At 38.7% G+C, this 72,089-nt stretch overlaps 2 protein-coding genes across 2 annotated transcripts; both read left to right on the top strand.

Moving 5' to 3' along the window:
* Positions 1-553: 553 nt before the first annotated feature.
* Positions 554-22,126, top strand: LOC139711777 (uncharacterized). Its single transcript, XM_071623629.1, has 7 exons — positions 554-3,014; positions 3,725-4,539; positions 5,811-5,895; positions 6,578-6,858; positions 10,932-11,093; positions 12,501-12,859; positions 19,122-22,126. Exons 1-7 carry the CDS (start codon positions 1,360-1,362, stop codon positions 19,815-19,817), a joined length of 4,053 nt encoding a protein of 1,350 aa, XP_071479730.1. The 5' UTR covers positions 554-1,359; the 3' UTR covers positions 19,818-22,126.
* A 24,727-nt stretch (positions 22,127-46,853) lies between these two features.
* LOC139711775 (aspartate aminotransferase-like) lies at positions 46,854-70,429 on the top strand (the record flags this gene model as incomplete). Its single annotated transcript, XM_071623628.1, has 12 exons — positions 46,854-47,070; positions 54,121-54,258; positions 55,130-55,257; positions 57,558-57,621; positions 58,218-58,257; positions 59,870-59,960; positions 60,459-60,524; positions 61,234-61,347; positions 61,789-61,871; positions 63,745-63,898; positions 65,496-65,669; positions 70,292-70,429. Coding segments are annotated over 12 exons (1,314 nt in total), but the record flags the coding sequence as incomplete, so codon positions are not given.
* Between the last annotated feature and the right edge of the window lie 1,660 nt (positions 70,430-72,089).

Here is a 72,089-nt window from a genome sequence, read left to right as displayed (position 1 = left end):
AAACAATTAAATAGTAATTACTGCAAGTCTCAAAGATAATAAATGATAAGCACATTTAACTGTTTCGTTCATTTTAATCAGTTGCATCTGTGAAACGTTCATGAAAATGCTAAAATGTCGGTATATTTTGCCGTTCAAAACGATACGATTTTATACTCAAAAAGTTTGACTGCATTCACCGAAAGCGCGAACTCACGGAAACTACAGCTTAAAACATCACCCCTTTATCTGTGTGCATATCGTACCATTGAATAATACCTAACAGGCTACAATGTTCTAAAATTACAGGAAAAGTGTTACAATGTATTTTTACTGTGAATTTTTAGTAGAAATACACACAAGAGTAGTTGAATTATAGGAATATTTCGAAATTTGAAAAGAGAAACCCAATTCCAGAAGGTTATGCTCGATGTTTAGAAAAGCGTAGACTGGCCAATCACGCAATTGCTCCTATAGGGGATAGCCCAATTGACGTATGGGTAGATATGTTAATGAAGTCGCCTGCATTTTTTTGTTGTGAAGAATGGAGATCAATGCTCCACTGTGCGACGTCGCCATATTACGCAGCGAAAATTTGCGTTTCCTATTTTGCTCTTTGAGAGAAGCGATTGTGCGATCTAGTTCTTGGAGTGACCAATTTTTTCATATCTTAAGGAAGGATGTCATTCTCTCAGGGTGATTTGGAGATATGCCTGTCAGTATGGTTGGAATTTGTATAAATTATGGGTGTAACCCGACGGACTAGCAGGATTGTTCCCTTACGAGACGAACGTGGAACCTGGGGTCACGTGGTGCTGATTTCTCTATTATCGTCCATGTTACGTTTCGGTGTCTCGGAGCTACCGTGTTCGCCGTAATGCTTGTTTGGATTTACGCGGAAAATGTCATGTTATGGTCACTGAATGCCCAACATTTGGCTACAGTTGAAGAGGATAGTAACATTCAATGTGATCTGGTAGCCGCAAGTATTGAGGTGTCATCATCAAGCGCGGGAAATCGTGCATTGTAATTCAAGGTGTCACGTGTATGTTGTGGGACCGAATATCCCGACGCGGTGGATTGTTGTTGTTATTTTGTCTACCCAAACTCCTGAAGTGCGGGGAGGAGGTTAGGTGAATTTGTCTCCTCGCTTGGACCTCGCATGTCAACATCCCCACACTGGAAGTTTATGAAGGTGTCTTCTCTGTAATGTCAGGAGTCTAATGCAGAAAAGTAGTGGTCATTAGATCGATGACCACTTGTTTTGACAATATTGAACTGAGCTATCAATAATGATCCGGTTTCGATGACAAGAGAAACGCCGTGCAGAGGTGCCGTATCCTCGGTGCCCCGGCCGCGTAGCCCCTCTCAGCACCTCGCATGTGGTCACAGTTCCCGCTTAGGCTATGTATGGCTGCAATGGCTCCGGCACTGACTGATGCCGCGGCACATACAGGCTCCTTCAAGCTGCCGGCTTCGCCTGCCAATCCTGGCAATAGTGGCCTGCAAGCCAGTCCAGATCAGCCAACCAGTCCAGACCTACCTTCACTAGCAAATGGTCACTCGCCTGCTGTTCCAGGCCTAGGAAATCAATACAATTCCCACACGTCACTGGAAGTGGACAGCAAAGGTAAACGGCCATCCTCACCAAGAGCAAATTGCTTCAAGATCCATTCACATTTCCTTGAGAACAATAATCATAAGGAAAAGGAACGTGAGGGATGTAATGAAGAGGATCCGTTGCAAAATCAATGTATCGTAAATGGTCATGACAAACATCAGTTGAAAAATAAGTTGAATTCTCTGATTTCCACCATTGGTTCTGGCTTTCTTGTTGTAAATGGTGATGGACATTTAACCAAACAAAACGCACCAAAAACAATGAGTAACTCTGTTGTGTCCTTTGCACAGAAAGAAGTGTTGAATGACATCCATAGATCTACAAAGACACCATCGAAAATGCCGCCTCTAACAATTTCATCAACGGGCAGTTCTAGTCATGCTGGTGCCAAGCACTTGGTTGCTGGCATTGAAACTGTAACTGTGGATGCTAGTAGAAGTAATGGAGATATTGTCGAACAAGATACCAGTGATTCTTCAAGCAATATGTCAAATGATGTGGAAAGCTCTCTTAGCTTGTCACAGTCTACGGTGTTGACAACAGATACCAGTGTTGAACAAGTCTTGTGTGAGCCACCTGATGTAACCAAGTGTGATGATGAACAGAAATCAAAGGGGGAAAATAGATCTAATTCAAGTCAGTCTAGTAGTAGTACCATTCCATCACCCAAAGTGGCAGATAAGGGTGGCAAAGACAAGACAGAAAAGAAACGAATGACAGAGACAGTAACCAAAGTGTCTGATCAAACAAAAGTCAATGGCAGTGGACACTCGAAGCCAAAGGAAAAAATAATATTCCGTGTGATTGGTGAGAACATCTGCACAGTTGGGGACGCCCAAGTGAAGACTGATGATGTCAGTGATATGGAGTACAAACAATCTAGGTTGCAACACAGAGCCAAATACCTGATGGAAAAGTTGCGGCGGTTACAGACTTGCCAGACGGGTGCTCACGTTTATCAGCAAATAGGATCCTTTGTTGAATCAAAACAGTTGAGTCGAGAACACGGTAGCGCTACAAGTACCGCGCCCAATGCCTGCGAGGAATGCCGCAGAAATCGACTCCAACCAAGCAACAGAGCAGGTTATTCAAGAAGCAGCTCGAGTCACAACCACACCTGTACACTGCACGGGGGCACTTCAGAAAGGCAGAGGCATTTGGCCAGACCTTCCTGGTTACCTGCCGGAAAGAGGACTAAACCCAGTACACACATCTCCCAGCACTTACGGGATGGGAAGCAGTCATATAGGGAGGTCAAATCAGTGACGGGTAGACTTCAGGCCAGTCTTGGTCATGTTGAGAGGACAATAGACTCCGATGTCACAGACAGCAGCTCAGGGGGTGAAAGTTGTGACGAGGGAGACGACAGCCTTCCTCATGCACAAGCATCGAGGTCATTTCACAAGATGCCACTGTGAGTCTGTGAAATATACAATAGTACTGTACGAGCTGAAATTTTCGCAGTGGTTTTATTTCCGCAAATTTCGCGAATCGCTTTTGAACCGCGAAAATAATGCGCAAATAAGTAACTTCAGTTAGACCCTCGCAACCGCGAAATCAACAACACGCGAAAATGTCCTCCAAGTAGCAATTCGCGAAAATATCTGTACGCGAAAATTTAAGCTCGTACAGTAATTACTAGTATTAATGCAGTGGAATGCTAGAAAGCAGCCTAGAGGCATGTAAACTGACATTATTAATAGATATTGACCAGCTTATGTTTACTTCAATGCAGTTTTTTTTTCTCTCTTTTAACAGTTTCACTCTGGTACATTGTACTACCGGGTACGCATTATAAATTGTACCTGTGCACATTTGCTGCTGCTAACATGCAGACAACCTACCTGACATTGTTTAGTATGATTTTGATCAATAACAATAAGTCAAACTGTATATGTGGCATTGATTATACACTGTCAATGTACTCTGAACATTATTTTTTTTTTCTGCTAATGAAGAGGTAAATGAGTTCTGCCAAGCTTTTTCTCTTAGTAGTTGATAATATCTGTATGATCTAACAGTTTTGAACTAACTTAGTAATCCATTGATTTCATTGAGAACTAACAGGTGTCTCAAAATTTTGTACAATGTGGTTTTGTTTTCTTTCTTATTTGTGAACTGCAGGCACCGGCGTGCATCTTGGAAATGGGCTATCAACCGGGCAGCTATCGCTAGCAGATGGACTTGGCTCCAAGCTCAGGTATCGGACTTGGAATACCGCATCCGGCAGCAGAGTGACATTTTCCGACAAATCCGTGCTACCAAGGGTCCAGTCACACTGGGAGAACCTCCATCACCCGGGGACTGTCTGAGAGCACCAGGGTTAGGGCACAGAACTGGTAGGAAGCTGACATCTCTTGAAGCAAAGATAGTGATGTTGGAGGGGTCTAACTCCATGTCGCCCTCGAACATTACAAGCCTGCTGAGTAATGTTGACAAGCAGAGTGCAAAACTGAAGCAGTCTCTCCAGAACTGCATTTCTCCAATATCAGGACCATCTGCCCCGAGTGGAACAGGACAAGACTGCAAGACCTCGCCGCCTAGACCGCTGAACGGTCTGACAGACAATGTGAAAACACCAAGCCCTTGCCCCACCCTTAGTGGTGCAAATGCTACAAGCTCACCAAACTACATCGTTGGCCTGGACCAAGTATCAGAGTCTCCGCTTCCAGCAGAAGAACAGTACTGTGCGAGAACTAGACCGGTGAAACACTTCCGCAAACGCAAACTCATCCATTCAGCGGGCCTCTACCAAGTTTGCAGGAAGGCTCAGAAGCTGTCGACTGTGAGGTGTGGCTGCTTTCCTCCGCTGACTCCATGCGTCATGTGTGGGGGACGGTTTAACAACGTTGAGCAGTTTGATGGTGACCAGCTAGCAGCAAATGAACGAATGGCCAGCCTGGACTATGCATTCCATTCTGTGTTGTCTTTCCCAGAAGGTTTGTTAGGCATTCATGTTCTTTTTTGTGTCCTAAAGTTGTATTTATACCTCAAAAAAATAGATGGTCAGTTGAGTGCATTGAACTTTATGCTTCCATTTCATGGTTTCTCATAATAGATGCAAAACTAAGGCAAACATTCACTGTTAAAGCAAATTTCTGTGAAAAGTAGTGCTGAAATTCAAGCTATTACTAGTACTTCGACAATGTTCCAACCAGGTTTGAAGAATTACTAGTAAGGCATGCTTCTGATTCTGTTTTTGTTAATAGGTTATTTGATATTAGCACTACAGGCATCAAAATGGCGAAATTGGAAGTCAAATTTTGAATGAAATGGTCATTGTAAAGACATTATTTTGATGACCTACTGTAATTTAGATGTTAAAATAAAAGTATTACTAGTTGTCTGATGTATTAAATTCTCCTGTAAACTCATTGCCTATGTTTACAAAATTTCCCTTCTTTATAAATTCTTTGTGAAAAGTTGACCTGCCATTCAAGGTCAAACCGTACTCCTCATGAGCTATCTGTACACAGCTTTCATCATCTTTTATATTTCCCGGGATATAAACGGTAGTCTCTGAGGATTTGTTATATTATCCTGTGTGGGAAAATTGAAAATGTGCCTTGCTGTACATGACCATCTGGATAGGGCATGTAGATTGATAGCAATTGTAAACTCGGAAAGATTCCCTATGTTTGCTTGTTAAGATCTGGCTCGAGTATGATATATGAGTCAGTGTTATTATAATGTTTGGCAGACATACTAACTAGTGATTATTGTTTGGCAGGCTCAGTTAAAAGTGGACTAGGCTCCCCTAACAAGCAGCTGTGTCATGGCAGATACCTGAAATGGTGATTTAATGTTTCCATGCTACTTGTCATGGTAACAATTGAAACCTTTGACCAGAACCCAGGGAACATCTTATATCCTCTGTATCACCATTGCTGTGGTCATTCTCTGCAATTGCAGTGTTATAATGTTGGAGCATGTTGCAGTTGAACTATTTTGCAATACCACAAGTGTGTTGCATCAGGTAAAAGACAAGGGGGTACTAATAGCAGTGTTGCTGGTAGGCTGCAAGGCTAGACGGAACCAGCTGCTGCTTAGTGAATGAACTTCTGATATTTTAATTAGGTTTGTTACAGGTAGAGTATGGCAGCTGAATAATTACTAATAAATGTGTGCATGCAGTCCATTCCCTGTCCCAAGTGTTCAAATTTGTGTACATACTTGTGAATGAAATATTCATCCCTCCTTTCTGTACTAGAAATTCCTGTGGCAGTGCACTTGGGATCTCTCATCAAAAGTGGAGCATGGCAACGGAAACATTCAGCTCGATCCCTTGGGAGAAAGTGAGTTGAGAAATCACATCACAGTCAGCATGGACCATTTACTCAGTTTCTTAAGAACAGAGCCCTCCATAAAAAAAAAAAAACGTGTTTACCACATAAAAATATATTTTCTTAGTATATATTACCCAAGCATCATAGAACAGCTGAGGTGTTCAAATAGTAGTCGTATAGTTGTACGCATGTGACATCATACACTGTAGTAGTCTTCACTTCAAGCAGTGACTGCGCAGATACTTGAAATATTCATAACTTTTGAACGGATTTACCAATTTTCCTCAAACTTTCACTGATGTGTTCTACTAATATTGCTGCATTCTCTCAATCGTTATGTATATGAATGTGGACTTGTCCTTTAAGTCAAAGTTAGAACAATGATGGAAGGAACATAGTAATACATCTACTGCCATGATTTCATTTACTGCTTATAGGTCCCTTAACCAGAAAATGTTCATTTTAAATATGTAGCTCTAATTTCCAGAAATCTGTCATCTGAAGTTTACCACAATTCGTATGAGAGTCCTAGGGAGTTCCTGGTTGCCCTCCATATTCTTCACGTGTATAAAGGCACAACATATGACGGCACTAGAGTATGGTACAGCAACATCAATAAATTGCTATACTTCTTCTGAAAAGCTCTTGTGTAAAACACCCTTTTCTCCCTTAATTTGGACACCTCATCCAGGAAACACAACAGATTACCCAACCGATCTAGAGTCAAGTCACATGGCAAGGACGGCCGCATCAAGAAGTTCCGGAGGAAGGAGAAGCACCATCGGCAGAAGCAGCACTCGGCGCGAGGGTCGGGGGACTCAGCGCGCAAGCGTGAAGACATCAAGAAAGAAAGCAAGGACAAAGAAGCCACCATGGAGAAGGACATTGCTGTCAAGGACGACTTCTCCCTGAAGGAGGAGGATGATGAGGCGGCAAGGTCAAGGAAACTGCTGCATAGGCTTGCGAGACAGAGTGAGTTATAAAAGGGTCTTCAGGTCAAGGGGACAATGCTTTTCCAGTATTGTGATGCCATACAGCCTTTTGCACTCAAGGCCATGTTCACATCTGCTGGACTTCCTCTTTCAGTTCCTCACATTGTAGTTAGTTGTGTGTGTCTTCCTTTTGTATGGTGACATGGTCCTGTTACTTCTGGCATTGCATTAAGTGTTTTTAATTGAAACGTTATTCCCCAAGACAGAACTGCCCCTCTCGACTTTGCTTCATGTTTGTGCAGATGCAAATTCATATATCATCATGCAGACAAAAATTGTCTGGTGATTGATTATTTGTGTAGGGTTAGACTCCTGTGTCCATTGTAGCTTACTTGTTATAACCAAGACCCTGTGTGGAGGTCATGTTTTTGTGGTGTGTTATGCACAGAATGTTGATGTTTATGATTTCAAAGCAAGGTGAAGTATCAGTCGGAGGTGGTAGACCATTAGTGAACATAACAAGTGCAAGAGTCATTATGGAACAGAGTGGCAAATTAAAGCTTCATTGATCCAAGCATGTAAACTAACTTAGCTACATTAACCCCTCACCTAAATAATCTGTGATTTGGTAATTGTCCAGTTCAGGGTTCCATAGAACCGCATGCCTGCATGCATAGGACATCTGAAACTCTTTGTTGGGCAAGTGCAAATAATACCTTGCCCAAATTATGCAAGGCTCGACACTAACTTTTATTTTTGGTGGCCGGATCGGGCCACCAAAATCATTGATTTTTATTTTTTGGTGGCTCGAAAGTAAAATCTGGTGGCCCGAAAAAAAAATCAAGAAAAACATAAGAAATACTAAATCGGTCCTACTGAACATAGAAAATGAAATATTAAGTATTACTGAAGTGATACATGTACCCATGTCTAAAATACATGAAGAGAAAATTCAATCATCTTACCGTTATTCTGAGTTCTAAGATTTAGCAAATAGGCTTATAGATTATTATAAAAGTTGATGCCTATTTAGGTGGTCAAAAGTTACGTTTGAAACGATAGAGTGGGAGCATTTGCAGACATTTGTGAACATCCGACATCTGTTTTGGCATTATAAAGAGCTGGAAGTTATCGTTATTCATTTCTGATTGTAAAAGCAATTATCCAACATTTACTAGTATTTTAACACCGTACGGAGCCGAATGTTACTATTAATTTTTTTTTTTTTCAAATGTAAAAGCAAAGAACTGACATTCATTTTAGCATCTTACGGAGCTGAATGTTATCCTTATTCATTTCTGAACGTGAAAGCAAACATCCCCAATTTATTTTAGCATCTAACTGAGCCGATTGATACCGTTAATCATTTCCAAATGCAAAAGCAATAATCTGTTATTCATTTTAGCATCGTACGGAGCAGAATATTACCGTTTACCATTTTAAAATTAAAAAAGCAAACATCCAACATTTGTTTTATTATCGTACGGAGCCGAATGTTACTGCTGTCCACTTCCGAAAGTGAAATGAATTATCTGACAATTTAGCATTGTACGGAGCCGAATTTTACTGTTTTTCATTTTTGAACGTCAAGGCAGACATCAGACATTAAATATTTTACCATCAAACGCAGCTGAAAGTTACTGTTACTCATTTCGAAATGTAATAGCAAATATCCGACATTCATTTTAGCATCGTATGGAGCGGAATATTACTGGTATTCACTTCCGAACGTAAAAGCAATCATCTGACATTTATTTTAGCATCTTCCTTGGCCAAATGTTATTGCTATTTACTTTCGAAAGTAAAAGCAAACATCCGACATTTATTATATCATCATTCGGGGTTGAATATCATTGTTATTCATTTCCGAACATCAAAGGGCAAGGGATCATTCGACATTTATTTTAGCATCTTCCGCAGCTTATCTGTTATTGCTATTTACTTCAAACCTGAACGTGAACATCCGGCATTTATTTTACTATCTATATGGAGTTGAATATAATTGTTGTTCATTTCCAAACGTCAGAGCAAAATTAATATCCGACATCTATTTTAGCATCTTCCGGAGCTGAATGTTGTTGCTATATACATTCGAACATAAAAGCAAACATGAGACATTATTCTTATCATTCACCTGAATGTGAACATCCGGTATTTATTTGACTATCTATATGGAGTTGAATATCATGTTTATTCATTTCCGAACGTCAAAGGGATCATTCGACACTTACTTTAGCATCTTCTGGAGCTGAATGTTGTTGTTATTTACTTTCCAACGTAAAAGCAAACATTCGGCATTTATTTTCTCATCGTAAGGAGTTGAATATTATTAGTATTCATTTCCGAACGTCAAAGCTAACATTCCACATTTATTTCAGCATCTTCTGGAGCCGAATGTTATCCTTATTCATTTCCGAACGCAAAACCAAACATCCGACACTTCTTTTAGTATCATACGGAGCCGAATATTACCGTTATTCATTTCCAAAATAAAAAGCAAACATCCGGCATTTATTTTCTCATAGTACGGAGTTGAATGTTATTAGTATTCATTTCTGAACGTCAAAGCTAACATTCCACGTTTATTTCATCATCTTCTGGAGCCGAATGTTATCCTTATTCATTTCCGAACACAAAATCAAACATCCGACACTTATTTTAGTATCATACGGAATCGAATATTACCGTTATTCATTCAAAAATAAAAAGCAAACATCTGACATTTATTTTAGCATCTTACGGAGCCGATTGTTACCGCTGTCCTTCTACAAAAGCAAAGGCAATTATCCGACTTTTTGGAGGCCCGATTGGGCCACCAAAATCTTCATTTCTGAAATTTTGGTGGCCCGACGCACGTTTTTGGTGGCCCCAGGCCACCGGGCCACCGTTAGTGTCGAGCCCTGTTATGCCTATTAGGATAACTTTAAAACACCTGCTGGATGACCCAAGGATACATGTGGAGGTGTGTATGTGTGTTGGGGGGGGGGGGGGAGGGGTGTGTCATGTTGATTTTAGACTTTAAGTGAACTGAATATGAAAGACTTTTGAGATTCAGTTTTCTTCCTCTTTCAGTCTTTGTCAGCCTGCTAAAATATATTGATAGTGCAGTGCCTAAGGAGAGTGAATCCCCAATACTATATGAATTGAGGGAATGCAGCAATAATAGTAAAACACATCAGCAAAGTTTGAGGAAAATCAGACAATCCATTTGAAAGTTATGAATCTTTATGGTGCAGCTATCGCTGAATGAGGAGACCACAACACTTTGTGATGTCATATACGAACAACGCTATAAAGAAATATGAAGAAAGTTAAAAAATTCCCACATTTCTAACACAATGAGGGAGCACTTGACTTACTCAGAAAGCAGGAGGAATAATGTTACCCATCACATGTCAATAACAAGGCGAGTGAATGTTTACTTTTCATAGAACATGAAATTTGACTAGTTTGCAGTATTTTTGGCTATTCAAGGACCCATTTGCTAATTGATAGTTGCTTCCGTCAGTCCATGACACATCAGATCTAATTGGCTTCAGGAGAGTTGATGCTATTGTCGGGCACATGGAGACTTCATTCCGTATAATTGAATTTTATGGTGTTGACCTGGGATTTGATTTGCATTTAAATGCCTATTTTTCTCATTATGAGAAAGGAGAATAAAACAGTGAACCCTTATAAAATGTTTGGGATGCTTGTTGAAAACAGTTAAAGAATATGATACAATCATTTTGCTTTTCCTGTTCACTGATTTAGTTCGAAGTTTAGTGTCTTTAAGTTGCAGTGGTAGTGCTGTGTTTTAAACCGACATGAGGAAATGTTTGTAGTTTGTTTGTTTGTTTTTTTCCTGTACATTCACCAGTGCTGTAGGCTAATATGCAAAATTAGATAGTTGTGAAACTACATGAAAGTGTAGGTCAGCAGTTTGAAGCATCTTTGCAAAGTGTGTTTGTAGCTTTTTGTATCAATATAGTAGAATATATGCATTTCATAGCTTACAGTGATCAGTCTGACAGGCTTTGAATGAGTAGTTCTCCAGTTTGTTTTTTATGTTGTGCATGTATGGCATGGATTTTTTATATGATTTTCTTTGCATGGTATTCCCAATCACAGAGCTGAAGGCCATTCAGCAAGGCAGGAATAGCAAGTTACTGTCCCGTTCCCGCTCCCAACCAAGCTCTGTTCCCGGAACTCCTAAGAACCCCATGAAGACCTCTGAAACGAGGCAGTGTCGAACAGAAATCAAGAAACGCCGAGCAGCAGAGCTAGCAATTGGTAAGATTGCAAGTTCACATCACATACAGACTGTATTTTAGAAAGGGGGTAGAATGATATTTAAGAGAGAAATGAAACTGGAAATAATAATTGATATGTTTAAATATCATTACGGAATCTTCACAAAAACATGCTGCTTCAGTTTCATGATTTCTGTATCTATTAATATGTTATGTTTAATTTGCTTGGATGATGTGCTTCTGTAGTGTGCTGCAGTATACATATGGAGGCCAATCATTTGACTGAGTAGTTTCCTGGAGTCAAGAGGTGCGTGCATAGCAAATAGCATGCTGGATGTACTGTCAGTGATAAGTACATGTTATGCATGACAAGTAGAAGTAGACTCCTGTAAAATGGAAATTTATGTGTGAGTAATTATTTTGCGCTCAATCAGGTAAGATGAATCTTGCACGTTTTTAATTCCGCGGAAGCAAAATATGATGCAGTGTTGCATACAACAAACAAAATATGTGTACATGTTTGTTTTTTTGTTATGTTTTTTTGTGCTTATTTCATGTCGCATGAACAGCACAAAATTTCCACTTGTACAGTGGTGCATGTATTATTTCGTGTAGCAAGCTTGTTTCATCATATTCAAATTGGCTTTGATGATTAAAAGAAAAAACAGATCAAGAGAATGGGAAAGTTATGGAATGGCATGTTCCATGAAGGTGATATAAGAAGGCACCACATGTGTAATTTGGAGGTGCGGATGATGTCACAAGTGATCTCACATGTCTCCTATCAACCTGACATCAATCTTCAGAAAAATTAACTCTTCTTTACATCAAAGAAACCTTGGCTTCAAATTATTTTAGTCATGGTGAATATGTTATATTACATTCTTCTTCATAAACCAATGAAAGACTTGTGAGGCAATGGCATTGCCTCTTGTGATTTGCATGTGGTGTTGTGACCAATTTTTCCACTCAATGCATTGATTCCATGAGTCCAAATTTGATGAAACATCTACCGTTTCTGCTCATCAAATTCAATTTAATTAATTAAAGTTAATCTTTCATATGGTGTGGAAGTGCACATACATTCCTCTTGTAGAATGATGCAGATTTCCATGTTGACTCAAGACAATTCAATGTGTTTGCTCCGTGAATCTGCCATGAATACTATCTGTTGAAAGTAAAAATGCTGATGCTAATATTCAAGTGTACATGGAAGTCTCTTTCAAATTGTAGGACGTCTACAAAAGCAAACTTTATGTACTATAGGAACAGAGTGTTATCTGTTGTGATATTGTGTTATGTTCTTTCATATTTAGTTGTCAATGTTTTAAAAAATGTTCAACGTAACAATGATAAACAAGACATATGAGAAGTGTATGTTTGTCAGTATTAGCCAGTGTAAGTGAATTAAGTACCTATTTGTCCCTCTGCTTTCCTACAACCCTAGCTGCCCTGCACAAGAGTCGGGAAAGAAGCATGTCGCTGCCAAACATCGATGTTGGGGATCCAGCCCTGTCTGCGCCTTCCACGCCAGCATCCATAGATGCCCGCTCCCCCACCCAGCAGCTCTCCCACTCGCTGCCCTCCAACTCTCTCCAGAGCATTCTGAGGAACAAGAAAGGCATTGTGGAGTCCTACGACATCGACAACATCGTCATACCATACTCAATGCTGGCGTCCACACGGGTGGAGAGGCTCAACTACAAGGAGATCGTCACTCCAAAGTGGCGGGAGGTAGAAGTGGAGCTGGATGACAACATGGGCAGAAGCAATCACGAGCACACAGACAGTGAGGAGGAGTTTGAGGTGAGAAAAAAACAACTGATTTTATGCTCTTAAACAGTTGTGGCATGTGTCCTGAATGGGATGCCTTATCAATGAAATGTAACAATTTCTTTGAAGATTGGCGGATTACTGTGACAGGAATTGGGGGAGTCCCTGGAGAACCAAAATGAAAAGAAATGTCACAAACATTCTTTGATCCCAGAGCATGGCATCAGACACACTTCTACCACACACAGCTTGTAAAGATTGCTTGCTAATGGTGCCCCTTTGGTGTGCAGTTTCTGTCTGACTACACAACATTCAAACACCTATACAATGAGCATTGCAAGTGTACAAAGTAGTGAATGGTCAAGAGTGCGATGACACAAGGTTTCGCATGAGGTGAAAGATCTACTCAAGTAGGTGAAGCTAGGTTGAATAGTGCGCCTCATCTTTTACCGAGTGTGAAATCTTGTTCCACTGCATGAGTAAAAACCATACACTATTGCACGAGTAAAGACCATACACTATTTGCTTTATACAACCAGCACCTCAGACATCAACAGATGTGGTCCACACGGATTCTTGAATTTAGCAAAGAAATTGCAACCATTTTCTTGAAAGGCGAATGAGTAGCACAGTCACAGTCAGTCTATAAATTGTATGTACTGTACATTTTTACACAAGCAAAACCAACACGCGATCGGTTGAAGTTGTTTACAGTAAAATGAGTGACAAAATGCGCACTTGTAAGCACGCTCGTAATTGTTGAGTGCATACGGCAAAGGTTTGTTTATTGTGACATCAGAGCCATGCAATGGAACAAAAGCTTCGAGTCAATCGCGAGTTTATCATGGGAGTCATTGGAATTTGGTGACATCAGCCATGCAATATCCATTTTTGCTCAAACAATATTGCATGACTGACAGCGACAGCATGCAATTGAACTTTTAACTGAAAGTTAGGTGATGTCAGAGCAATCCACTAATCGGATAGCTACATTGTTGTATAATAGTGCTGTATGTGTGGGAAAAGCTGCTCTGGACATTTTTACTTGATTCTCTCTCAAAAGCAAAATAAGAGGTGATGGTATACCCCTTTCGGTCACTCTCTGGTGAGGGCCAGACCCGAGCTAAGTTGTAAAATTTTGAGTTTATGAATGGCACAGTCTATTTTGGCGCTGCTGTAGGCTAGTGCCAGGCACAGGCCTCGCGCAGACCGAAGGGTTCATGAACTATAGCAGCACCAGGCTCCAGCCAAAATTCCATGCATGGTCACAGGTCACAATTACCTGGCCGTGCCTCTACCAGAGCGTGCGTTCAGTTACCATGGCAGTTATCCCTTACGTGGCCCAGTTCGTTAATGGGTATCGTAAAAAAAGTGTGGATCTGCCATAGTTACTGAATGCAATTTTTACTTCTTGGCGCGAGCTATTTTAGCGCAGGCCAGGAGCTGGCCGAAAATACATGAGTTACTGAAAGGGGTAATAGTCCCCCAGAGAGACCAGAATGTTGATGTCTGTCTTTTACATGAAAATGCACTTGTTGAGTGAGTGTGGTGCTGTGCAAGAACTTCAGGCTGTTTTACAGGGATTGCTTGTGACAGTAGGTTTGATTCATGGTCCACCCTGTTGTTGTTGTTGTTGTGTTCAGTGTACATGGAGCATGGAGGCAATGGTTCGTGCCTGTTTATCAAGCTGATGCTTTTCTGTTGCTTGAAAGATTTTTGTTATTCATGGAATATGTAAAAAATGAAAATGTTGGAATTAGGTTTGTTTTTAAAAAAATGTATATTTAGAGCACATTTCCTCCTGTGGTAATTAAGTTTCCTCAACATTTTCTGTTAGATTCAAGCAAAGAATAAAATGATAGTAGTAATCACATTTTCTACTCAATAGATAAGTAAAGGATGCCAGTACTTGCAGGAGAGAGGCTGAGCCTGACTCCTAGGAAAGGGATTGCACTGAATACAATGTATTCAATTTTGTTGAAAGATTTCATTTTATCTAATATACTCTGCCATGAATAGTAGCTAGTCACCATGCAGTATGGAGTAAAATTGGACACTTGGAGCCTTCCCACCATGCAGTGGTGTTATTGCCCAAATTTAAGCTGAAGGACTCAGGGAGTACAACGCTTGTATGATGACTGTACGTGACTCCTTTTCATGTGCAATTCTCATACGGCCGTTGAGATGCCTCGAACACTATGGCTTTAGTGGCAACTTAATTCAGGCAAATTTTGTATGACACTGCAGTTACTTGAGGCAATCTTATGCATGATATGTTTTGAGAGATCGATGCCCATGTTTCACTTCATGTCCCTGAAGAATGATGTAAACCAAATTGATCAGACTGAATTCAAAGAAAGAAAGGTGATGAACATGGGTATAACAAAATTTCGATTACTTGTAACGAAATAAAGATTCAGGCCTCAACGTTATCCACTCTTGGTTTTTTTTTTGTGTGTGTGTGTGTGTGTGTGTGTGTGTGTGTGTGTGTTAATTTATTCGATTAGAACAAAATTAATGATGATAGAAGGAAAGAAAACGGCCGGTTCTGAGGACTTTGTGGAGTCCAATGTGTATCATTTCTCATGAGCTAATATGACCTGCATAAACTGTCTTGTTTGAAATGAGATCGAAGTTAAGGTTCGAAAAAACTAATGATAAAATGTTAATTGATGTAGTTTTCCTTTGTAAGGTTGTGGTTGTTATTCTTCTTTTTTATATTATATATAATAGATTGCAAGGGGTATAGAATATTTCACCATGAAGTAGATACCTGTGCATTGAGTTTTATGTCCCCTTCTCAGTGGTGAGATGTTGAAGTGGCAGCAAAATTTGTAGAGCAGCTTCACGAGCAAACATTGAGGTGCTGACTGAATTCGGCGTGAAGCAGCCGCATGGTGGAATGCCTTCTCTGAGTGGGGGGCTCGAATTGTGAGTCATCAGTTTACACTGATTACTCACTGAAATAGGAGATGCAATGTAGATCCAGGCTGCAGACAGAAGCCTGTGTTTGGTAGGGTAAGGGAGAGGGAGTGCACAGGGCAAAGGAGTGCAAGAAAGAGAAGATTTGAGAGGTGGATAATCTAAACTTAGCAGATGTGTGTGTTATTGAAATAACCACCTCCTGGTATTAAGAAGATGAATCAGATATATTGTTGATAGAAGATGGAAACAAAGAGTGAGAAATAGCAAGGCAAACTTTACCCAGAAGACTTGTGATTGGTCTTGTCTAAAAGTTATTCACCATGGCAGTTATGAAGTATTGTTAAGAAAGAACAGCTTGCACATTTTGTGCTCCTTTTTTGTTAGTGTTTTTTTTTTTTGACATTTCATAAATGTAAGAAATGTACAATGTATAGACCTAATGCTGAAATCCTGAATATTGTATAATTCTGACCTCAGATTTTCATTGGAAATTGTAATCCCATGTACTACATATTAAAACATCTGCATTCATGCATGTTGCATGTGTGGTCTTTCTATCAGATTCTTTCTTTCTTTTTCGAAGTTTGTGTTCAAATTTGCCACAATCAGGATAAAAATTGAGGTGGAATTTTGGTTACAGGACTATCACATCATATACAAACTGTGTCTGCTGGTTATGTTCATTGAATTGTTGCCATCTAGTAAGCAGGGCATTATGAGAGTTTGATATGGGAACAAAAGTGAGTCAATACGGTAGTCACTACTACTGGTCATCTGTAGTTGCAAGTGAAAAGATGATTTGGGAAGATTTGATGTATGTATGTTACTTATTAAACTGCAAGCACTTTCCAGCGAATGACGGGTTTTTTGTATTAATACCAATCATAAATATCAAAGTTTTCAAGACTACATGTATACTGACTACAGCTGAGTAGACGATGTCAAGTGTTTGCTTTTCATGATGATCTTGGTGCTTCTTAAAAGCTGAGATGTTGGAAAACTTGTGCAAAAACAGAGCAATTATTCTAGAGCATTGCTTCTGAATTTCAGAATGCTTTTATGCTTGGATTTATTATAGCTTAGAAAATTAAGATTTCTGGTGCAACCAAACTTAGCATATTTGTTTCAGTTATGTTAGATGAATTTGGCGTAGGCAAGTAAATTTTGATTAACAACAACAACAACAAAGATATCCGACCGTAATAACATAAATTAATGAGTACTGTTTTGCTAAGGCTTTATTGAGGGCAGGAAAGTGCAAGTGAGACGTGTGCAATGTCTGTGCAGTCAAACCTGGCTAAAGTAGACAAACTAAAAATATTGAGACAAACATGAGAAATTAGCCTTTGTCTATTATGCGTAAGTCTCCTCACGTGATAACCCAGTCTGAGTAGCATCACGGTTGTTATCATCTATTCCCTTGACGCGGTCACGAATGTTTACCACAGGTTTGACTGCTGTCCAGCAATAAACATAATTGCGGGCAAAGTAGATGTTCAATATGATGTCATGCATTAACTGCCAAGTGTGAGGCATCAGACCTTCGGACAACTAATTAAACCAGCACGGTGGAGCTGCGCAAGTCTTGATCAAACATACCCTTTGACATTCAGATACTAAAGCTGTTGTGAATGGGGAAAGTGGCGAAGGTAAATGTGTGAATATTATTTCACACTGTCTTGTCACAAAGAGGAAAAATTAGAAAAGCCATTGCAAGTACTTGGTAGTGGTGGTCAGTCCTTTGCAACAAGAGATCCTGCACTCACCAATTTGTAGAGAAACCCATGTACATTACTTTACTGTAGTACAATTATTTTGTAGCAGGAAAACACCTTTAATAAAGTCAACCTTGGTTTAAGTCGACCTCGCAGAAGTCAAATAATCGCCTAAGTCGAAGGTTTTTTTCAAGTCCTCTTCTCTTTATACTTTATTGATTTTAGTTCCGCATAAGTCAAATTTTCTCTAAGTCAGTGCTATATATAATGGAACGAATAAACAGTAAAAATACATAGAGTGTACATAATGTTGCTGCCTGAATTTCAACTTCGTTGTAACCGGAATTTCGTTATAACGGGAGTGCGCTGTAGTGAAGTTAAGTATGTGTATGTACTTCTCTCTGTTACTTCGTCTGCAAGAAATACTGTATATATGAGATGTTATCTTTGCGATGGTTTAATTTTCGTGAATTTTGCAAATTACTGTTAGCCCGCGAATTTTACAACATGCGAAAATGTCGCCATGCGCTAGAGTATCAGTGCACTTACAGTGTACAATGTTCTCGGTGTCAATTTGCGAAAACACCATCTTGTGAAAATGTCGGTGACCTCTTCATTCGCGAAAATGTCTGTATGCAAAAATAGCAGCTTATACAGGGGTCATGTACCAAAGGGACATGTGACCATTAATGGAATTAATGGAATCGCATCAGCATCGTCTCCTTGTAATTTTAGAAGTTATTCATGTTTTCTGGTGATCCTCATTGCATCAGTATCATGTGTTATGGCAATAACTTTATCGCAGTCTTGATGTAAAGCCTTGACAGCAGCAAGTTCTGCACAGACTTGATTGCTGTACAATTATTGTGCATACGTATACAAGCTGTGTGGAGCTTAGCCAGCTCATGCACAGTTTGAGCTTCACTGAGGTTGTGATGTAAAGAATTGTATAGTAGCAGTGAAGATGTAATGTAATTATCTGAGTATGCATACTGTTTACTAAGCAAGTGGTCATTACAGAGCAAAAAGAGTTCCCTTGTCTGTTTAAAAGAAGAATGACTCTTGAAGGTGGACATATATTTAGACCAAGGAGGTATCACACACATCTCCATGTTTAAATATTCATTAGTGCAGGATCCTCAGTGCTGCGAATGTATTTCAAATGTCTTATGCCTTTGTTTGTCTATTCAAATATTCACGTTGACATGTAAGCTAGGTTTATATAATTTCTCAAACCATATAGAAATGCATTGTCTATCTAAAGTATTGGTGATATGCTTGTCTTGACACACTCATTATTGAGAGTGAAGTGAATGAATGCTGAATGTCGAAGAACCTCGTAAACTTCTCAAATAATCTACGTCCCTGAGTTCTAAAACCTTAGTCATTCTTAGAGTACAACCATTCAGTGATAGCATCGGTTTTTGAAAGACTGAACTGACATGGTCAAGATTCTGCTGCATGTACTGAGATTTACAGTCCTGATCAGTGTGTGCTTTTGTATTGGTTTGAATATTGAAGAGTGATATCCATTATGTTTGTGAATTTTGACATTTAATGCAGCCAATGTGCTACTATTATTGCTGGTTATTAGTTAACTCCTTAAATGAAGTTTTCTGATTATTTCTTCTTCCTTTTTTTTTGTCTCCCATTAGGAGAACACCTCAGACTCTGAGTTTCTACAAAGACACAGCGCCTGTGAATCGATTGAGAAGCAGAAGTTTCTTGTGAGTGTTGTCGACCATGGCATCCCGGGGAGGAGGTCACGTCGTTCCAGACACAGCAGCATAGGGAGCGGTGCAGACCCCCATTCACCAGATCTTCATGTCGATCACCTGTCCCCCGGCATGCAGTCCTCTGCATCTCCTAGCCCCTCACCTGTCACGACCCCAGACCAGTGGAGCAACAGTGGCGGCAGCAGTGTCTTCAACCTGAGTGGGAGTCGTTCGATGCGCTTCAGTGCCTTAAACCGCCGTAGGTCGTCGAGCATGAGTGAGCCGTTGTTTGCGAAGCAGCCCGAGGATGCTGCAGCCAGCTTGATATGGACTCGCAGGCAGTTTCCTCTCAACACGAGCGAGATGGAGGACGTGAATGCCTACCCCGAGTCGGAACCGTCCACTCGTCCAAGCTCCAGAGCGAGTTGCGCCACCCACCCGGAGAGTGTCACCTCGAAAACAGAGTCCCAGGAAGTGAACTTTATTTCCGAGGCAGAGAACTCGGATCCAGAACCCATGGACTTGGATGATCCCAATGATCCCGAGTGGACAGTCGTTGAAGATCAGCATAGGTCACGGAAGCTTGAGGGAACCAGTGCAAGTGAGAGCCTTGTCCTCAAGCTGGCCAAGAGGTGAAAACTCACGTGGCCATGTGTGGATGTGTTATTCATGATGGTCCCACTGTGTTTGACATCTCTTTGAATATGGGATGACTTGATGCAGACCTTAGTGTTCATCTTCTTTTCTTTTTCTTTTTTGCTGTCCCTCATGCTTGTTAAAGTGCTCCCACTCTACCATTTATTTCATCCTAACAAATATTGGACCCCAAATCATTGAAACATACATGCTATTTAACTGTACAGTCTTCAGACTTCCGTGCTAGTGTAAATGCCAGTGATCTGTGACCTCAGTTAGGGCTAACTTTTCGTTTTACATACATATATGTGATTCATCCCCCCCCCCCCCCACACACACACACACACACACATCAATGAGCTAGTAGGTCTTTCATGGGCCAGCAAAAATATGTACTTCTACTTCTTCAGAGAGTTAAATGTAGGTCTGTGTGAACATTTTATTGTAGGTTCTCTATGCGTATCACATGCACTTGGAGGTTATTGTTCTTTTTGTCATGTTTTTTTGGAGCATGAAAGTATATTTGTGAAATTGCCTATCTAGATCGTTTATAGTCAACAGGTGTTGTTGGATGTTCCATTACGCATGCAAGTTTAATTGTACATCAATTTTTTTGGTATTTCAAAAGGTTATTCGTAAATGAGGTTTTATAGTGTAAGATCTTATTGTCTGACTATATGATGATGTTTATCAAATTAGGAAATTCTTTGCTTTGACATCATAGTACAAAAGTGGTTTGTTTGGTTACTGTAAGGACCATTACACATTTATCAAATCCAAATCAGAATTTTGTAGGCTCTTACAAATTTTCAGTTAAATTTTCCTACAGAAAAAAGTAGTACTTATTCAAAGAACCATAAGATTTCAAAACAAAAAATGAGAGAGAATAAAAAGTACCAAAAAAAAAAAAAGAATAATAATTAATTCTTAGAGTGGTAGAATTTTGGCTTGTTTGATATAGTGAGTCATCTGTCAAAAATATATGCATGAACCGACCTGTCACACTTAATTCAGTTCCAGCACTTATTTTTTCTGTGTTATTGAGATTCTGTTTAGCGTGTTGGAGGTGTCACATGGGCACTCACAAGTATTGTTGATGTGTTAATTCAGAGACAAGCTTGACAGGAGGGACAGTAACTCCAGAGGCTGTATCTGCAGCCGAGCGATACAAAACCCACAATCCCATGAAAATGAAATCTTCAACTGCTTGACAGAGACTGTGTTTAATCCACTTTGGCACCAAATGATTGCGTTCAGGCAGTACAGCTTCTCGCTAGTTTTCCTGTTCTACTAGAGCTCGCCAAGTTAAGAGATAGGAAGGTCGTACTAATAATTCTCTGCATCTGCCCTCATGGTGGGGTGACATTGTACAGATTGTAGATACTGTAAATGCCAGTGTATATAGCTCTCTAGTTTTGTTGATTGGCTTGTGAATACGGGAAAATTTCATCAAAACTGAACAGAGTATGTAGGATATATTGTAAATACTAGCTTCTAGTTTTATGGACACAGAGTGAAGTGTGCCTGAAAGTCCCATTCAGTTGTTTGGCGTTGTCCGTAGATCTGTTTGACTCTGAACAAGAGGGAGCGAATGTGCAGCTTCAGTGAGAGGTCTACCAGACTTGTGTTTGTCCCAGTTTTATGAGACTTCAAACTGATTGTTAGGGCAGGGAAATTGGCTTAGCCTCCATGTTTTTCCTTTACAGGTGAAGTACAGTAACCAAGTTTGATTATCGCCTTGCAGTCATGTACATAAAAAGGTTATCGCAAACTCTTGTAACGAGAATGGGAATTCGTCTGTGTGTCTGTGTGCGTGTGTATTTTTGCTCTCAGTGTAGCAAAAACTAGAACTAACTTACAAAAAAAAATACAAATATGTAACATTCTTATAAAAATTGCAAAAATAAGTTAAAAGTTAAAAAGTGTAGCACTCACAGACATCTGTTAATAAGAAAAAGATATTTTGTGCTGCTGTTGTATGTACAATGTATTAAAATGTAATCTCATTTTAACGTTTTGAAGAGTTCTTATTATACATTCACATGTTTGTACTGTTCACTCATTGCAAGCACATGGTTATGTGTACACATGTTTTTATGGTTACCAGCAGTGCTGTTGTACCATGTGTTACACTGAGATTATATTTTCACCTATCCAAAGTCTACCACAATAATCTGTGAAGCTAGTCGAGGCCATGTACATGTAACTTTTACTGTAAGATAAAAGTGGTTTACATGCATTTACATCTGTACATCTAGTGGTTTGTTTTCTCATTTGAATAGAAAATAAAAGAATGGATGGGAAATGTTACCAGGCTAGTAAAACGGCCTAACAGTCTCCTCTCTTTTCGTACTGAGAATCAGAATGGGCAGAACAACGTAGTACTACACATGTAGTTCATTTGGCTCTACTACACACCAAGATGCGTGATGCACACAAAAATCTTGTAAATCCGTTTGTGTGTGTGTGTGTGTGTGTGTGTGTGTGTGTTCGTGTATGTGTGTGTGTGCGTGTGTGTTGCGCATGTGCTCTATTAGAATAGGATTGAGGTTGAGATGTTATCCTGATTATTATGCCTCCACTCCAACAGGTGGCAAATGCATTATGTTTTTGTCTGTCTGTCCATACGTCCATCCATCCATCCATCCGTCCATTCCACATCCTGTTATCAGGATATCGGAAAAACGGCTCCATGAATTTTCTTAGTAGGTTGTACAATGTACTTGGCCCAGATATGCTACCATGGGGTCTAGATGAGCTGAATACTAAGTGGGTGTTGGGCAAAATCTGTAAAGGTCAAAGGTGACTAGACATTTAGCTATTTAGGTATTTTTTCAGCTGTAATTCCAACAGAAATGTCTCGTCATGATATAATTGATAGAAAAAGGGGAAACTATATTCATTTATTTCTATGACATATTAATTGTGAAAGGTCAAAGGATTGTACTTCTGAAGAAACCAAAAGGCATTGGATTTTTAGTCATTTCTTCAGCCAAAAATGTCCTGTGATGATGGTGGATGATGGATGAACATGATAGTGGAGATGGGTCAAAGTTCAAGGTCAAGGGTCACTGTACTTCATGAAAAAATGTCATTCTTTTGTCATAATTTCAACAAAAAGTCTCCAGCAGGAAAATTGTGATAAGAAGGATAGAAATACATGTACATGTAAATCAATTACGAGTAGTTCGTAAGTCTGTGATAAAAGCGCCAAAGGTCAATGCAAAAGGTCACCACAATGAAGTCAAAGAATTCCATGGCTAGGAGTTCCCATAGGTGTACAGTTAGTAGTCATGGTCAACAATGTTTTTCGATAGAAAAGGAAAGTACTGTACAGTATTTCATTTCATTTTCTCATATCATTTCATTTCATTTATTTTCACTTAACAAAACATACATACATAAAATGTGACAATAGTATAACAAGTAAAACATGAAAAGTGACAAAATAGACAAACAAGCAAACAAACAACCAAAGTTATCAAGTGAAGGGGTTAATGAGAAGGTGCTGGCCTTAGTTAAAACTAACCCCGGGAGAGCAAATACAGTGTGTTGTCTCTTCTTTCTACAAACTATAACCAGTAACTGAGAAAAAAAAAGTCAGCACATGCGCGCATATTCGCATACATACACATACACAAACAAAATATACACAAGCACATTAACAATACACAAGATGCCATTTACACAAACACACTTCCTTTGTGTAGATGGGGTTAAAGGTCAATCCTTGGTCAGTGGTCAAGATAAGTTAGTTTCATCAAAACGTAAGTATTGTTTTGGCAAACATGATTTGCGTGAGAAGTAAAGCCATTCCAGTTGACTCTGCAACAGTCCAAATGCTCTGTTTTGTTTTTGTTTTTTTAAGTAATAAAAACAAAGAATGCGTATATTTTGCGCATGTTTAACAAATCACCGCAGGGACCCCTTTTGAAGCAACTATAGCCTGTTAGTGGGGCCCAAAACAAGATTTATACAAGGGAAATGGCTGATAGTACATTGTAATACATGTGAAAAAAACAACAACAACAGTTTGCTATGTATACACACATCATGCTCTTATCATAGCAAAACACACACAGTCGGATGCAGTGCAAGGGTCAAAGAGGTGGAGAAAGACTGAATTTAGTAACAGACAATCTACTCCGTCATGGATAACGGTTTCTTGAAGGTATGGTGTTTGAATAGTGTTCTGAAGCGAGGTATGTTCGTACATGTACACTAAAATCTAGATACATATTATTGTGTGCTGTGTGTTGGCGTGAGTGTGTATGAACAGGGTACATCATTGTTTAGGAAGAGATGGAGGAAAGCTGGGGAAAATAATACTGTTAGCAATGTTATTGCAGTATTGCTTTTCCTTTTCTCGGCATGCTAGATGGGGCATTCTTTCAATTCCTCGGGACTTTTAATTAATTGTACATCAATGTATACAATGTACATATTATCTTAAGTAAACAAAAGTGATATCTAATGACATACAGCTGTAGTAAAAATATGTGTTGATAGGGTGAACATTTATACTGATATATGATGTCACAATTATGAGAATTTACATTTCAATTTCCATTTGTAATTATGAATGATGTTACATTACTGATAAATAGATAGAGAACAGTGACATTCAGTGGCGGATCCAGAGGGGGGCGCAACCGGCGCACGCCCCCCTTTAATTTTCGTTAAAAACAAAGAAAATAAAAAGAAAAAACTGCAATGAAACTCGGAAGTGGCACCAGAAATATTAGTCACGCCCCCCCCCCCCCCCCCCTCTTTACAGAATTCCTGGATCCGCCCCTGACATTGATGATGATGATGATTCTCTTGTTTGGTATCTCTGTGGTAAGCGGCCACCTTCCCTATAGTTCAAGCGCAGGACATGTAGCTTGATGAACTGAAAATATCACTATGGCAACTGAGTACACATCTGCCACATGATATTATTTTCCCATAAATCTGTTGTACATCTGAATCGTAAAACAACAATTTCACATAATAAAGAATATTAAATTTTTGTTTTTAATAACACCACCCCTAAATATATTTACTGTGTATACATTCCTTAACTCTCCGTATACCACATTAATTTCCCATCCATGGGTTTGTGTTTGAACTATTTTATTCAAAATAACTATATTTCTTCAACCTCACTCGACCTTCTTTTTTGACAGACTTTTATCCATTTTTTAAAAAGTTTTAAACTTGTCATCGCTTCCGGCTAGAGGTGGATTAAAAAAAAAAATGATAAGTTCGATATCACCAAACTCTAGAAAGGGGATGATGTCTTGTATTTCACCCAAGGATCAATGAAAGAATTTCCTATAGAGAGCAGTGCATGCGAGCGTGTCTTGCGCTATACGCAATACGACGAAAGTTGGCGCTATGTCACTTTTCGCTTTCTTTTCAATCAATCGACGCCAATAATTATTGGTTGGCGGCAGTCGGCGTTGATAGCGTACGGCCTCTCGTCCTGCAGCTGCGAATGATTGTAATTGTAATACAATTTGTATCTCGAATAGGCGTGAACTTCAGACTCACCCGATTTTTAGGTGATCCGAGTATCCTTCGGATCACCTTCTATATCTGTATTGATTCTTTGTTGGTGGTTCTTCTTCTTCTTCTTCTTTATTTCTGGACAAAAGTTGTGTATCTACTTACTCAGAAAGTACTCAGAGTATCAACTTCAAACTCATATATGTATCATATCAAGATCACAAATCTCATGTATCATTGTGATCAGTCGACCGTGACGTCACTATGACGTCATTATATGAAAACACATTCTCAATCATATTTCATTAATGGAATGGAGTTTTTCAATGAAATTTACGTCACATATATTTCAAGTTATGCGCATTCTACTCATATTCTCAAAATTCACATTTTCTCTTGAAACGTGCGCGTACGTGCGCGTTGAAATATTTGTATGCTCAAATTGAGCTCAATTTTTTTTTGCACACGTTTCAGACCATTTGGAGCATTTTTTGAAAAATTGAAAAAATCGGACGGACGCGTTCGCGCGCGCATATACGCACGCACAGCTCATAGGCAATAGAAATATCCCGTTTTTTTCACTTTCATCAGAATCTGATGTCTGAAATGTCAAGGAATATTTATGGTCAATGCACAATCAGGGTATGCAATTGTGTAACAGGGCAAAAATGAAGAAACTTGGTGAAAATGCTTTTTTTGTTGTTTGTTGTAGCTTTTTTCCCCTATATCTCACAAATTGTTCAAGGTATCTGCATGGAACTTAGTACATATGCATGTATTGAGTGGCAGGGATTAGGGAATGTAGGGGTCATGGGTCAAAGGTCATGGGTCAAAGATCAAGGTCAAATCCTCAAAATTTCACTATTTCCCTCTTATCTATGCAATGGATTTTCTTTGAAACTTACAGTGTATGCATGCATTACCCATAGAGATTCTCTTGGAAGTTTCTTGCCAAAAGGTCGAAGGTCACGTGAAAGTGCCAAATCTCACTTCTTCCTTAAACTTATAAAAGGGTCAAAAGTCAAGTAAAAATCCTCAAATCCCCAAATACCTGCACTCTTAGACAATAATAGCCATTTATCAAATTCTATCTAGTTCAAGGAAAGTGAACATGCAACACACTGGTGACAAACCTGTCATTTTAATATTTTGCCAATTATGTGAAACTGTCATCACACGCATTGTCAAGACATTGTACTATAGTTATAGACCTATCAAGAGAACCATGCATTATGGCGGAGGCATACCAGTCGCCATAGCGACATTTCTAGTTTCGCTTTGTTTTACTAATTCATTTCCAACACACATGATTACATCATTTGAATACACATACTAATGCAATGAAAAACAAAGTGAACATTTAGACAATTTTGTAAATTTCCATACTGTACAGGTACAGATATGAAAAAATGGTTGGATATGGAGGGGACTCCTAAAAAGCGGAGCTTGTAGTCTGCTGTCCCCTCACAAAAATCCTCTACCCCGGTAGTATACAGAACAGATAAAACGACGCAAAAAAGGTAAAAGAAGACAGAGACCAAGTACACACAGACACAGTGATAAACGCACATACTCCAGACACAGTTAAAACACGAGACAGCGCTCTTGTAATTGAGGGAAAGAGGAAAGGTAAGGTCTTTCCTCTCTTTCTGTCCTTCCTCCTCTTACTCCCGATTACCCCTCGTCTTCTTTTTCTTCTATTGCTCTCCTGCTCCTTGATTGGTCTTCAGGTTCCTTTGTTTCTTCACGAGTCTCCGTCAGTCTCTTCACCCGCCCTCCTGCACTGCAAAATGTCCGGTGTCAAAATAACACATATGAAACACCGAGCTGGTGTTAAATTTCCGGTGTTCATTTGGTGTTAGATTAACACCTCCTTGGGTGTCACTTCAAACAAATATAAAACTGTTTAGTTGAATAGTTACTTAGTTACTGTTCTACTTGTTGATTGAACTTCAACAAGACGATTAAGAACTTTCCGATAAAGTATATTCAAAGGCCTATTTATATACTTGATTTTTTTTTTTTTTAAAGAAGAAGAAACACCAGTTGACGGTGGTCTCCTATTGATACTGGGCGGGTGTTATACCATTGACATTAACACCACCAATACAAAGTAGACACCATGAGGTGTCATTGTTAAAGGACAATTGTCCACCTTCATATACATGTGGATTAAGTGAATGCAACAATATTAGTCGAACACATTCAGTTAAAGTTTGGGGAAAATCCGACAATCCGTTCCAAAGTTATGAAATTTTAAAGTATCTGCGCAGTCACTGCTGGATAAGAAGTCTACTGCAGTGTATAATGTGCGTACAACGATATAAGGAAAATTTCACAAAACTTTTACTTTTTGAATAAAGTACAGACACGTTTCCTCGACTTGTTACTGACATGTATTATGTTAAAGGGATGGTACAGTATTGGTGGAGCTGAGGATTTGGCTTTTAACTTTTTGCGAGATATATACCAAGAAACCACTTATGAAATGGTACAGAGCATGACATTCCAAGAGGAATTCAAAGTTTATTTGATGAAAATCTGTTTTGGAACGGATGAGACATCCAAAAACAAAGTAAAACAAAGCGATCGTAATAAAATGTGGGTCCTACATTTTATTAGTATTGCTCTGTTTTGGGTATCTCAGCCATTTCATAACCAATTTTCATCAAATAAACGTTGAATTCCTCTTGGAATTACATGCTCTCTCATATTTCATAAGAGGTTTCTCATTATCTCACCCAATAATGTTAAAAACCTGAAGTTAGGTCTCAACCAAAATTATACAAGCCCTTTAAGGGTAATATTATTCCCCCGGCCTTCAACAAAGAGAGAAGTCGAATGTTCTTTTGTTTTGCGAGAAAAGTGAAAATATGTTGAATTTTCTTTATTCTTTCCTTATATCGTTGTACACAACGCATGTGACATCACAAGCTATAGTAGTCTTCTCATCCAGCCGTAACTGAGCAGAACCTTCAAAAATTCATAACTTTTGCTCGGATTGTCCGATTTTCCTCAAACTGTCACTGATGTGTTCTTCTAATATTGCTGCATTCACTGACCCCACATGCATGTCTATGAGGGTGAACTTGTTCTAACACCAGCGTATAGTATTAAAAAATATATCAGCAGTTACAGTATCAAATTAACACCACGAAGTGCAAGGTGAACACTTTTCAACATCATCACAACGGTTACAGCTCGTTATTATGAAGGTTCGTTATACCGAAGGCTCTTCAGTCCGAAGATTCGTTATTCCGAAGGTTCGTTTTTCCGAATTTCATTTTCGGATGAACAAATCTTCGGAATAACGAACCTTCGGAATAACGCCACAAATGTTCAGATTAACGAACCCTTTTTCATTTTCGGATAAACGAACCTTTATAGGTATAATAGGGAATTTGTGTGTTTCGGATTAACGAACCTTCGGAATAACGAACCTTCGGAATATCGAACTGGGCTTCTGAATAACGAACAGCACCCATCACACATACCTTCTACACCTGTCGATGTGGTCCTCTACTCTATTGACACTTGATTGGTGTTAGGTTTAACACCATGGTGTTAAATCTAACACCGTTTTTTGCAGTGTGTTATTTGTGTCATGCTTTCACCCTATATTATAATTTATATATAATATAATTAAGTATCATGATCACCTTTTATATGTTGTTCATTTTCTAATAATCTTATAAGCTAAGCGACATGCTCAAATTTTGCACAACAAAAATAATCATCATGTGCACTCAATATGATCGCGGATATTTTTTTTCGCCCAAGGTATAAAGGAAATTAATCAAGAAATCAATTCTAACTAGGGCCTATTTCAAGTGAATGTGTCGTGCAAAGGTAATATTTGATGATTTTGATGTTCATCTCGACACATCTATTGAACCAATAAAGAAAATCATCTTAGGATATTATGTAAGCAAACCCAAAGTAACTTTATTATAGGTCTGTACTGTCGTTTGAAATTTGCACGAAAAATAGCCCATATTCAGCGATGCCAAGGACTTGTGGCATCGCTGAACTACCATGGGGTCCAGAACATCAAAATTACAAATACCAAAATACCACAGGCTGAACGATAGAAGATGACTATCAAGCTTCTATTATATGGCATCATTTTTGTATTAACTCCGAAGTTAATCCAAAGAAGGAGATCCTACCGAATAACAATTAGTCCATCGTTTGCCTTTAGGTGGAGTAACATGTTAGGCCTAATTCTTTACAAAGTGACAGAATACTCAGTATGTTTTGTAAATTTCGTTACTAGTAACAGTGGCGGATCCAGAGGGGGACGCAACCGGCGCACGCCCCCCCCTTATTTTTCGTAAAAAACAAAAGAAATAAAAAGAAAAACAATGAAATTAAACCCGGAAGTGGCACCAGAAATATTAGTCACGCCCCCCCCCCCCTTTTTACAGAATTCCTGGATCCGCCCCTGAGTAATAAAGTATACTAGTATCAACTTATTTTCGATTTTTCAAACGGGTTCAGAGAAAAAGATATGCTGATTAAAAGACAAACATACTAAGTATGCTACTGAGATGAGTACTGTATAGGTCTAGCTAGTACACTAGGTCTAGGTGAATTCAAAGATAGGTAAAAAAAAATAAAAATCTCTGCATTTATACTTTGGGAACACCAGACCAGACCAACGCACGCATTCAAGACTCCCAGTACCACTACTGAGTAAACTGGCCTCGATCGTACGATTGACTGTGCGCTGAACATGGAAAAAGGTGCCTGGTTTTGCCGGTGACGGAAATCTGACCCGCTTGATCAAACCATGGAGCTACTAGCTCCATGATCAAACAGAAGAAGCTGTGATTGTCCACGCTTGAACGACCAATGTGTACGATGTTTCTTTGGAAAGAGTTCCTTATGTCCCCCCCCCCCCCCCCACCACCACCACCAACTTGCACAAAATAAACAAACCACTATTCCCCCTTTATACTGATAATAAACTAAATAAAGGTTATGGGAAGTCTTCCCATAAATGGCATAACCTTTATTTAGTCCATTATGATAGTTAAAAAAATAGCAATCTATCCATTTTGCGCAAACCAGTGGGGGGGGGGGGGGGACATAAGGAACTCTTTCCGTTTCTTTAATTTAGTATGCGTTGACAAATCCGTGCACAGGCACATGCGCCGAAGAAATCATCCATTTATTATGTGGCATGAGCAAAATATTATATCAGTACAACGTACAAATTGTACCATTTACTAACTTAGTAGCATGTGAAGGTTTGACATAGGCTGCGTTTATCAACTTTTCCCTGTTTAAACGACTTTCGAAAGCCCTTTCGATAGCCCTTTCGATAGCCTTTCCATAGCCCTTTCGAAAGCCCTTTCCATAGCCCTTTCCAAAGCCCTGTCCACTCCCTGCACTATTAACGTGCCGCTTGTTTTCGTCGGCTGCGTTTATCAACTTTCCCCTGTTTAAACGGCTTTCGATGGCCCTTTCGATAGCCCTTTCGAAATTAAGCCCTTTCCATGGCCCTTTCGAGAGCTCTTTCCAAAGCCCTGACTGCCTGTACTATTAATGTCCACTTGTTTTCTAAGAAGGGATGGCGAAAAGCAATTACCATCATAAAGACATATCTTCCTTTGAAAGAGAGTGACGATCGAGTCATGATACAATGCCACATGAATCAATCAATTGTCTTCCTATCTGTGAGGCAGCTCCAGTTTAGCGCATACTTCAAATATTTCCTGAGTGGCGGCATGAGACATGGGATCAAAGGGAATGAGACTGTTGTTACTCTATTCAGGGAGGTGACCTCCCTGCTCTATTTCTCAAACCTTGCTGGTGAAAGAAACACCTCCCTGTTCCAAGCATAATTATGCGTGCATTGTACAGCTGTACCTATGTATACACCTGTGTGTACGTACTCGTGTGCACTTTGCGTGGCGCATATGGTTGCGTAACCGCAGTAATAGGGCGACCTAATTATAAAGGGCTTTCAAAACAGCTTTGCGTTTATCAACTTCGAAAGGCTTTTACAAACAAGTTTCTGATAACCTGTTTAGGATACCTGTTTGGATCGTCACAAATTTGGGGCTTTCGAAAAGGCTTTCCTAAAGGGCTTTCAAAACAGCTTTGCGTTTATCAACTCGTGAAAATTCCTTGAAAGCTGTTTGGATAACCTGTTTCTGCCGAGAAAAGGAGTTGATAAACGCAGCCCGCACTACCGCACCAGCGACCCCTACCTCAGCTCCCGGCAGCGTGTTTTTTTTAGACGGCACAGATTGGGGAAACTAAAAATCTATCGGGGACCCTATCCCTAAACCTAACCCTAACCATCAAACCCTAACCCTAACCCTAACCCCAACCCTAACCCTAACCATAACCATATTAACCCAGGGCTCGACACTAACGGTGGCCCGGTGGCCCGGGGCCACCAAAAATGAAAATCGGGCCACCAAATTTCAAAAAAGGGAAAATTTGGTGGCCCGCCTCGGGCCACCAAAATTTTTTGAAAAATATGTCAATAAATTCGTAACTTTTTGCGCCGTAAATTAGTGGTTAAATTTGTTAAAGGATGGATGGAAAGGACTGAATAAGTACCTGAGAGTGAGTGTTGCAAGTTTTTTGAAGTTTAAATGAGTATATAGATATGTCCAACTTCTTACTATCATAAAACTTAAATATTTGACTCATTAAAAAAAAAAAAAGGACTTTTAATGTTTTTTTATTGTTTTTTTTTTTCAGGACACCAATTTTTTCTCTCGGGCCACCAAAAATTTGAAATTTAGGATTTTGAAAAGGCTTTGGGCCACCAAACAAAAAAGTTAGTGTCGAGCCATGCATAACCAAAAACCCTAACCCAACGTTTTTCCCATAGGTTTAACACGCGCCATGCCCCAATCTGTGCCGTCTTTAAAAAAAAAACGCCTCTCCCCGGCAAGGGGCCGCGCCACGCCGAGGACCATCTCATGAACTCGGGGTGGTATTCTGTAAGCGCGATCCTTATTTCGATCCTAGGAGCGCGCGTAGGACAGAAAATAGGATACCCTTAGGACAGGCAAAATCGGTATTCTGTAAGCCTGTCCTAACCCTATCCTAGGACAGTCATTTATGAATAATGAATATTAATGAGGAAAGACAGGACACGCCCGACGCAGTATCTATAAGCCAATCATCTGGCTAATTTTACGCAATGCGCGCCCAAGATCTACATTGCTCAAGAGTGCGCTTCACGCAGCTCTACTGTGCGAGGAGTTAAAAATGTATTGTCAGTCTAATTTTACCATTTAGAAATCAATTTTGATTATCAAAGCTTTAGCACGCACTTAACCCACCATAATAAATGTAGACCTTACGAGTTCCATTAATTTGCATTTAAAGTTTTTGCAGAAATTAGCTCAAATTTTGAACTTTTTATTATCGAAAGGGCCGTACATCAACAACTGAGCGAATTCATGAATGCGAATGATTTGCTACACCCTAATCAATCTGGTTTTAGACCATTTCATTCCACATCAACTGCTCTTGCAAAACTTGTGAATCAGTGGTCTTTGAATATAGATAATAATCAAATTTCTGGAGTTGCCTTCATAGATCTTCGGAAGGCATTTGACACTGTAGATCATGACCTACTTTTACATAAATTAAAGTGTATAGGGTGTAGTAAGACGACTGTAGATTGGTTTAAATCCTATTTAAGTGACAGACAGCAAGTGACGCAATTCAAAGGAGCCAAGTCCCACCCTTCAACTATTAAATTGGGTGTACCTCAAGGGTCAATTCTTGGTCCCCTTTTATTTTCAATATATGTCAACAGTCTACCCGAGTGTACTTCAGAAGGTGTTATAGATATGTACGCTGACGATACGACCCTCACTGTCAGTGCTAATGACGCAACAGTTTTAGAAGAAAAGATAACTGTTGCACTAAATAAAGTAATGGGGTGGATTAAGAAAAATCGGCTCGTCCTTAACACTGACAAAACTTCTGTCATGATTATCGGCTCCCGTGCTAATCTCGGGAAAATTGAAAATTTCAGTATTTCATTAGATGGTAGTCGGATTAAAAGAGTTCAGTTCACTAAATGTTTAGGTGTTTTAATAGATGAAGAACTGAAATGGTCTAAACAAATCGAAAATGTATGTAAACGTACCCAAAAAAGTGTCTGCATGATAAAGAGAGCGAAGGCCTTTTTGCCCCAACAATCCCTAAAATTACTTTATAATAGTCTAGTGTTACCACAATTTGATTACTGTTCTGTTGTTTGGTCAAACAGATTTCAATACCATACAACTAAGCTAGAAAAAATTCAAAAGAGGGCAGCAAGAATAATTTTGGACAAAACATATGACACACCGTCGGCTGATTTATTCAAAAGTCTTAAATGGATGACACTAGACAAACGTTTTGATTTCAGCCGCGTTATGATGATATATATATGCGTCCATAACTTAGCACCTTCGTACCTTCAGGTGCACTTAGTTAAGCCTAGTGATGTACATGAACATCATACAAGGCTAATAGACAGTGGAAATCTATGTGTGCCAAGATTTCGCTCTGATTGTCACAAGTGCAGCCCAATCGTATCCTCTGTACTTGAATGGAACAGGCTAGATCATTCAATTAGATCAGCTTCTTCCATATATTCATTTAAGAGATTGTTTAAGCAAAGTTGCTATTTGTAAGTAACACACGAAATTCATTCTGGGCTTTATCATTCCTGTATAATAGCGTTTTTAATTGTTATTTCGGCATTCTGGCGAACTCTTGCTGTGGCATGTACTTTTTATGTTACTTTGCAATGTACAGTATGCTGGTATGTATCTACACTGTATTATGTCATCTTCTGTATATACGTTTTGCTATTTAATGTACATATGTTCATCAATATTATTCAGGGCTCCATGGAAGACCACTATTTATTGGTGAATGGACTACCCTGACAAAAGATTAGAAATAAATAAATAAATAAAATAAAAAACTTTTGGAGGATGTTGGGGTAAACTGGGATATCATCACTGCATGCCAAACTTCGCCCTTAATTCAAAGTTATTATAGGATATGAAGAGTTTGTTCGCAAAAGCCGATAAGTCCATATTTGCCAAATGGAGATATTTGCGATTAAAGGTCAAGAGAAATAAAGAGAATAATAAAAATTGTTTTGCTTCTTTTGACCATAACTTCAAAAATGTACCAGTATATGTAGTGACCAATATATCATTTAAAATGTATTATTTTGTACTTTATGACAGAGACCGTACTTCAAAATCTTCAAAAATGGACTTATCGGTTTTTGCGAACAAGTTCTTCATATATAAGATTTTCTTGAATAGATATAAAATAATAATAATAATAATAATAGATGCACACACACACACACACTTGCGCTTACATTATTGTATGATCGATATGCTTGTAATAATAATGTCTTGCTTATAGTTACTGTTTGTCCCACCTAAACCAAACCAATGTTCCATTTCTCCCAGGAAAAAAAAAAACCAAAAACAAAGATAACACAAATACGACACTTACACAGGAATATAGCGTAGCAACCCGTTATGTGACTAGCATCAAAAGTCTTTGGGTCCGATACATGGTTGTGTGCCCCATTCTAAATATCAGAAAGTTATTCGAGAAGATTCATCAAATCACAGTTTTTTTGTCCCACTTCCTCACCCCGCTAGCTCTCCCCTATCTTTATGGTAGTATAGACTTACATGCAGGGCAATGATAACAGAATAAATAAAGGAGATTACTGATAGATTAAACAAAGATATAAACATGGAGCTACTATAGCTCCATGATATCCTTCTATAAACACGTAAGTTCACTACATTTTGAAAAAAAAAAGTTAACCCATGCACATGGACTGTTAGGTCACCGGGTTGCGTCACACACTATACGTACGCCTACGTCTTTGTGTGCGTATGGAACGTTGTGTTACTAGTACTTTTCATATTCTACACCCGACCTATTATAGAAGCGCACTGCGTACGTTTCTTTTTCTTTGGTTACTAGATCTTCATAGCAACGACTTCGAGGGTCACGTAAGTGGGCGGCGAAGGTAGGCTACTTGCGCTGCGTCCGCATGACGTTCGGGCCGACGCTGAGCATAATAATAATGATAACAATAATGACAATAATAATAATAATAATAATAATAATAATAATAATAATAATAATAATAATAATAATAATAATAATAATGATAATAATAATAATAATAGTAATAATGATAATAATATTAATAATAATTATGATAATAATAATGAAAATGATAATAATGATAATATTGATGATGATTATCATTGTTGCATTATTAATAATTATAATAATAGCTTTTGTTGTTATTGTGTACATAATAATACTTTTGATTTATTTTGTGCCGAATAAAATGAAGTGTGAATTGAATTGAAAATGGCGAACAACAAACAAATAAACAGATACCAGCTAGATAAAGAATACAATTGTTTCGAACATTATAGACTGCAGTTTTAGAATCCTCAGTAATAGTATATGAGAGGAACAGATAACTCTGTTATACGATTCATGCATTTCTTTTCTTGTTCATGAACATACAAAATAAGAGACACTAGGTCGTCAGTATGGCCTATACACGCAATAGCCCGGCATAAAGCGCCAGAGAAAGATTGCCTAGAGGCTATCCTTATTTTTGCTCCTAAACTTGTGCTTACAGAATACCACTTATCTTAGTATCTCATTAACATCTAATTATATCTAATTAACATATCAAGTTACGCCCCTATCCTAAGCTGGGAGAGAAATAAGGATCCCTGACGTCACTATCCTATTTCTCCTCCTACGCGCGGTGTTACAGAATACCAATTGCGTACTAGTATTTAGGAGCGAGAGCTGTCCTAGGATCCTTACAGAATACCATCCCTGGGAACAATCGTATTGACGTACGAAGCTTCTGCTTAGTCCGTCGTGTCTTACATCTTCACTTTCTCCTCGTAGCAATAGCGCTTATGGCATTAAATCCCACAAGCTCGAACGGCAAACAGCTATCTTCCACAGGAATCCGGAGGTATGTTGTTACCAATGACAAATGTGGTTACTTTTCGGCTAACCCCGGGACGCTCCGTATACACAGTTACACACTGTGGGAGCCCCAACACTGCGTGTTGGGGCTGGTCGCAGTTACTTTTCGGCCTACTTTTCCTGCTTTTTTGACTTTGTTGGTCTTCTTTTGATTTGAAGAATGGGTAACTACCCGCGCATCCCACGGAGTAAACTAAGAGAAGGCACTTGTTATGCCTTTTGCCTTTTCGGCTTATGGAGTTAACTTATGGTATATTGGAGATTATTGGTGGTAACCCTTGTTTTTTATGAATTGAAATTGAAATCTGTGAAATACGGAGCGACGAATTAAGTGCATGGAAAGAAGTGCATATTTACTCGAGCAATATAAAACTCAGAGTCGTAGCAGTAAATTTTGTACCATATTATAAAATGGACGTATTGAAATGGTCGACCATCGGTTTATTAAACATCAACTGATACATAGAAAAACACTGACAAGTCTGAGAGTGCAGACCTCTGCCAAGCAGCTAATTTCCACCAATTGATGTCAATGATCTTAATTTTTCTTCCATAGAGGTCGGTGATTTCCAGTCATACGTATGCATGCTAAAAATCGCCAGAATTCCCAATATAGAACTTGAAGCCTTTGTTACCTGTACGTCATCAACCCTCAGCTGCGAGGCACGGCGTGCAGTTGACCGAAAGATCTGTCCGTCGGGAATGTTCCGCGGAGACTGCGTCTGGCTTCACGGATCCCCTCCGTATACAGACCGAAGTCAATGATTGCGGCTCCTGTGTGGAGCAGTCGCGCACAGATCAAACGTTACGATAAACCAAATTTCAGACAGCTTTTTTACATTCAAACAAGTTTGACATGACATGACACATTATGCAGCAATATTTGGGATAAATTTCTCAATTGTGCAATCGAAATACTCGCATAAACTCGGTTATAACGCAGACATTTTATCGATATCGCAACATCGCCGTTCGCAAGCTGTAAGTCGCCATTTTGAATCTGTAAGCCAATGACATGCGAGGTACGTGTTTTAGTAAAACAAACACGTAGAAACTACCTCGCATGTGATTGGCTAATAGATTCATAGTGTATGTTTCTGCAGTTTGAACGTGACAACCCGATAGGCCGTGTTTTACGTTGAAAATTCTACTAAAATTTTGGATTATTCATTAATCTGGTGGGTTTAATGTATTCTTAAAGAGCTAATTTCACTATACAAGCTTAAATTTGCCGACCTAGGGCCGTGAATTAGACGCAATCGAGAAGGGTGAGGTACCTCACCCAATTTTCCATAGAGACCGTGGTTAAGAACATCCACACAGCAATGGGTACTGCAACCTTCCGTCTGTCTACGGAGGACAGCGTTAATGGCAAAATATAAAAAGAGTCCTCCAGACAGACGGATCTTTCTGTCTAGGCGTGCAGTAGAGCAGGCACTTTATTACGTGCGTGCCCATAGTTTCCGGATCACTACCAAAATTTAATCATCTGTTCCTTGACCTTGTGTCATTCTCATCCTTTTCTGCAAGTTTGATCTACAATGTAGAAGATCTGTTCACAGCTTTTTGAGTTATTTTGCACATGGACAAACAAACTTGGTACTGAACTACTTGGTACAGTACTCTCCGCATAATCGGGTAGGCTCGGGCAGAGTGTTTCATACCCGATTAAGCGGAGTACCCGATTAACAGAAGAACATGTCTCATTCACAATTGACACACACAATATGTGCATTGTATACTGCACCAAACACCTACACTGTATGCTTAATACCCATGCTTGCACGGCACATTATAAATACCTTACACTTGCTCAGTCACGAGCAATATAGTTTACACTCTTTTTTTATGGACAAATATGTCTTCAGAACACTTTGTCGTTTGACTATATAGACTCCTCGCTAACACGCAGACTTTTTTCCGAAATGAACACGTCTCTTTGCGTTCACAAGTCACTTGGAACGTCGAGTTACTTTTCGAGAAGTGACTGGGGAAAAGCAAAATTATATGGAGCTGGCCAGATGGTGCATGGCCTGACTTTCGTTGCAAACATCTTGTATTGTGAATGTTGTTGCGGAGCAAGGCAGGAGCGCAAGTGTGTTCAACTCGATCCTGTCTGTCTATGCAGTTGTGAGTGCCAGCTACATTTGTAATGTTCGTTTTCGTGTGGCAAGTCGGTATGTGTACAAGTGTTTGCATGTTTAATCACTCCCAAAATGATCGATCTTTTCTTTGCAAATTACGCAGTAAACGTGATTGGCCGTGAAAAATATTTGACATCCATGATTTCTTAAACTGTTATATCTGCGATGAAATGTGCGTGGAAATTAGATTAGAAGAAAATTTTTACCCATTTATGCGGAGAGGCAACCCGACTATCAGGTAATTTTAATGTGCATTGGAACTGACTCTGACAATACTACCCAATTAAACGGAGTACTTGTTTAAAGGGATCGTACAGTTCTGGTTGAGACCTAATTTCAGGTTTCTAACATTTTTAGGTGAGATAATGAGAAATCTCATATGAAATATGAAAGAGCATGCAATTTTATGAGGAATTCAATGTTTATTTGATAAAAATTGGTTTTGAAATGGCTGAGATATCCAAAAAAGAACGATTCTAGTAAAGTGTGGGACCCACACTTTGTAACGACCGCTTTGTTTTACTTTGTTTTTGGATGTTTCAGTTATTCCAAACCCGATTTTCATCAAATAAACTTTGAATTCCTCTTAAAACGGTAGGCTCTGTACTATATCATAAGTGTTTTCTTGGTATCTTGCAAAACTTTAAAAGCCTAATTCTCATCTCAACCAAAACTGTACTATCCCTTTAAGCGATACCCGATTACGCGGAGAGTACTGTACTTGGTACTTGGTAGTGATCCTCCAAAAGACCCCAAGCGGAGTTTAAACTGGAGGTGGCGGCAGAGGGTGGACTCAGTTTGGGAGAATATGATTTGAAACCATGGTCTTAAAAGTAACTGAATTAACTTGGGAGATTACACATTAAGGAAGGCTATTCCATGTCCTTGTGGTTCGAGGGAAGAAGGAATTCCTGTACATATCTGTGTTGCTAGTTGGTACGTCAAACTGATTTGAATGCCCCCGCCTACTTCGATCTGGTTTAGGACAAGTATGGTCTGTGTGATGTATGTCTATTTCCTTATGGAGCATCTTATGAAAACAGGATAAGCGGTGTATTTCCCGTCTGTGTCGGAGTGAGTTCCAATTAGTGAGCTAAGCAGCTGGATGACACTTGCTTCTTGGTCGTATGTGTTTGTAACAAAACGAGCAGCCCGTCTTTGGACTTGTTCGATGGAGGAAATGTTCTTCTTTGTGTATGGGTCCCAAGCAGCGGTAGCATAGTCAAGGTGAGGACGGACAAGGGTTAAGTATAACTTTTCCTTCACAGATGTTGAGCAGTTGGAAAAATTTCGTCTGAGGAAGTTCAAGACAACCGATGCTTTCGTTGAACATTGCTTGGTGGGTCTGGCTGTTCCAGCGCAAATCATTTGAATATTAATGCCAAGATACCTAACTTGTTTAGACTCTTCAAGGGTGATGCCGAGAATGTTGTATAATGTACTGCCTGGAGCTCTTTTCCTGGTGACACGCATTGATTCACATTTAGAAGGATTAAATTTCATACCCCACCGGTGTGACCATTGTACCAATGTATTGATGTCATCTTGGAGGGCACTTTCGTCGTCACTTGATTTTATTTGGCGATACAACAAACAGTCATCAGCAAATAACCTTGTGGTGCTTTTGACATTGTCATGGATATCATTGACGAAAAGAAGGAAGAGATGTGGTCAGAGGACCATCCCTTGCGGAGTACCACTTAGAACATGTTGCCAATCGGAACACTTCCCGTTGATGCACACACGCTGAAGACGCTTGGTCAAGAAGGCCGATATCCATAGCTTTACGCCGTGACGAATGCCGTAAAATTCTAGCTTGTGAAGTAGTCTTTGGTGAGGAATACTATCAAAAGCTTTGGAGAAATCCAAGGCAACCAAATCTGTTATTGTATTAGTGTCGAGACTCTTAGCCAGATCATTAACTGTCAGAATGAGTGGAGATTCACACGACCGATGTTTCTGGAAAGCATGTTGATTTTCCGCGGTAACGAAAACACAACCCTCTCCCTTGGCCGAGGTAATTAAGTGTGAAAGTACCAGGAATAGGGCCTACCGTAGTTAGCATATTGTAACAAATGTTATTGGCAAGCAAAATGCATTATTTACAATCATAATACCCAGCTATTTTTCCTCCCAAGAACCTGTACTGTACTGTAGTCAAGTGACATTGAAGAATTGTTTTCCATCCAACTGTTTTCAAAGCTCCTTTACAATTTCATTTCAATGCTTGTCTGTTTTGAGGACTTTAATATTTGCTTTAGACTCTATATTACAATATGTTGTTGGGCAAGCCTTTTGGACAAATATTCTCGTTTCCAAGATATAGTCTTTGTTATAAAATGTGTGCTTGAAATATGAACATTTGTTGATAAAATGGTCAACTGTCCTATCATATTGAGCCTTCCCTCATTATTGCAGGATGGAGATACATGTAGATATGATGTAGTACCTTAAATTGCCATAGTGATTTCAGGAAAACGAAACAAAATAAAAAGAATTATTCCACACAAAGGAACAGATGATCTCCTCAACCAATAGATACAATAGGCCTACTGGTATAAATTTTTCAGGTGGTCATTTGGTGTAGGCATACCTATACCTATACCTACGAAGATTCTGAACGCAGGCTGAGCCTCTGTATTCAGATCCATGTTTAGTCCTTGAGATGAGCCGGGTCATGACCAGGTGGCGTGGTGTGGAACTTAAATTTTATGGGTTCATTGTCCCAGAATTTATCCAAACCAACTTCAGAACTGAAGACACTGGGTGCATCTATCAAATTTCTTGGTAAACTATTCCATGGTTTCCTGATATGCATGTAAAATGAGTTTCTTCTTGTAGTGGTATGTGGCCTTTTTTACGATCAGTGGTGTAACTTTTGTACTCGGAGGGTCAAAATTTCAAACAAAATATTTTTTCATTATTCTGTTTGATTCCTGTTTGAAAGTATTCAAATTTTTGAAAAAATAACATTTCAGACCTTAAAGCTGAAGGGTTATTGGTGTAATTTAAGGAAAACCATGGCACCTGAAGTAAATTTAAGCAAAATTTTGCTTTCATGAATTCCACCATATTGACAAAACTCTGTAGTCAAACTTCACCATGCAAAGTTTATATGGTTAACAACAATATATAATTTGTGAATCAAAACTATTTTGGGGTTGAATATAAAGTGAATTTGAAAAAAAATACATGAGATCTATAAATTTTTGCTAAAAATACCAATTGACATGTAATTTTTAAGATTTTAACTATTTATTGGAGGGCAGGCCAGGTCAAACTCTTACTATAAGAAGTCTTTAAGAAGGGCTACCTTCCTATGTAGGTTAAATGAAATTCCAATCATTTCTTTAAAACTTGGATTTTTCACACATGGATGTTTCGGAGGTGACAGTTAACATATTAGAATGTTTCGGAGGTGACATTAACATTAACACTCACCTTTTTTTAGAATAAGTGACAATAATACAAAAACTTCTTCTTTTTATCAATGTTTATAATAATTATAACTCAAGAACAAGAAATTAACTCCTGTTTCAAGCAGATAAACCACACAGAACAAGTGTTTTTTTACACTTCATTAATTAGCATGGGTACCGGTAGTTTGCCTTCCATTTGGACGAAGGATGTAAGCTAAATATTGTAATCTGAAGAAACATGGGATTCCATTTTCTACCTTAACTTGAGATGAAAGTGTGAGATCATTTTAGTAATGTTTCTTTACTCTCAGAACATTTTATTCCACAACACCAGGGAAGAATCACTTCGTTTCGGAGGTGACATTCAATGTTAACATTGTGTTAAAATATTAATTTACAGTAAGAATATGACGGAAATAAACTAGATATAGTAAACTTAAGAAACATGGCATTCCATTTTCTACCTTAAATTAAAATGAGGGTGTAAGATCATCTTAGTAATGTTTCTTTGCTCTCAGAACATTTCATTCCACAACACCAGGGAAGAATAACTTTGTTTCGGAGGTGACATTCAATGTTAACATTGTGTTCAAGTATTCATATAGTATGTCCCCCCAAAAAAATTTACAATTAGACTTTTGCATTGATAGCACCCAATATGATTAAATCAGCTAAATTCTACTTTGGGGTCTTAAATTATAACATCTTAGCTCTATTTTGCAGAAAGCCCCAGTCCATTTGGTTAAGTGATCTCAAAGAAATGTGGATTGTTATAAAGGATGTCAGGAGTCTGATTCTTCCAAGTTCAGCACTTGGATGCTCTTGGAACTGCATATTGATGTGTAAACACATGCAGAACTTGGAGGGAAGGGATTCCTCACATGCTGTACAAAAATCCTCAATTCTCTTTGACCTCTGAAGCAAATTGAATGGGGTTTTCTGTAAGGTGTGGGAAATGAGTTATAGTTTCAATCCCTCAAATTGTATTTTAGATTGATTCACCATCTTTAAAGTTATCGTTGCGGAGGGTACCACTGTAATTTTTTGGCGGGGACATACATTTTGTACGGCCGGGATGAATACCAAAAGTAAAAATTCTTATTTGACTAGTGTACGTTTTTGTTTGCACATAGTTTTATAAATGGATTAATTCAAGGATGTTCATGAATTCTTCATCATCCTTGATAGCCACCATACAAATGTTATAATACTGGTGAAAGGTGTTTGGTTCATCTGGGATAAATTTTCTGTACACAAGATTCATTTAAACTGCTGACATTACTAAAATATATTTTATGCATCGTTCTGAATTGATTGAAAATTACCTGCAAATCATGCATATTTAACAGTCACTTTTGAGAGTAAAAAGTGTAAGATAAGAAAAACCATTTTATTGTTTTTGAGGTGACAAAACACAGAGACAACCCAACTTCTCAGGTGTTAACTATTTAGTGAACATTCATGTCTTTCCTCAGGCTTTAATTTTCAAATATAGGAAAGCTCTTTCTTTCAGTTCTTACTTGTTATTTTGTTTGGGTATTCTCTTTCATGATAATGGATACCAGCTCATATTTTGTTTGTGATTGTTATTCATACTAATCTTTAACAGGTTTTTACAGTTGGGTTAAGAGAACAGTTTGTGTTTCCCAGCTGAAGAGAGCAGCATAATGCTTTTCTGTGAACTTGAGGGGAAAATTTGTTTTTGTTCAGTAATTTTCCCCATCAACTTCACAGAAGGTCCCGGACACAAACTGGTCTCAAATAAACCTATAAGGGACCGAAACTGGAAAAGGACAATTTCACCTCAATAGACATGAGGGTTGAGTAAATACAGCAATATTAGTAAAAAAAAAAATCAGTTAGAGTTTGAGGAAAGTAAGGCAATCCGTTCCAGAGTTATGGATATTTTAAGTTTCTGCTCAGTCAATGCTGAATGAGAGGACTTCTATAGCTTGTGATGTCACATGTGTACAAGGATATAGAGAAAGTATCAAGAAAATTCAACATACTGTATTTTCACTTTTCTTACATTCTACTTCTAACAAAAGAACACATGACTTCTCTCTTTTGGAAGGCAGGGTGAATAATGTTACCCTAAAATACATCAGTAGCAAGTTGAAGAAATGTGCACTTTTTTCAAAAAGTAAAGTTTTGTGAAATTCATTTATATTTTCCTTATATCGTTGTATGCATGTGACATCATACACTGTCGTAGTCGTCTCATCCAGCAGTGATTGCGCAGATGTAAAACCCATAACTTTTGAATGGATTGTCCAATTTCCCCCAAACTTTCAATGATGTGTTCTACTAATGTTGTTGCATTCACTCAATCCCTGTATATTCAAGTGGACTTATCCTTTTAAGAAGCCATTTTCTTTTCCTTGAAATTCCAGTACTTAAAGCCAAATTCTAAGATAAAACATAATAACAAAACAAGGTAAACACCTACTCAAAATTATACTGAAGTAGAACTACAAATCTTGTTTTTTGATCTTTCCCTTTCCAGTCCTGGGGACTTGTTCCTCTGTTCACTTTAGTTGTCACATAACTTCAATAATCTTAAAAAATACAATGTCATAAACAGGTGGTTCATTTTGGAAAATGTAATAATTATTGTCACATTAAAAAAAAAAAAAATCACATAATTTTGTTTATGATTACCACATTGTACATGGAAAAACAACAACTAAGAATTCAAGAACAAGTTGTGCACCAGCTGTAGGCATGTGGCCTTTTTGTGGAGTTTGACTATTTGATGATTTTTTTTTTTTTTTTTTGCATTTTTTTTTTTTAAGATTGTGGACTAGGGCATGCATGAACTGCCACATGTATTACATTGTACTTTGGTATCAAGGGAATTCTGGTGAGCTATGTATACAAAAGTCACTTCTGTTGTGGTGATTTTGTAGATCTGTATTAGAAAATGTTAATAGATAGTGAAAAGGAACTGAAGTCTTGCCTTTCACTATCACATAGCAATATGGTGTTAACAAACAATGTCACCTCCGAAACACAAGAAAAAGCAACCTACATGGAAAGCTGTGATTGGTAAATCTTCACAACTAAATTGCTTGTTGGAAATCAAGCTTCTAAGATGAAAGCATCTATATGTTTACTTAACTAAAGCAGGAGAATTGATCTTGATTACAATATTGTATATACAACAGATGGGTGTATTTTGTGCATTCTCATTGTTAAAAAAAGTGAAAAAATGTAAATTTGCCCTAAAATGTGCAGTCTAGTAATAAAAAAAAGAGTGAGAGTGTGGTAGTTGATTTCTCCACTTTGAGACTTATGTTACTAAAATAAATTAAACCATTGATGTACATGATATGGTTTCTCTTCAACAGAAATGAACAAAAAATCTTGTTAACAGTGTTTTGTCACCTCCGAAACAGTAATTTTTAGTTTTTATTGGATCTTTTATTAATCTCTAGAGAATTCTCACTTTCTGTTGCCATATTATTATTGTCATCCAAAAGAGATTCCTGTCCATTGGACAGAATCAAACAAAATTGCTTTGTCTTCGAGAAATTATCAAATATAGTATGCTTGTTGTTTCGGAGGTGACAATTGTTTCGGAGGTGACAAGTGTTAACGGAAAATTGTAAATTGCTCCGAAATGAAAACAACAGGCTATATTTCTACTACTTTCCTTCAGAGATAATGTGAGGGGATATGTTACATTTTTGCAAATGTAATGTATAACTGATGTCAAGAATAAAAAAATCAAATACATAAATCTGTTGTCTCGGAGGTGACAGAAATGTTAACGGAAAAGTTACATAAATTTATAAACGCTCACCAAAAAATGATAAGTTATTTGAATTAAATAATCTTTGGATCAAAGTTAAGTCAGGTTGATTACTATTCTGTTTTGATGGAAATTAGCAAAGTTGAATTTTATAATTGTGAACAAGAGCTAACTCAAAAGAGGGGTTAATTGTTAACGGAAAATGTCACCTCCGAAACACAAAGTTTGGACGATTTCAGTATTTAAAGAAGACAAAGCAGAACCTGGTAAACATAATAGTTCTTAATGTTGGATACCTGTCTATCACAACAGCAACAAAAATAATGAAAAGGAATAAACAATTTAATATGCTAGCTCTGACAAAAATACTATGTCAGAGTGAGTACACCAAAAGTGTTGGATTTCAAGCATGTAAGTGCCTGCCACATCTGAAAGAAAAAGAGAGGAAAGTTCATTAAGGTACCCAAGGTAGACACTGTGGGTGGTAAGTTTATGAGAAAAAATAATGCATATCTGTCAGTGTATAAGAAAGTTATACACCAATTAGTGCCAACACTGTGTTTTACACCACTGATTGTAAAAATGGCCATGTATGATCGAAAAATATATAACATTTTACCATGTCCTCTGGTGCATTTTTTTATTGAACCCAAATCAGGCACTACTTCCTGATGATATTTATGAAATGATTTAAAAACTTCAATCATATCACCTCTCACCCTGCGGTATGCTAGAGTTGAAAGTCCGAGGTGCCTCAATCTCTGTTCATAAGATAAAGATCTTATTTCACGTACTAATTTTGTGGCCCTCCATTGGACATTTTCTAAAGCTATATGTTTTTTTTTTTTTCAAATAAGGACTCCATACCGCATGGGCGTATTCTAAATGAGGTCCAACCAAAGCTTTATATTACAATAAAAAATTGTCCTTATTTAGATAAACAAATGTGCATAACAAACCAATTTACTCAGTAGTATAGAAAAACCTTAATCAAATAAACAGGTTGCATGAAATGAATTATTTCAATTTTCTTTTTTAATATACATGGATTTATGTACATTTTTGTAGACTGTGCAAATAGGCCATACTATAGGAGGAAAACCAAAGAGGCATCAACACTATGGATGCAGTGAAATCACAACCAGGGTTGAAACCAGCCGACAGTGGGAAAACCAGCGTCACATCCCATGGTTGTCCGAGCCAGTCCGATACCAGCTTGGTGCGACCCCACCTGGCCAACTTCCGGACGGCCTCCAACCTCTTCTTCAACGAGGCCATCAACAAGATGAGGGCAGAGGGACGCCAGGTCTACCACTTTGCCTTTGGCCAGTCGCCGTTCCCCGTCATGGAAGGCGCCAAGAAGGTGCTTCGAGAACACGCTGGAGAGAATGCCTATCTTCCGGTCCAAGGTAAAGCCAGTAAATTGACAGTGCGCTCCTGTTATAACAAACACGGTTATTTAGAAATTCCTGTTACACCCAAGTAAAAATTCAGGCCTCAACATCATCTATTCTATGTATCTTTTTAGTTTATTTGTTCAGTTATAACGAAATTTCGATTTAACGAGAGAAAACTGCCAGTCCCGAGGACTTCGTTGTAATGGATTCCACTGTGCATGTTCTCTGTCCTGGCTAATTTGTAATTATGATAATAGTAACGATGATACTTGATAGTGATCATAACAGCAGTCATCGCCATCATTGTATTACTACCTATGCCATTTATTTTGTTGGGTTTATATTTTCACAAATTACGCGAGTTCGATGCTATACCATTCCCAAATTTAAGAACACGTGGAAATATGAACTCTGATCGCAATATGAATGTGACATGCATGTGCCTATTTCTCTGTTCATTAGTGCACTCTGTAGTCACAAATTTAACCACCTACGAAATTGTTTGGAAGTCCTGATAAACACACACAAAAATACTAAGTATAATACTTACTATACGTACTCACTAGATACTAGATGTTACAAAGAGCATTTCCCACGTTTTGATCCTTAATAGTTCAAAAACTATTATATCAGATAAAACTGACATTGATATGAGCGATAGCTGAATAGTGTACAATTTTGTTGGAGGTAATTCAAGAATGAAAGCATAAATCAGTTTCATTAATTTATTCAAGATTTATTTTTAAGTTAGGTTTCAGATTTTGCTCGTTTTTCGACCCTCTGTACAAGGCTTTAATTTTGCACAGGGGTCAATTGGTGTGTATGGGAGTGTGTGGTTATCACCCAGACAATGGTCCTGAACAATGGCCAGGGTTTGAATGCTCTATTACATTTTCATGAGAAATTCCACCAGCACAGCTAGTCTTTATTCATCCTAAAATGTAGTGTATGCAAGCACATGAAAACATGTGCTTCCTTTTTTCATGTGCATGCATTTTAACCTTTACCATGAATTCAGACTAGCAGTGCCCAGGGCAATCCATCATGAATTATCAATAAAGCATTCATGTGCCTTGGAGCAAGAGACCAGAAGCCTAGTCAGCAGAGCTCTGAAAAGGTGGTATTCGTGGTATTCATGTCTATTGTTCAAGGTCATTGTAAGCACACACTCACATACACATCATTGGTTCTTGTGAAAAGTCCAATTTTTGTACAGCAGATTCAAATTTGACCAAAATCTAGAACTTAACTTTAAAGGGACTGTAGTTCTGGTTGAGGTGGGGATTCATGATTTGAACATTCCTAAGTGAGATAATGAAAAGCCTCTTGTGAAATATGAAAGAGCATGTAATTTTAAGAAGGATTCAACGTTTATTTGATGAAAATTGGTTTTCAATTGGCTGAGATGTCCAAAAAAGAGCTAATAATAAAAGGCGACATGCCACACCTTTATTAGGATATCTTTGTTTCACCTTGTTTTTTGGACATCTCAGCCATTTCAAAATCGATTTTCATCGAATAAACTTTTGATATCCCTTAGAACTGCATTCTCTTTGACATCTCATAGAGTGGTTTCTGAATATCTCGCAAAACATTAAAAGTTAAATCCTCACCTCGACCAGAACTGTACACACCCTTTAAAATTAATCGTGGATTTAACGAAACTGATTCAAGCTCTCATATTCAAATAACCTCCAACAAAATTGTACACTATTCAGCTACTACTCATATCAATAACAGTGTTATCTGATATATACTGTATAGTTTTCAAATTATTAAGGATCAAAAGTGGGAAATTATTTTTGTAACACCTAGTATATGCCATATATACAGATCACTTAGTTATTTTGTCGTCATCATCATCATCATCCCTTTGTTTGCTGATGACAGACAGCCTCTTTGGTTGGACAAGAGTGCTCTTTGCCTGACCCTGCCATTATTTCTGCCCTAGATATTCCAGAAACCCATAGGTTGTACTCATTGGCCAAGAGCCCTCTGCTACTTTTATGATATTACTCAATACTATGGATGCCATTCTGAATGCCATATGGAAGAGTAATATGCCTGAAATGTGTGGAAGTTAGCTATGATTGAACACCATATGGAAATCTCTCCTAAAAAGGAGGCGATGTGTTTGGCTTACAAAGAGGATATTTGTAACAGGTGTTTGCATTCCCATTGGGCACACCCGTGGATGCATTCTCTTTTGTATCAAGGCATCTGCTCAAAGCATTAAACTTGATAAAGAAGGCATCTGCTCAAAGCATTAAACTTGATAAAGAATATAAATGTCAACCATACCATCATTTTTTTTTTAAGAGAAAGAAACTGCTTGTTTGAGCATTTCATATTTAATGAACAAGACCATGATTCAGTGCTACTGATAATGATATCATTAGAGTAGCACTGAATCATGGTCTTTTTTTGGGGGGTGTTTTAAAGTTTTACAATATAAATGGAAATTTGCTGAAAACATTCTTTCACACCTTTGCCTGCATGGCGCTTGAAGCTTGATTGAATTTGATTAGATGTAGATTGTACACTTCTGCACATTATATATAATTTGTGCAATGCTCAAAGTATACATTTTTGTAAGATCATGCACAAGCAATCCATTTCCATGTGTTTTACAGCAATGTGTTACAAATATTGTGATACACTAGATATCCATTTAAGAAAGGTAATACATACATGTACTTGCACCCTTTAAACAACAGGTACACAATCATATTTGATGAATCTTATGTACAAAATAATGTGCTGGTGACTTGATTACAGGCCGTTATTTTGACCAAGGTTGTTCAGCAGAGAGGATTATACATTTTTTTAGACACACAATGACAGGAGGTTGAGGTCAAAGGTCACTCGGATAAGCGATTCATTGGGAAGAATTCTATCTGTGAACATTATGACTGGTGGTGTGTTGTATCTTTGCCTTCTTGTACCTTTCATCACAAAAGGAAACAGAGCCTGATGAAAATTGCAACCTTGAAATAGGTGAATCCTTATGTGGAGAATTACTTCAAATCAATAGCAAGCTAGGTTCATTCAGTGCCTCGCCACAGTTCAACACCCTTATGTGAGCACACTGGTGCTTCAGTTGAAGGGCTTTTCAAACTGGAGTCTTCCATTGAATTGCCATTGAATGATTGTGAGTTATCATGAGGGTGAGGTGAGGAGGTGAGAAGTTTTGCTCACAGTTTCTTCACTGTGATCATTGATGGTTCAACAAGAGTTTAAATATATCAGAGAGACTTCAAACTGGAGACATTCAACAGTTGCGCCCATAGAAAAATGCTCAGTATGAAAGGGGTATGAGGGGGTGTGCCTCGTGTGTACTCCTGTGTGTTTGATTTGCCCTGTTTGTATGAGGTCTGTGTGCTTTAGGGGAATGGTTGAATGGAAGGAGAGACATTAGACAAGAAAAAGTAGGGTATGCATGGACGGCGTTTGTTTAAGCCAAATTATCCATACAGCAGGGAAAAATGCAACATCATTCTATGCTGAAGGTATATGCGGTGTTCAACAACACTGTTGGTAGAACAGACTCTGTCCATGGAGCTGTGTTCAACCATGGACCTACAACACATGGACATTCATCGCCCGTTAATTAATTCGTGCACCTGTTTCTGTCAAAAGCGTCACAAACACATTTTGAACATGCTTTCCTGCTTTGATCCAGTGTTGTCCACCGACAGCCAGCCTGGATAAAAACAAGACGGCGCTTTGAGAAATCTAAAAACTACATGCACAGAAGCTAATAACTCTCTTAAATCAAGAAAAATGCATGTGCAGTTGTAGTGTATATTGCGAAATCATCGCTAAAGCAATTTTATTTGCGAAATGCAAGTACTTTACAAGAAAAAGCAACTAATTAAGCAGATTGATTTGTAATCTATTTTTTCCCCATTTGTCGCACATTGTTTCAGAGTAAACATGGGCAGTGCTGTAGACGACATGCTTGTCTTGCCATTCAGGGATGTTACATGCATGGCCGCAAGTGGCCGCTTCAGTAATTACCAATTTTGTGACGCAAAATTTGTCCTTGTTTCAGGTTTGCTGCTCCCCATCATTGGTGTTTATTCAAAGGCAGTTGAGTCTGAAAAGGCACCTCAGCCAAATATGACTGAAATGAGGGAAACCGGGTTCTTTTGTCAGTGATGATGCACGATTACACAATCGTCATTGTCCAAACGTCTGAATGTACTCATTAAGATGCACATAATCAGGTGGCGGTGGTGAACATTGGATCAAAGAAAGACCTCCGTTCATGGTCCATATGTGTAGTAGGTCCATGGTTCAACTGAATCAGTGCAATTATACAGTGATTTTTTTCTCCCCAAGTATTGTGTACTGTAAAAGTGGAAATTTTCGCGTATTTCGCGCAACCAGACATTAGCGCGAAAATAAAAGCACGCAAATATTTTTGCTTGCTGTATGTTCCTGTGCGTGATGTCTTGATTCCGCGGAATTAAAAACATGCAAAACTCTTCTTACCCGGCGTAGCGTGAAAAATTAGTCGCGCGAAAATATCCACTTCTACAGTATTTGATTACATTCAATACATGGTATGTTACATAAATCATAAACATTAACTTGAATATGGAATCTAATCAAAACAGGCATATGAAAATTTCAATATAATCATCATTTGAACATAAACTTAGATTCCTCTTGATAAAAAAACAAACAAACTATATCTAAAGAATGAAATCAGTAGTCAAACTATTCATCCACCATCCACCCCACCCCATTCATACATTACACAGACTAAACTACCCAATTCCAAATACACCCCCACTCACACAGCCACACACACACACACACACACACACACACACCTACACACACACTACCACCACCATTTCCACCAAACATAATATACCCATGTTTGTGATAAGCAATCACACACACACACACACACACACACACACACACATTTGCTTGTGTCAGAAGACCATTTTTGTCGAGCCCACCGGAGGTGAGGGGAGACTAAGGGATCGCCTGTGGCGTCTGTCCGTCTGTCGTCCGTCCGTCCATCGTCTGTCTGTAACGCTATAAAAACTTGAATAACTCTGTACTCTGGGCTTCAATTTGAATCAAACTTGGAGGGAAGAGTGGTCATACAAAGTTTTACCTTTCACGAAGTATGAAGGTCACCTCAAGGTTAAAGGTCACAGGGTCAATGAACTTTTAGGGTCCAATGTTAAGTTTTTAGGGCATGTTTCGATTATGGGCCATAACTTTTGATCCATAAGTGTATTTGTGACCAAACTTGGATGGTAGATGTACTGTACCTTGGGGAGTTGATGGTCACTACGAGGTCAAAGGTCACAGGCAGGGGTCAATGAACTTTTAGGGCCCAATGTTAAGTTTTTAGGGCGCGTTTCGATTATGGGTCATAACTTTTGATCCATAACTTTTGATCCATGAGTCCATTTGTGACTAAACTTGGGTGGTAGATGTCCCTTGGGGAGTTGATGGTCACCACAAGGTCAAAGGTCACAGGCAGGGGTCAATGAACTTTTAGGGCCCAATGTTAATGTTTTTAGGGCGCGTTTCGATTATGGGTCATAACTTTTGATCCATAAGTCCGTTTGTGACTAAACTTGGGTGGTAGATGTCCCTTGGGGAGTTGATGGTCACCACAAGGTCAAAGGTCACAGGCAGGGGTCAATGAACTTTTAGGGCCCAATGTTAAGTTTTTAGGGCGCATTTGGATTATGGACCATAACTTTTAATCCGTAAGTCTATTTGTGACCAAACTTGGATGGTAGATGTACCTTGGGGAGTTGATGGTCACCACAAGGTCAAAGGTCACAGACAGGGGTCAATGAACTTTTAGGGCCCAATGTTCTGTGCATTTAATTATGACTCCTAACTTTTGATCCATAGGTCCATTTGTGAACAAAATAAAAAAAAAGGTGTTGTACGTTTGTGGGCGAGACACATTACGGCACTTGCCTTGTTCTTTATCTCTTTCCTCTGCCCCAAGAAGGTTCTTGTCTTCAGATTGTCTGCCCGGCTATCCAAACATCTTAGATCTCACTAATATGATCATTTGAAGAAAAAAAATATATAAAAACTTTCTCAAGGTATTTTTATTATGTCTATAGCCAAGGCATGCTACATGTGGCATAGGCCTACATGGGCTAGGCAGATTTTCTGCAAAATCCTGAGAGGTGAAAGGTCAAAGTCTCCACACTTAAAGTGCAGAACATTTTGTGTCCCCTCCCCACCACCCCCCCCCCCCCATTTTAGTTAGTATTACTCTGTTTTGCTTTGAATGAAAAGAGTATATGTGACCGTGCACCTCAAAACGAACATAAAGTCGCACACACTGATTTTGCGTGAGGACTGAAAATAAGTGAAATGGGTCAACCTAGCCGAACTTGACTTTTTCATATTTTCTGAAAGAGCAGGTCTTCTTTTCCATAATGCTAAAATTTGGTATCATAAAACGGGCAGGAAAGTGTGTTTTTTTTAGCACTTTATCTCGAACATTTTTGGTAGAATAGTGTGATTAGGTGTGTCTTTAGAATCCCTTTTTCATTTCTGAAGAAAAACCTTGTCCACACTCTTCACTTTCCACTCTAATAACTTTTGAAAGGATAGTGCTACTGCTTTGAAAGTTGGCATTGATTATGGACAGAATGTGTTAATGAGGCATGCTTAATTTCAGTTTAATCTGACAATCCCTTCATTGTTGTTACTCTGGTGGTTTACTTCCTGTTTTTTGTCCCATTCATCCCACAGCCAGCATGGTTTTGGTAAAGATTAAGCGCTTGAATAGACACTGTACTTCAGAGCCTCTTTTCTCAGTTCACGCTTTTCCTGAGTTTGTGCTTTCTTTCCAATATTTAGATAGGTTAGGAGAGTCCATTTGATATGAGTTATACATCATTTTAAAGCTTAAAGTCTGCTCTTTCAGAATATGGTCTTAACTAAAAAATCATGTCTGGCGACTTTTTGTTTGTTTCGAGGTGCAGGGTCACATATATGCTGTGGTTTTTTTTTCCTATCCTGTTTTTTTTTTTTTTTATCCTGTTTTTTTTTTTTCAGGTCTTGCAGAGCTGCGAGCCAACATCTGCAGCTTCCATGCCAGACTAGATGGGCTGACTCATCTGGACCAGGACCTGGTGGTAGTAGGACCTGGATCTAAGCAACTCATCTACCTCCTGATGAATGTCTTCAATGGAGGTAGCTGTCCAGAATAATTCACTCCTTACCGCCCATTACTCATTATTATCATTATTATTATTATTATTATTATTATTATTATTATTATTATTATCATCATCATCATCATTTCTCCTGTCATCCATCATCAACACAGGAGGTCCTGCCTTTTAGATCTCCTTTTCAAATTTGTGCTAATCTTTTATCTCTTTTCATGTAGGCATTTTTAATGAGAAATTTTTGAATTTTGTGAAATAAAAACTGCAAAAACTCATGGTTGACTACTCATCCTGACATAGATTCCATATATCCTTACCTCTGTGACAGTAGATTAGGTAATGTAGGGAAAGATGTACATGAGATAGATTTTGAGCTGCAAATGGCAGTGTAGAATTATCTTTGTCTGGTTGTCTTGACAACTGCGACACCTCTGAAAAGTCAAAGGTCACTGTACTTTTGGCCAAAAAATATTGTGTCCAGCCATGACTTGAGCTAGGAATATGCAGTACTGATGCTGTTGGATTACTTGGTTGAAACCAATGTTGACAGCCTGCTTTTGTATGTGAATGCTGTATTACATCTTAATGGTTAGTCATCATTTGTAGGAGCTTTTTAAATTTAAGTTAGACTGATTATGTAGTCATCAGAAAGATGATAAAAGTTTCTAAGGAATTGTGAAGTGATAGAATCAGGATTCATTTGTCTTGCAACTGTTATAGGACTTTAGTGTTTACAGCTGACATACACGTAGCAATTGCACTTACAGCTAACATTATACATGTAGTGATTGCACTAACGGCTGACATTATACATGTAGTGATTGCACTAAGTGATGGCGAGTTCATAGCTGTAGTTTGTTTGTTTCTTTCTTTCTTTGTTTCTTGTCCCACAGATATTCTTCTGCTGTCTCCCACCTGGACCACCTACAGGCCCCAGGCTGTGTTCTGCAATCAGCGTGTTTTCATCATCCACACCAGTCTGGAACACGAGTGGAAGCTCACCCCAGATCTCCTTGAACAGGTACCCCGAAATGTGCCCCTTTTGGCTGTGAATGAAAATTGATTCAATCGTGATTCAATCGGGCCACCCATGAATGCCCACATTACCAGGTCTTTAAAGCCATCACTTGTACATGTGAATGCTAATCATTCTTTCACACAAGTGTATGCTGAGTGCTTACTGTATGTCAAGCCATATGTCTATTTATGTTTCTTTTACAACAACAACAACAACAAAAAGCTGTGGGTGGTTGCCATTGAATTTAAATACATCTCAGCGTGATAGTGAGTGAAACATTTTGGTGGGTGACCGGAACGAACAAACTTTGCTTCTGATGAGTGACTGATAAGAAGAAATCTCTGTGGAATAGAGGTATTAGGTTAGACAGATTCTTGTAAAAGTGGATATTTTGGCCAGGTAAGATGGATTTTGCTTGCTTTTAATTCCGCAGAATCAGGACATTAGAGGACACTTCCGGATGATTTTCAGATTTTTACATTTTAACAACTGTAAATTAGTTATACTGAAAACTGAGTTTCAGAATCTATGATAATTGGGATGAAGAATGAGAATATTTTCGAAATTTATAACAAATTGCAATGAACAAGGATGATGATATGGCAGGATCACCATTAGAATGCATGAGTTGGGGCACAAGGAGGCAGAACAAAAGAAGAAGGCATGCATAGATTATATACAGGTGAACTCGCAAGCAAGCGGTATTGTAATGGAATGACACTACTACATTTTTGAAATATGTGAGCCTGCTATGTCATGATCCTTATTCAGTGTAATTTGTTTAAGGTTTTTCAAAGTATTGTTTCTCTGCTCAAGAACCACAACAAATTCCACAAATCCATGCGTGGAGCTGTTGATTTATGTACTACATGATGTGAAATTATGAAAATCGTGTGGAATGTCCCTTTAATTACTGGATATGGCATGCAGAAATATTTATGTGCCTTTTTTTTCGCAGAAGCATCTGGTTGCGCAAAATGCATGAAAATTTCTACACCGCAAAAATTTCCACTTGTACAGTATTCTCTACGGGTGAAACCCACTCGGGAATAAGCATACCTCATTCCAGTCATCCATGTAAATACCAAGAAGAGATGGGGTTCCAATTGACTGTAATTATTCAAAGGGCTGCCAATTTTCTTTTGATGCACAAAAGAATTCCACAGGTGCATTTGTGCCTAAAGAATTCCACAGGTGCATTTGTGCCTGTGATGTTTGGGGTTTGATGCCAGCAGCTTTCTGAGCAATCTGAAGATTCATTTTACATGCTAACATAATGCCGGCTATATTTTGCTTGTACGAAACTTCACTTGATGATAAAGCATATGAAACAAAAGTAAATCCCATCCAGAAATTATGCAAAAGTGTAAATCTGAGCTGTATGTCGTGAAAGTATTTGAAACTGTTCCCTCATTGGAAAGCTGATCTTATCATCTTACTGATCACTTCTGACAAATGGAACTAATATGGTAAAATCTTCAAGTATATTTCTCTATTAATTCATATGTTATTTTAGTGAAAAGTCAAGTAATTTTTATATAATATTGACTGGCCTCGAGGGAGATACCAGAAAATATTCTTTAGTGCGGGCAATATTCATCTGGTATCTCCCTCGAGGCCAGTCAATATCATAATTAATGCCTATCCCCTAGGTAGATTAGGAAAATATGTGAATACAGCTATACACTATTATATAGATCAAGCCACATTTGACTACCTGTAGATCATCACCAACATGTCGAATAATTGAAAAATTGTTCATCAATGTACATCATTCAACTCCAACTTCAAAGATACAAAGTAGTTGTAACAGGCGAACTTCAAACATGTGAACACTTTTACACTTTATTTTTGCTTCTGTTTCAATTTGGAGAGTTGCAATAACTGATGGTCACTTTGCAGTTATTGAGCACAAATGGAATAGTCATTGTTTGACGCGTAGTGCTGCTGGTATAGGTAATAATCATTTTTATTTCATCAGTTATTTGCACAATTTTTATTCACACATCCCTTTGTACCTGTATGTACCGCTCATGTTTTCTAAGAAGGGATGATGAAAAGTAACTACCTTCATAAAGACATATCTTCCATTGAGAGTGATGAGTCATGCTGCAATGCCACATGAATCAATCGTCTTCCTATCTGTGAGGCAGCTCCAGTTTAGCACATACTTCAAATATTTCTGAGTGGGGCATTAAACATGGGATCAAAGGAAATAGACTGTTGTTGCTCCTTCTCTTAAACCTCTGTGGTTATACTCATCTCTCTCCTGTTATGTTTATTCACCCTTCTATCCGTCACAGACTATCCTGCAGAACGATGTGAAGCCAAATCGATTGCTCGTTCTCTGCAACCCTGACAACCCAAGTAAGTTATATGCCCCTCCGATGAATACACAGCAACAATATGAACCACAAATCATTCCGTTACCCCATTGTAACAGTTGTTACAAATGTGAGCCTATGGGGGGAAATGGAACAGCAATATTTTTGCCATCAATCCACCTTTCTCTTTTTGTATACCTTCATCCTACAGGGTGCCAGACATATCTTATTTCTTGGTTTTCCCTCTCTTCCTCTGTCTCATATATCACTTGCACAATTATTTCAGAAAAGATTATTTAGCAGATTTTCATGTTACCAGGCCCTTATTTGCTGTGTTGACACACTGATTACAGAGGACAGGTCCCACAGAATAACACTTCAATACCTTAACCCGTTGAAGACGAGTCCCGAGTACACTCAGGCAGGTGTCTATGGGAAATGCATGTTGTAGCAGTATCAGTCCGTCCTCAACGGTTTAAGTACAGTTTTTATTTCCTTCCTTAAGATTACCCAAATTTGTCATGACAGTTAAAGAAGTTGTATAAAGTTTTCAAGAGGTAGCTAGTGGTATTATGTTTAATATACAGACTGACACCATTCCATCACTGATTTCTGGATTGTGTGTCTTTCATGTTTCAGCTGGAACTGCATACAACGAAGATGAACTCATCGCTCTCAGGTATAGTAACTTCCATGCATTTTAGTCATCAATCCTCGTCATGAATTTTAGTTCATCATCTTCTCTGACTTTTCTATGCAGCTGTGTCTGGATGCATGCTGATACCAGGGGCGGATCCAGGAATTCCGTAAAGGGAGTTGGGGGGGGGGGGGGGGGGCGTGGCTAATGTTTCTGGTGCCACTTCCGGGTTTCATTTCAATTTTTTCTTTTTATTTCTTTTGTTTTGAACGAAAAATAAAGGGGGGGGGCGTGCGCAGGTTGCGCGTGGGGGGGGGGGGGGGACGTGACTAATATTTCTGGTGCCACTTCCTGGTTTCATTTCAATTTTTTCCTTTTTATTTCTTTTGTTTTTAACGAAAAATAAAGGGGGGGGGCGTGTGCCGGTTGCGCCCCCCTCTGGATCCGCCACTGGATACAGTACAATTTTTGACTAGATGTCAAAGAGCATGCAGTTCTAAGGGGTATCAAAAGTTTATTCGATGAAAATCGGTTTTGAAATGGCTGAGATATCCAAAAACAAAGTGAAACAAAGAGATACTAATAAAGTTGGGGCATGTCGCCTTTTATTATTAGCACTTTTTTGGATATCTCAGCCATTTGAAAACCAATTTTCAACAAATAAACTTTGAATCCTTCTTAGAATTACATGCTCTTGCATATTTCAAAAGAGGCTTTTCATTATCTCACTTAGGAATGTTCAAAACATGAATCCCTACCTCAACCAGTACTGTACAGTCCCTTTAACACTAGAAGGGTTGGTGAAGGGAGGGCGTTTTCATAATACCTTGCTGATTCTTGCCAATGTGTGCAACTACTGAACCTTTTCATAACTGTATCTTTCATGACTTGTTTGCCTGATGCACATTTTTATACATTGTACTATCTGTATGAATGTCAGACATTGGACAGGGTCATAGGATTATAATAACTTATCACTTACCATCAAGATGTGCATGAAAGAAATTTGCCTGCATGGATCTGTTTTCCCCAGAGGCAATGCAATGCATATTTTCTAAATCAATTCCTTATCCAATAGTTATTATGCTGTAATTGGGTAATTTTGCCATAGTGCTAGTTTCAGTTTATTTAAAAAAAAAGAAGATATATAACATATGTTGTGCCAAAAAAAAAAAGACATAAACATAGGAAATAACTGAAATTGTACAAAATAACAAATGTTGCAAAATGTGTAGATATGTTGTTTTACATTTATGAGGTAATGGATAAGTGAATGAAAACATCAAGTAGAGATGCAGAGTGTTCTTTAACCCTTTTGAACAACAGGTGCATTGCCAAATTCAGTATCAAACCCCTATTTTTCAGCAAGCAACTTAATTTAGCATAATATTCTAATGTGTCATGACAGTTCATCTCATCAAAATGCATGACATTTTGGGTTATTCCTGATGATGTCAGTTGAAAGGCAGAAGGTCACAACTCCAAAGTCTTTGTAAAGTACTATGACCCTTCCTATTTTCATTGGATGAAAGACAAGTAACAGAATATTTTAGCAATTAAGTGGAATGCTAATTTTCTTTCCTTTTTTTCTGTTATACTTCTTGGTCTCCAAAACTACACTTGGCTGCACCCTTTTCTCTTTGTTTGCTCGCAGTGCGATGTTCCGCAAGCATAACGTCACTGTCATCAGCGACGAGATCTACGGTCGACTCAGCTTCGACGGAAGACATCACAGCCTCATCAAGGTAAAATGATGTTGTAGATGTGACAACTGCTACAAACTCTGCAAGAACTAATGGTCTGATTTAGAATACAATTTTTACCCTGGATATATTTCTGATCCCAATAATGTGGCCTTGAGCAACTTAGTTTTGCGTGCAGTTACAATGATTGGAGTAGTGTTGAGTGTCTTTGTCTTTTTGTGTTATTCAAAAAGAAAACTTTGCCTCCACCGACACCAGCTGCTTTCTGAAAGGGCACTAATTGTGATGTGTTCAACCTTGAACCGTGACTTTCATTCATGCAAGGTTGATTGTACATATTTGTGTGTGTAGGTGGGTTTTCTGTCTTCATTTGTGTGAATTAATCTGAAAATCGAAGGTGTTTGGCTTTCTAACTTGATCTTACTTCTTTTACAAGGTGTCACAGATACAAATTCTGTACAAAAAAAGAAGAAAAAAAAAGAGATAAGAGTTAATTGTTTCATGTTGTGAAGACTTTTGCATACCTGTTCAAACTGACAGTACTACCCGGAGGGATCTATTCTTACCAGTGGCATCTCAAAGTGGGCAAGTGCTGGTGGATGGCGGGTAAGTGAATCTCTGGTGATTGGTTCAACTGTAGTTTACCCCCTTTAGTAGCCCCATGTGTAATTTCTGAGAAGCGACATGAAACCAATGGGCCTATTGTTTACAACATGGAACACAGCGGGATCAAGAGAAATCCTTTGGGTGTTTCTGTGGGACCTATAGATATTCTATTTCTATGGGACTAACAGAAATCCTGTAGGTGTTTCTATTGAACCAATAAAAATGCTATGCAGGACTGTAGAAATATAATAGTCTGTAATGAAGTGACAAGGAATGTACCTCTAAAAAAAAAATAAGGTTAGAATGAATGCATTGAGATACAAGCAGCTCACTTTGTACATTCTTTGTCAATTGTTTGTCATTTGTTTGTCATTCTTTGTCATTAGAAAAAGAATGAAAAGAGTTTGAATTGAATTCAATTGATATGTGTGAAAAAAAAAAAAATCAGATGATTTTCAGCTGGTCCAAATCAATGAGTACTTGTACTGTATTTAATTGACAGGGGTTCATCTAAGCTGTGGCATTCTATTAGCACCTGTAAATGTGTTAATGGTGATGTCACAATCACATTATTTTGAGTGGAATTTCTCTCTTGCTTTGTATGAAAGTGACCAGGATCAGGAGAGCTCTGTACACTCATCCGAGATTTGTTATGTAACTTGATCCCCCTCCCCCCATGTTTTTGTTACTCCTGTCCCTCCCCCCTAAGCTTGGCTACAGCATCTACCCTCGTCGTCTGGAGGCCCTATTCAAAGCTGTGTGCAGCGGAGCCAGCAACACTTACTCCTGTGCCCCTGGACCTGTCCAGCATGCATCCATCAGTGTGAGGAAAAAGACGTCTCTTTGTCCCTAGGAGTGATATAGATGACATAATATAGAAATGTGGTTTCCACTTGATTTGCTTGTGTTTGTATGGTCTCCCATGGTTTTTAAGTAGTTTCATGTGACATCAATTCCTGAACTGGCTAAGTCTGTCATTATGATGATATTTTAATCGGTATAGGATATTGCATTCTTCTTTTTTCTTAAGAAAACCAAAATCAATGGTACATTGTACTTCTTGCCACTTTGTAGGCACATTTTATGAAAGAAATTTGTTCCAGTTTTTTTTTGCAGTTCATTCAGTTCATTACACCGACTGATTTAATCATTGTGTGTATGTGGAATATCTCTTGTCTAGGATGAATTCAATTTGTTATATATTTCTTGAATAGAGTAAGTGCTTTGTTATTATTAAATGTATTCTTTTCTTCCTCATCCACAGCTCTTCAAGTTTGAAGATGAGGAGGAGCAGTATGTGCACATCGCGAGGAAAATCCTTCACGCCGTGGCGTCCTACTGTTACAGGTGAGTTGAGAATCCCAGCAAGCCTTGCGAGAGTTTCCCAGCATTTCCTGTAGGGCTGATACTCAAGTCTTTTCATCTTTGCATTGCCTCTAGAGTAATGATAGATTCCCTGGATTTCATTCCCATATTGTTTGACATGTACATACATCTCTGTAATTGAAGTTACCTCTGCCAAGAAGGTTATGTTTTGGCCAGCATTTCTTTGTCTGTTTGTCTTTTAGTAATAGTACTTTGAAAAGTTCAGTTCAGTTCATTTTATTTCTGCAACTTTTTCATCATGGAGAAATCAAACGAAAATGCAATAATCTTAAAGAGCAAGATACATACTGTAAATACATAAAACATGAACAAAATATACAGTGATGAATCCAAAGACTTACCTGAAAATATATGTAGATATCTAGATATGTAGATATGATGATGGTTGTTTTTTTTCTGAGTAAATAATGTAAAAGGACAAATCACTGATTTATTATAACATTGTCTAAAATAGCTGTATTATCTTTTGTAATAAAATGAAAATAAAACTTGTCTAGGGTGCTGTCACAAAGAGCAAAGTTTCTTGATAAGATGACTTGACAGAAAAAAGTATATATATATTTTGGTGAAATATTCAGGATACAATTGTTGTGGTATAAAGAAAAGGTAATTACTTTTTGGTGTTGATAAGGATCATGATCTGATTCCAGGATTTCTTAAAATGATTCGTGCACAGTTCTTTGGCATTAGTGACCTATGACCTTGTTGAAGGTTTGCGCTCTCGCAGCAAAACACACTTTATTACTAACAGAAAGCAATATTACATAGAGAAGTGTTTTGAAGCATCATTTTATGTGTGTGAGATTTTAGTGAAAGTGAAACATTCTCCATGTGTGATTGTGGGGGAGTAAGTGTAGTTATCTCTTTCATTGATTAATTATGTTCTAAGATTAAAATCTGAACTGTGTAAATAAATGCTTGAGTCCTTTTCTCACATCACAAATAGCAACAAACTTTACATATCCATGTATCTCTAGATCTTTGTAACACTGCTTTATTCAATAGTTTGTCATGTATGTTAAGTTGCTTAAGTACATTCTAGGACCATGACACTATCTACGGAACTAATTTGTTAACATATCTCTCAGAATTGAGAATGAAAAGCTGAGTTATCCATTCGTTGTTTGTGTGTGTTTCCTGATTGATTGATTGTTTTTCCTTTCCTTCCTTCCCTCCTTTCCTTCCTTCCCTCCTTCCTTCCTTCCCTCCCTCCTTTCCTTCCTTCCCTTCCTTCCTTCCTTCCTTCCTTCCCTCCTTCCTTCCCTCCTTCCCTTCCTTCCTTCCTTCCCTCCCTCATTTCCTTCCTTCCTTCCCTCCTTCTTTCCTTCCTTCCTTCCTTCCTTCCCTCCCTCATTTCCTTCCTTCCTTCCCTCCCTCATTTCCTTCCTTCCTTCCCTCCTTCTTTCCTTCCTTCCTTCCCTCCTTCTTTCCTTCTTTCCTTCCTTCCTTCTTTCCTTCCTTCCTTCCTTCCTTCCTTCTTTCCCTCCTTTCTTCCTTCCCTTCCTTCCTTCCCTCCTTCCTTCCCTCCTTCCTTCCTTCCCTTCCTTCCTTCCCTCCTTCCTTCCCTCCTTCCTTCCTTCCCTCCTTCCTTCCCTCCTTCCGTCCTTCCCTCCTTCCTTCCATCCTTCCCTCCTTCCCTCCTTCCTTCCTTCCTTCCCTCCTTCCTTCCTTCCTTCCCTCCTTCCCTCCTTCCCTCCTTCCCTCCTTCCTTCCTTCCTTCCTTCCCTCCTTTCTTTCTTTCTTTCTTTCTTCCTTCCTTCATTCCTTCCATCCTTCTTTCCTTCCTTCCCTCCACCCCTCCTTCCTCCCTTCCTTCCTTTCTTTCTTTCCACAGAGAGTTGACAGCTGTAGGTGTGAAGGCAGTGAAACCGACAGGTGGGTTCTACATCTTCCCAGACTTTGAGATCCTCCGTCCAGCCCTGACCAAGCGGGGGATCACCACTGGAGATGCCATGTGCAAGGCCATTCTAGCTGAGAGATCTGTCGCTGTAAGTAATCCCAAATGTGATAGGGCAATGTGCAGTTCTATACCACATTCAAATTGATTTTTACAGATGGAGTGAAATCTGGTCAAAAATTTGAAACAGTTTCATCGAGATCAAAGAAGGTTATACATGTATCATTTTTCATGCTTCCATGCCATGTATTTTGTTTTAAAATCATATTAATAACACAGAAACATACAGGTTATGCTCAGTCTAGGGGAAGGTACATTCCAATGTCTTCCAATCACATCAGTACTTTAGCAGTGATTGACTGATGATGTCATGAGCAGAATCTTGGTTTGAATGAGGGTTTTTTGTTGTTGGAGTATTCAAATAATCTGAGGAAAAGTTGTAGAGAAGCTACTTTAATGTCATGAGCAGAATCTTTGTTTGAATGAGGTTTTTTTGTTGTTGTTGGAGTATTCAAGTAATCTGAAGAAAAGTTGTAGAGAAGCTACTTTAATGTCATGTATTTAGATATTCATGTGGCCAGATGCATGGTGTTAAGGGTTTCATAGATTACAACAAGTCAACATGCATTTGCATTGCAGAGATCCTTTAAAGAAGCCTATTGTGCTATTTCATTTGGAAGCAAGAACAGAAATTGGTGGAACAAGTATGGTGTGTTTGTAGACCTTCCCATTTTTGACAAAATATACTCTCTTTGTTGACACATGAATGGCAGTGAAGTTGTATGGAACCTCAACTGAAGGTGTTGAGGTTTTGTGAATTGTGCTCTGTGCTTTAAATTCAAAATTGTAGAGCTCAAGTCCTGCCACTCACTCATATCCACGATTATCATCTCAAAAAATCTGATGAATAGGTATGCAAGTATGCATGCTCTCAGATTTACAATGTAGCTTTAAAAGGCATTGTTTACCATTTACAGATGCAGCAAAAACCTAGCTTTAGTGCTTCAAAATAGTTCTGAAATGTGAGTTAGGAATAGAAACAACCAATGTAAAACTGTTAATCAGTATAATCAATGTTAAGTATTGTTTGGAATATACCAAATGTGAACAATAGTTCTCATAAAATTGTTTCTAGAATAAACAGTCTATACAGTTATGGTTTAGTGAAAAAAATAGTGATATCTCCTTATATTTGAGGCTTTATTGCAAAATTTTTATATGACATGATGTTTTGGGATACAACTGACCTACACATATATGCATCAAATGTGATAGCTCGAAAATCTCTTAAAAAACTGCTCCCAATGGTAAACTGTACCTTTAATTGCCTCCCAGAAAGTGGTTACCTACTGGTAGCTGGCATGCTTCCAAGTGGGTTGAATGACTGCACTGAAGGTGCTGGTATGATTCCATTGACTGATGTAATAGTAGTATCTTGTGGTGGAGAGCCAATATATATTTAAAAAAGAAGGAACAATCACAAAAACTGGTCGTTGTTCATTTGCAGGAACACTCTTAGTTCAAATATTTCTCAAATTTGTGTTTTATCCACTTTGAAGTCTTCTGTGACAGTTGAGCTTGGGGTGTTGTGAAGGCACACAATTATCCTAAATCTAATTCAATGACATAAGCCATGAAGTCGTATTCCCGTTCTCTCACTGTCCTCTCTTGCCATCGTCCACTTCCAGCTGATGGCCGGAGGACCGGACTTCCTGCGGCCGGGGTCAGAGTTCACCGTCCGCCTCTGCTACGTGAACTTTGACGGGACAGACGCCATGGAGGCGGTCAAGCTCCAGGGTGACGAACCAATCACGGACGAGATTCTTGGACTCTACTGCAGGCCTGTTGTAGAAGGCATTCAGGTTGGATTAGGCTTCAATCGTAGTTTGCATATATCCACTTCTGATGCAAAATAGAAAAAAAAAATGAACTAGAGAGGGGCCGTCAAAGGCGGCAGACCCACGCCTAAGTACAAAGTCGGGGTAAACATAATGTGCATTCGGTCATCTACCAGAATTCGGCCACTTAATTGCCAGTGTGCTTTATCACCAGCCAGTGAGTTCTACCAAAGATCGTACACTGAAGTGTACGATCTTCAGTTCTACAGTCACATCACACGCAAATCACATCATTACACATACGGTATTAACACTCATTCACGTACAGGAAAGTCCTTAAGTATCCTCCAAAAATCCATCGAAAATCCCAAATTCCACCGTCAAAAGTGCAGAATCGGAACTTTTCCAAGCGCGCACGAATTAAGTCCAGTTTTAAGAGTATTGTCTACGCGACGGGTCGCGGAAAAAGCGCTAAAAATCGAGAAATACGCCGTTTTCTTGCGGGATATTTTGATTATAGCAAGCCGAGAGTGTGATGATATCAAAGGTCGTATGAGTGTACGATCTTTGATGGTATCCACAAAAGCGCAAAAGAAAAACAAAATTTACGTACCCCCTAGGCAATTACCCCTATGATTAGTGTCTACGGGAATTATTCAATGCAAGGGTTGAATGCAAATGTCTACTGCACCAGTATTCGGCCACCAACGAGCGCCGCAACGTCCCCGATGCAATTTTGCACCAACAGTGTAGAGCGCGATGCATTTTCAGCGGCCTTGCACACGCATTGACATTGAGCACGCATATCGTGCAGTGTGACTGCGACCGAGCAAAATGCTCCTCCAACGAAAAAAACAATCAATGTTAATTTGAAAAATCATCAAAATACGGGCCAGTTTGTGATGACGGAGAACGAACTTTCATAAATCTAGAAGGACATAGTCCCTCAAATAGGCCTAAACGTAAATTTCGGAATTCTTACGAACATTTGAGCAGCGAAGTCGGATCCTTTTGGGAGTTTATGTTTTCGTATGGTAGCGGAAAATCGCAAAGTGAGAAACGGGAAATTTTCGGAGTGGTCACTATACCATGGGGTCAAAACTTCAAGGTCACACAGAATTTGCAAGGGTCAACCGATTATCACCAAAATCTAATCGATTCTTTCCTGCCATTATCCAAACATCCCCATAACATTTCGTGCAAATCCGTTTACCCGTTCTCTTGTTATCTTGTACACAAACAAACAAACAAACAAACAAACAAACAAAAAACAAACAAACAAACAAACATACGGAACCCTTTACATAACCCCCTGCCGATTTTCATCGGCGTGGGTAATAAACGCACGTAGGCCATAATAGATCCACCAGGGCCCTAAGCTGTTTCATAAACCTGTTCGTAAAGTAATACGAACCACTTAAATAATCCAAAGTAGTGACCTGTAGTAGCATAGGCCACTTTCACTACGAAGCTTGCGTGCCGGCAAAGCTATAAAAGCTGCGCTGCGATACGGAATGTAGCTGTAGCATGATAGTCATGAGCACGTTGCGTTTAATAAAACCATCATGCATGACTGTGCATGTGACTTGCATTTGCAGTCGGCAAAAGGCCGAAGGGATTGATTGTGAATCTTCTGATACATTAAAAGACTGATGGAAGAAAATGACTTGTATTTCACATTTCTGAAAAATCAGTGGTACCGGTGTGTGAAGCTGTTCATTGAAATTATATATTAAAAAGTTGTTCAAACTCACCAGAATCTCGCTCTCACTGTCACAGTATAGCATCGATCGCGAACGTCGACCGTGGAATCTGCAGCAAAACCACGTGCGTGATGTGGACCATGATATCATGACATGTGTGATGGTACGTGCTACAGTGTATGTACAGGCGTACATAAATATGCGCCTGGCTACAGCGCTCGCTCTCGCGTACAGAACGAAAACTAGCCACTGCACTGGGCAGCCCTGCGTGACTTATCACCAGCCTGTGAGTTCTACCAAAGATCGTACACTTTTAGTGTACGATCTTTTGTTCTAAAGTCACATCACACGCAAATCACATCATTTCACATACTAGAACACTCATTCACAACATGAAAGTCCTTTAGTCTATTCCAAAAATCCATCGAAAACCCCAAATTCCACTGTCAAAAGTGCAGAATCGGAACTTTTCCAAGCGCGCGTTTTAAGAGTAACATGTTAGAGTCTACGGGTCGCTGAAATAACGCTAAAAATCAAGAAATACGCCGTTTTCTTGCGGGTTATATAGCAAGCCGAGAGTGTGATGGTATCAAACGTCGTATGAGTGTACGATCTTTGATGGCATCCACAAAAGCGAAAAAGAAAAACAAAATTTACGTACCCCCTGGGCAATTACCCCCCTACGGCAATTATTCAATGCAAGGGTTGAATGCAAATATCTACTGCACCAGTATTCGGTCACCAACGAGCGCCGCAACGTCCGCGATGCAATTTTGCGCCAACAGGGTAGAGCGCGATGCATTTTCACCGGCCTTGAACACGCATTGACAATGAGTGCGCATATCGTGCAGTGTGACTGGGACCGAGCAAAATTATTTCATGATTGAGGAATGCTCCTCCAACAAACAAACAAAAAAAGAATCAATGTTAATTTGAAAAATCACCAAATACGGGACAGTTTGTGACGATGGAGAGCGAACCCCGAACTTTCATAAATCAAGAAGGACATAGTTCCTCAAATAAACGTAAATTCCGAAATTCTTACGAATGGTGTTGAGCAGCGAAGTTGGATCGTCTTACGAACAGAGTTGCATGCAGCGAAGTCGGATCGTTTGGGAGATACGCTTTTGTATATGGCGCGCCGATCGACCAACAACACTGTTTATCGAGCGATAAACTCTGTTTATCGAGCGATAAACTCTGTTTATCAAGATGAAGCTCTGTTTATCACACCTTTATCAACTGATAAACAGAATTTTTCTCGATAAACACCGTTTATCGGCGGTCGATAAACAGTGTTTATCACAAAAAAAACTCTGTTTATCGGTCGATCGATAAACATAGTTTTTCGTCGATAAACACTGTTTATCACTTGGTCGATAAACATAGTTTTTCTCGATAAACACTTTATCACTTGGTCGATAAACATAGTTTTTCTCGATAAACACTGTTTATCACTTGATAAACAGTGTTTTTCGTTCGATAAACACTGTTTATCGCCAATAAACAGTGTTTTTTCAGTGTTTATCGCCGATAAACAGTGTTTTTCGGCGATGAACAGTTAATCGGCATTATTGATCAAATGGCGCGCCATATTTGTATGGTAGCGGAAAATCGCAAAGAAACGGAAAATGTTCGGAGTGGTCACTATACCATGGGGTCAAAACTTCAAGGTCACACAGAATTTGCAAGGGTCAACCGATTATCACCAAAATCTAATCGATTCTTTCCTGTCATTATCCAAACATTCCCTGAACATTTCGTGCAAATCCGTTTACCCGTTCTCTTGTTATCTTGTACACAAACAAACAAACAAACAAACAAACATACAAACAAACAAACAAACCAAACAAACAAACAAACAAACAAACAAACAAACAAACATACGGAACCCTTTACATACCCCCCTGCCGATTACATCGGCGTGGGTAAAAATGATAATTATACAATAGTGCATGAGAATGTGAATTCACAGTACCAGTACTTCAGAACGTGAAAGAAGAAAGTGAATGTCAGGTAAACTGATTACAACTACAAACAGCTATTTTTGATGGGAGGGGAATCAACATATACTAGTAGCTTTTCCTGGGTACTGTATACGCCAAATATTTTGCAAGGTTTTTTATTTTCGTGAATTTCGCAAATCAGGTGCGAATCGCGAAATTAAAGACACGCGAAAATATTGACTCGGATCCCGATGTGAATGTGACGGCATGTACACTAAATTCTCCGTTCAGTACAGGACTCCATTATCGCGAATTTAACCACTCGTGAAATCGTCGGGAATTCCCGATTCGCAAAAATTTAGACTTGTGAAATATATGGCGTATACAGTAAGGCCAAACATTAGCGGTTGAAGATAGCCAGCGACTTCAATGTAAACAAACAGGTTAAAAAGATGTGAAGGACAAAAGATGATGCATGACTTAAGATGTGGTTTTGATTGTCACAACCAGGGTAATGATATGTTGTAAAGGGATTTGAGCTTTGCACGATGATGAAAAGTATCATACAAAACAACTATTGTTAATATCATCATTATTATCATCATGGAGACAAATTCAGTGATATTTCCTGCAGTAGTACTTGTGTGTTAAGGTGGACTAGGTATACGTATTTGTGCATGTTTATCCCATTGAGGATAAAGCTGATTTTGTAATAACACACATTTCCCATAGACACCTGCTCATGTACACTGTAAAGGTTGAAATTTTCTTGTGAGTTTTAATCACGCTCAGTCATGTGCGATGAGTTTGGCATGTTTTTAATTATGTGAGGTCATAGAGATGGAATATTACTACATATCACAAGCAAAAATATTTGCGTGCATTTATTTCTGTGCATCTTTCATGTCGCCCATAAAGTGCACAAAAATGTCCACTTTACAGTACTCAGGACTAGTCTCAGATAGGTTAATGGTTTCTTCTTCTCTGGTCCATGCAGGCTCTTGTGTCTTGGGTGCAGGACCAGCTTCAGCCCAGTGACTAGCTTTAGCCCAGTGACTAGCTTCAGCCCAATGACTAGCTTCAGCCGAGTGACTAGCTTCAGCCCAATGACTAGCTTCAGCCTAGTGACTAGCTTCAGCCCAGTGACTGGCTTCAGCCCAGTGACTGGCTTCAGCCCAATGACTAGCTTCAGCCCAGTGACTGGCTTCAGTCCAATGACCAGCTTCAGCCCAGTGACTGGCTTCAGTCCAATGACCAGCTTCAGCCCAGTGACTAGCTTCAGCCCAGTGACTGGCTTCAGCCCAGTGACTAGCTTCAGCCCAATGACTAGCTTCAGCCCAATGACTAGCTTCAGCCCAATGACTGGCTTCAGCCCAGTGACTGGCTTCAGCCCAGTGACTAGCTTCAGCCCAAAGACTGGCTTCAGCCCAGTGACTAGCTTCAGCCCAATGACTAGCTTCAGCCCAATGACTAGCTTCAGTCCAGTGACTAGCTTCAGCCCCGTGACTAGCAGTCTGGACTGGATTCTTCCCTTGTTGTGACCTCATTGATGACTAAAATCTATCGTCCAATTCGTAGAGGAGATCACTTCCTTAACCCTTTGGGGACTAATGTCTACTAGAAGACACCAGATGACTTGTGCTTATCAGAGAAGAGCTGTGGAAGCTGATTTCTCTTTCTATTTCTAGCAGAAATGATATCATTTTGAATATTAAAATGGTCTATATAGATACTAGTTGGTGATTAGTCTCTGGGCAGTGATGTCACATTAAATAATATAATTCCAGATCTTGAGTGATTGCAGATGGGGCTGGAATGAAGTTATGTGTATTTATGTAAGCCATATAATATATATGATATAACAAATACTATATAATGTATTGTTGTAATATTACACGTGACGGTTCCTTGGGAGCTATATTTCTACCCGGAGACAAAATTTAGCTTCCACATTGATGTCATGTGTTAATCACACCTCTAGAAAGATGATATCTGTATAAAGGAGCTACATTTGGCAATGATTACTGAACCTAAATAGTGACTCCATCTTGCCTTTACAGTCATAAAAACAATAAAGCCTACCAGGCTCTGAGAAATCAAAGTGAGTTGCCATAGTTTTTCAAAATTTGCATGTATGTGTGACCCTGATGAAATCAGCTCGTCTGCAAGGATATATTAGAGGGAAATGTCATTCCCAATAACTATTATGTAGCAAATACATTCTTGTATGTTATGAGTTGGGGCCAAATGTTCTTGTGTATAGAAAAACTTTTAGATGTGGTGCTTTTATTTTTCTAGAATTGTGTCTTCCATGAAGATGAAGAGAAAAAAACATCACATAGAGTATTATAAATGTCTTCTTCAGCACAACTTTAGAAAGAATTATGTAATCTTGCATAATGGAAGGGAGAAAGAGGAATTTGGGCATTCATACATACTATATAAAGAAAATGCTTAGAGATAAATTATTTTTAAAAATAAATATAGAAATAAAAAAAGTGATGTTATATGGTGTACTTCAGTTGCCTTCAACAAATCAAACCAAGAAAGTATCATATAAGTGACCTCCACAGGTTTCCTTTAATTAGGTATCCCTACATGAATCTTATGCTCTCCTATAACTATCATTGAGTCGTTGGCATTGCAATATCATTTCATGTCTCTTGTTATTTGTCAAAAATGCCAAAACTTATAGAATAACGTGCAATGAATGATTACTAGTCTGCCAATAGTGATAAACTGATGGTCATCAGATTGTTTTGCCAGTGCCTGCTTAAGGGCCATTGCCTGATATT

Source organism: Diadema antillarum, unplaced genomic scaffold (assembly GCF_040938485.1).
Source record: "Diadema antillarum isolate AM-2024a unplaced genomic scaffold, OU_Dant_1.0 seq00001702_RagTag, whole genome shotgun sequence".
Classification (NCBI taxonomy): domain Eukaryota; kingdom Metazoa; phylum Echinodermata; class Echinoidea; order Diadematoida; family Diadematidae; genus Diadema; species Diadema antillarum.
The sequence above is the reverse complement of the archived record's forward strand: the minus strand, read 5'-3'. Positions and strand labels throughout refer to the sequence as shown.

Coding starts and splice junctions, on each gene's coding strand:
- LOC139711777 (XM_071623629.1), top strand. CDS start 1,360: ATGTGGTCACAGTTCCCGCTTAGGCTATGTATGGCTGCAATGGCTCCG. Junction 6,859..10,931: donor GCATAGGCTTGCGAGACAGA/GTGAGTTATAAA, acceptor TCCCAATCACAG/AGCTGAAGGCCATTCAGCAA. Junction 11,094..12,500: donor AGCAGCAGAGCTAGCAATTG/GTAAGATTGCAA, acceptor CTACAACCCTAG/CTGCCCTGCACAAGAGTCGG.